This window comes from Melopsittacus undulatus, chromosome 3, assembly GCF_012275295.1.
Source record: "Melopsittacus undulatus isolate bMelUnd1 chromosome 3, bMelUnd1.mat.Z, whole genome shotgun sequence".
In the NCBI taxonomy this organism is placed as follows: Eukaryota; Metazoa; Chordata; class Aves; order Psittaciformes; family Psittaculidae; genus Melopsittacus; species Melopsittacus undulatus.
Window position 1 is genome coordinate 3,446,397 of NC_047529.1, and position 72,089 is coordinate 3,518,485.

Here is a 72,089-nt window from a genome sequence, read left to right on the forward strand (position 1 = left end):
AGCCTGTAAAAGCTGAGAACTTGGCAGCCCCATGGTCGGGTGCTTCATTACCCTTTTATAGACTGAAACGGATCCTGGGTACTTTCAGCTTTGCTTCCATGCTGCAGCTTTTGGCTGTCACATGGGGAAAGCTTTGAATTATGTGCTTGATCTGAGATCAGAAATCCACATCTTAATTGTTTTTCCATGCTTAAGCTGGCTCTGCTTGAACTGCTCCATAGCTGCACACACTCTCCTCCTCTGTGGTCTTTGAGGAGAAGGGTGACATGGGCACAGAGGAGTCAGTCTGAAAGCTTGGCCTCTGCTTCCTTTGGTTATGTCTTGGTTTAAAAGCTCTGTAGTACTTGGGTTTCCACAGAGTCTGAAATCTTAGTGTTCTTCAATTGCAGTTTGATTAGAGCATCACAAGGAAAACCTGTGTTAATTGTTACCAAACCCATTTCCAGACACACAGCCCCCAACATGAGGATCCTTTCCAACCCTAACTATTCTATGATCCTATAATTCTATGACTTCAACTTTTCACAGGTACTTTCAAACATCGTGAAGGTAGGTTATGTTAACAACAGATATGGAGAACGTGGCAGGAACACGCACCTTCCTCTGGTTCTTGCGCTGTTACTACTAAAGCTTCAATGTGAAAGTTCATCCTTTCATTTTTATAAAGTCTGAATTTCTTTCATAACTTTGGATCAAAAGTTTATTCTCCACGCCAGGAAGGTGTGTTTTTCTGTTACAAACTGCATTGTCTTATTTGGGGAATAGGTTCACAATTGAGAAAGAATTGCCTTTATTAACAAATCAAAAGCTTATGCTGTCAAAACTGAAATCGTTCCACCTTTTTATGTGCAAATTAAAGCTTCTGTCAAACCTTCAGCCATGCTGCATTTAATTTGTGGAAATATAAAAATATCTGGCTTAATATTAAAATATTCTGCATGAGGAAGGAGATATTTTAGGTGATGCATTCGAGAGTCCTGAAAAATCAGATTTGAAAGAAACAAAGCGGTGTTTTCACAGGGTTTATTTTTCCCTGCTTTCACCGAAGTTCTTGAAAGCGTGTTGAAGTTATACAGGTGTTTGAGTATCTCACTGGATCACGGCCTTTGGAAGGGCACCAAGCTAAATGTAAGTGTGTCCAGGGCATAGGAGCTACATCCGCTGTATTTTTCCTTATAAAAGGGTCACAAGATTTTACTCCTTTTAATTAATGGCAAAGGTACTGAGAAACTTTTGACTCTCGATTCAATACAGTTAGGGTGAGCTATAAAAAGCAGCTTTTGGTTTCATGGTGATAACTTGTGCTTTGCAAGGTCTTTGTAGCAAGGATAAGATCCTGATTATCTAAAGCTGGGCACCAGCTCTGTATTGAAGCTTCCAACATAAAGAGCCGTCTGTTGACCCAACAGTGCCCAGCATTCCGGGAAGCCTGGTTCCGTGGCCTTCATTCAGCACGTGCTTCATTTCAAGTACATGAATGAGGCCATTGTGGAACCCTGATGTTTTGAACTGCGTGTTTGGGGAGATGCTTAAATCTACATCAGTTCTATTTCAAACACCCTAAAGCCAAGTTTAGGGAGTATATGGAGAGAAACTGGACTGAACATGAGTATCCGTGTGGCTTGGAGTCAAGCTGCGATGCCAGTAGTCACAACTAGCACTAGCACAGCAAGTTAATGTACGCTAAAAGGTTGGGTTTGATCTTAAGACAGCTCACATTCACCCTAAGGATATGTCTGGTGGTTTCTTTCCTCTTTTTCATGGGAATAACGGCACATTGTCCTATTGTTCACCTGGTTTTGTTGGGAGAGCAAGGAAAACCCTGGTCTCTGACTATGGCATTGAAACCTGCCTTCAGAACCCTCTTTTTCAGTGCAGTGTCCTTAGCTGCATTTTGGTTGATTTGGTATTTTCTAGCATCCCTGCAGACCACTTCATGTTTCATTCCCAGCTCTCCTTTTGTGACCAGGGAGTTTTCACCACGGCTCTGTGAGAAGAGGGCACTTCTCAAGGTATGCTGTGTTTGCCCATCACCTTTTCCCATCAGATATTCTAATATCTGGTCCTGTCTTTGGAGAGGTTTTAATAGTTCTAAGTCCATTTTACCTCATTATTTCCAAGGCCTGAAGGAGGGACATTTCCCCTTCTGCAGTGCTGAGGACAGAGTGAGTGGCTGTATCTTGAGCAGGCTCATTCCCTGAAGTGGCCAATTCCCATCACTGTGTCTATGCTGGGATATGCCCACGGACTCACAGCACAGGGCAGGTGTTTCCAGCAATGCTCAAATGGAAGAGTCCTTCTGGCCATACTGGTACTGTCTCGACCACTCACTTCTGGGTGAAAATAATACTCTATTCTTTTAGCTGTTAGAAGTTCCTTTTGGGTGGTAAATTACAGTCTCCAGGGCTTCAGAGCACCCCCTTCTCTGCTGCTTTTGTGTTATTGCTGTTTGTTAGCAATGCCTAATCCTGGCATCCTGGTTTTTAGAGCATTTAGTTGGTCTGCGCCATCTCTGTAAAGGGAGTTTCTACAGGCTGAATGTGGAATGTATTAAGTTTGAAGGTGTTTATTACTGGTATTAGGCCATTAACCATAATTAATGGCAAGACAGCTTCTGAGTCTGTGGGTTGTCCCAGTTTTTGCCCACATTCTCTTTTCATATCCACTCCCCAGCATGAGTTATATGAGCTTCATATTCTGCCTCTCACCGTTAGAAACCAACAAAGTGCTTTCGGTTGGGATCTCTTATTTCAGGCCATAAACATACAATCCAGCCACCCCATAAAGTACATTCCTCCAGCCTACTGCTCTCCATGAATTCCCAAGGATACCTGTGGCAGCAGTGGGGAGAGCCTGGTCTGGTCCTTCCAGCTACTGAAAATCCTACCCACAAAGCCATAAAGCACAATGTGAGTTGCTTCACCCAAACCACTAAGTTGTGCCTCTGTGCTGCAGTCACAGCATCCTTGGTTCTGCCAGGAGCCTGTTTTCCATGCAGAGATTCAGGGAGAAGCTCGCCAGGCTCCATAGTTTGCTTGTGGTAGGAAAAGCCATGCAGGGGAGTGCAGAGGTGAGCTGAACACATCCCTGCTGCCTTAGGAGCACACTAGCCTTGTGCACTTGATACTTTAATAGGCCTGCTTGCAAGCTGGCCACCTCACTCTTTATTATTGTTATTATTATGCAATCAGACACTACTTACTTAAAGAATGTGCTGGGTATGCACTATTTATACAGAAACTACGTACACTGAAATCCATTTTCTCCGTGGTGATTGCTGATAATGTGGTAAGCTCCGCTTTGATTCATTAGGTTAGCAAAAGAGATATTCAGAATTATTTGGTATAATTCAGAGCACTTCAGAATGCAGATATTTTCATAATACTCTAAATCTAGCACTTGTGCTGGTGACTCAAGCATGCAATGACTGGTTTGCCATAGGGGCTGTCAGCTTCAAATTGTGGTAGCACCATTTCTTCACTCCAGGCTAACCTGGAAGCTGGATTAGCTGAGTGTCTGTATTTGAGTGAGCTCTGTGTAGTGACGTGGCTGTTGGCAAACTGCCTCTGAGCTCACTGTGAGTCTTCGGCATCTCTGGACCCCAGTCTCATGGCACAGCCCAATGCCATGGGTGCCTCAGTGGAACCCTCCGGAATGGAGGTTTGGTTTTCTCCATCCCCAAGCTGAGAATGTGTTTTCCAAAGTGACACTCAGGAAAAAAGACCTTTCAGTAATGTTGTTTCTTGGGTTGAAAAAGAAGAACCACAATGTTAATTTTAATTAGTTCATTTTATTTAGGAGAAGATTATTTTTAACATTTCTTTAGATAATGTTTTGTGTCACTCCTGCTCTGTCTTTTTCCTGGCAAGGTGAGTAAGCAAACTCTTTGGGTTAACAATAGATCACCAGTCACTCCCCTCCCATTGCATATTCATTCCTTTCTTGCCTTATCAGGACCATCCTTCTGGCTGCACTAACCTGGGCATGACTTCAGCTAACCCAGTGCTGGATGAGCCTCTAGAGACTTCCCACTTGCATCCACACAGCCAGCACCATCCTGTAAAAACACTGGTGTTAAACACTGCTTTAAAGATAGAGTCTCAGAAACTCTTTCTAGCCAATGGTTACCTTTGGCTACACAAATGCACATCATTTCAGAGTCTGGGTTCACATTTAAAACCAAGAAAAGCCAGACTGCACTTGCTGACAGCCATTCACCACTCTGTCACCCAACCATTGTGTGCATAGATCTCAGCATCACCACTCTCCCTACAGAGCTTGTCCAGGGCACCTTTGGAGATAGGATTTAAAAACATCACACATCAAGACCATCATGAGAGGGTCTTTCCTCTTCTTTATCATGTCCTGTGCTCTGAGCACTCTTCATTACTCTCTGCCTTTACTGGGCACTGCAGTATATTCACACACCTCTGGACATCATCTGCATAAAGTAAATGTGTAAGTTCAGCTGCTTGGTGACCAGGGGTTTTCTGGATTAAAACATTCAAATTGTCATGTGAAAATCTTTATCTGGCCCCACTGAGTCTCTTTGGCCTGTATGTGGCACATGGAAAAGTGATCAGCCTTTTCCCTCACTTTTCAGCAGCTTCAGCCTCTCAGCCTGAGGCTGGACATGTAACAAATTGGACCCAGTTCAGTTCCCTCTAATCAGTTCTGTATTTTTAAAGTAACTGTCTGAAAAACTCCACAGCAATTATCAGAGGGAATCACTTCACAAGGAGCAGCTGAGATTCCCCTATGTATATATTTGCCTCTCTGTCTAAACACCTGAAATGTGGGGGGAAAAGCTAAACACAGCCAACGGCTGCAGTTAATGCAGCAGATTCCACACTTCTGGGCCTGTATTTATAGCTCTGTCAGGCTCCTTCCTTGTACTGACCTGCAGAAGAGGATTTTTTTCCTCTTATCTGATGCAGAGGTTGTCTGTCTGTCATGGTGTGCTTATTGCAGCACAAAATATTGCCTAAAACTCGACCCTGAATGCATTTTGTACAAGGACAGTTTGCCCCAGCATTCCGAAGGGGATGAAACCCTCCTCATTCTAGCCAGAGCAGTGAGATTCTTTGGGTGTACAAAACTGGGGTGATGCAAAACATCCCTCATGGAGCCTCAGTTTTAAATGTGCTTGGCCTCTGATCTTGCCTGAACCCTTATTTCTCCTGCTGATGCTCCACTGACCTCAATCATATTAACATGGATTTGCACTGATGCACGATTCAGAAATTCATAAAATAGATGTATTTTATATTGTATATTATTTATTATTGTATATACATAACAGATGTATTATATATTGTGTGGCTTGAAAACAATTCGAAGTCCTTTTTGCCTTATCAGCTAATGCTGTTCTGAACCGCTGCCCATAACCTTGGCACTCAGAGAAAGGCCTTGCAGTGGTTTCATGTGGGCATTCTTACCCTGCAGAGGGTTTTCCACCTCTGTCCCATATGTGATGTGATTCTTTCTGTCCCACTTATGCAGCACCGACCCAACTCCATGCATTCAATAGTAATGCAGGAAGCTTGGAGAGAGGCTTCAGCAGTTTGAGAACTGCATGACAGAGCTTTTAAGTAATATTGGTTCTTTTATTGAGGAAGCCAATGAGTACAATAAGTAAGTAAATAAACTTTTACAGTGCTCTTTTCACCAGGGCTGAACAGATCCCAGCATGATCTGTCCCCCCTCTAGCTGTCTTTCCAATACTTTGACTGCCTTACTCTTTTCACCCTTAATGTAATGCTGTTTGTGCTCAGTCTCTGTTGCCAACTAAAAATGGGACTAATTTATAATGAATTAGCACGGTTACAAACTCCACATCCCTTTCCATTCAGTGTCCATGAACAGATGTGATTTTTTAAATGGTGGGGTTTTTTTTTCCATTAGATATAATTATTCCCAAATTCATTTATGAAGGCAGGATAACTTTTTCCTCCCCACATAGGTAGTTCAAAGGTAAACCATAGCATCTGTGCTGCAGACAGAAAGTGTGCTGCACAGATACACTGCTTCCCTGGCACTGTTTCTTTTCCCTGATTGAATGAACGTGACTTGCAACGTTTCTTCATTTAAGCAAAGTTACTTGCTGGTTATTAGGGTTAGTTGTTCAGATGTCTTCCTGCAAATATTTTAAGTGTTGTGGTTCATTTACCATATCAAGAACTGTACTTGTTATATCTCCACCTATTAAAACAGCTCTTAGAACAGTGGGAGAAAGTGAATGCGACCCCAGCCCCCTGACATACATGGGTAATATTTCATATGGAAGCTGTGTGATTTTATTCTTTTAAATACAGACTTCTCAATTAAAAGCTTAATTATAAGATATTTACTCACTCTGCTAAGTACTTAGTTGGCCAATGCTCTTAGGTCATTTAGAAGTACATGTTCACCCTTGTAAAGACGACTGTCCACCCTGGTACCTCCCCAACAGCTCTAATAAAAATGGAACCTAAATCAGTCCTGCCCAAACCCCTTTAGATTTGGGTCCATAAGGCAGCTGCACCCAACTGGCCTGAAGAGGTAACTGGCAAACCAGCCCCAGTGGTTTATTTTCCAGTGAGACACAAAGCCAGAAAGGGTCTATTTTCTCATGCCAATGAAGCCCATTGTAATAGAATTGGACAGGGCAGAACATCACACAGTTACAGGCTGGGATGTAGGAAGGCCAGAGGATTACACTTAAGCGTCACTGAATACATACCTATGGCCTAGCTTGATCCTAATATGCCATCTAAAACTACTCCAGAGCCAAATGCAGTAATGCAGCCACATAGCAGTGCATGGATTTTAGAGCATGTGTGCTGCACATCGTTAGTAGTCTTCAAACGTTATCAGTGGTGGAATACAGCACTTCAGGAAAAAGGGGGTGAAAAAAAACAGAGTAAATGATAACCAAAGGCTTTCATTGGCTCCCTTACTTACTTAGCATTGCATTAACTTGTCCACAACAGGATTTACATAAAATTTTTCATGCCAAGCACAAGTGTCCTCTGAATCCCGAAGCTATAATGTTAGTTGTATCAACAGAAAGAAGAGGTGCCATCAAATAAAGTCAAGGCTATATTCATACCAGGACTTCAAGAGGAAAAAGAAGTCAGTTTCAGTATTACCATGTCAGCAGAAAGTAACCATTTTACACACAGTCTTTTTAAAGCCCAGCTCTTGTGTTCTGACCTCAAATCCCTAAGGCGTAAACCCAGCTTCTTTCCCACATCCAAGTGTGTGTGGTTGCGCCAAATTGTGGTGTGGGGATGCTCTGACCACATAGTTCTTATGGCCCACCAGCCTCTTTTGGGCTGGCTTGGTCCCAGATAATGCCACCCTGCTGTACTGAGCATGGGAAGATGGGAACACAAAAGCCTCCTCCAGAGTAACACCAAGTAGCAAATACAAACCTCTGCCAGAGCAAGTGATTTACTCCTTTCAGCTGAAGAACCGCTGTTCTTTGCCACATCATTCCGAACAAGTATTCAGCTCTGCACTTCAACAGGAAACATTTGAAAATCAACCTTCAGGTGAGGAGAGGGAAAAGGTTGAAATTCCTTAAAGTCACTATGAAATCAAGACATAAACACTGGGTGTGGTATCCAGTTCCCTCCCTTTCATTCTTCCCTCCCCAGAAAGCAGTTTCCAGATGGATTTTCCCCAAGATGTTAATATTGTGCTGGGTTTAACGCTGATTGAAGCAAGGTAGCAAGTGGTTATTACAGGCCTGACATGCCTGTTCTGCCAAGAAACAGCATGAGCTTTCAGCTCAGAAAACAAGGTGAACTTTGTGTTTTAATCAATCTGCTTTTGCCTGCCTGGGCCAGGTATGCACATCCATGCTCACAACGGGGATGACTGTGAATTTATGGTCAGCTTATTTCTATTTTTCTTAGTCAAGGCCTAATAAGGCCTTGATAAGGGTGGAACTAACCTTAATAACCTTAATAAGGGTGGAACTAACCTTCAACCTAAAGACTTTATTTTTCCCTAGGAAAAGGTTGGCACTGTCCACACCAAGGCTTCTGTTTTTCCCCTGGAGTGCTGATGGAGATGGCCAAACACCTTGCATCCCAATAGGGTCACTGCCTCACTGAGCTGAAGCTCATTGCCTGTGGGTCCCTGCATGAGGATCTGTTGCAGAAACAGTGGAGGTTTGGGGTCATTTTGAGCAATTCTCAGCATGGTAAAGTTGATCAGTATGACTCTTTTCCCTGTGTCCTGGCTTAAACTCTGACTGAGAAGGGAACCATTCTTTCACCTAGTCTTCTCTGTGTCATTTGCCTTTGTTTTCCAGCATCATCAGTAGGTATGAAGTGGAAGGGCAGCTCAGGACTGTTTCCTTATACTGACCTGTAGCAATGTACTGTGCTTTACATTAATCTGTCCCTACAAGAGCAAAAAGAGTCAGAGTGATGGCTTACCCTTTAACAGATGGTTTGCTCTTTTGCGAGCCTCTCTTGGCTACACAGAGGAGGCAGTTTGTCTGTTCACAGAGCTGATGTTCCTGCTTGTGAAACAAGAAGCTGAAGCATCTTAGCCAGAGCCAGACAAAGGCAATCTTCCCATTTTCTGCTTCTTGGAGTGCATTTGCAAACGAGCAGCAGTTGTCAAATGCTCCTCTTCAGCGTGAATTCCTGCTCTGTCTTCTTCATTCCCTGATGGACTCAGACCTAGTCCAGATCAGAGGCAGAGTTACAGGTCTGTGTCAGTACAATGGGATGCAGAACCTGTGTGGAAAATGGGATTTAAATGGTGATAGTAGGTGTATGTAAATTCAGTTGGATTTTGCCTGAGAAATAATGTGTAAAGTAGAGCATTACTCAGGTGTACACAGTGCTTAAAATCAGAACTTTAATGCTTCCAGTCCAAACATTTCTGTGTTCTATTTCAGATGCTTAATTCACTCTCAGTTTTCTTTCTTTAAAACCAAGGCCCATTATGGGAAAACAATGCTGTTAGGATATGTGTGCTTGTATTTGTGTGTATGTATAGGCCCATGATCATTTCTACTGCCAAAACAGGCAATATAGCTTTTTGTTTCAAACCTGAGTTACTATTTTGGCAAAGCATTTGTATTCAGGGGTATGAAAACTGCTCAGAAGCCTTAAGGAAAGAATTTCCATAGGTTTTTGTTTCCATATTTTCCAGTTTTGCACTCCTGTTACAGGCTCGTGTTGAAAAACATCCTCCAGTGTCAGAACTTCTGAAGAGGAAACCCTAGAAATTGGTAGAAAGCTCTTTTCTCTCAGAACAGATGCTTAAGGCTATCTGCTAACAGGGGAATCAACAGAAATCACTCCCATTCACTAATACCAAAGTATACTCACACTTGTGAATCGCTTCCTGTTTTCAGATCCTTGCCACTTAAGCTGCACGGCAACATCAGCTCTCGTCATATACTAAAGCCTGAGAAAACAGTTCTGAAGGGCCAAAAGAAGCAAATAAAACATATTTGTTATTATGGCTGACCTTAGGCACAGAGTATGCGGCGCTGCGGGAACCAAACGCTGCGTCTCTGATGATAAGTATGGTGATAACTGGTAAGCCTGTGCTGAACTACTGTGAAACAATTCAGGTAGTCAGCAAACAGGGCTAATTGCTAGTTTGGGGGATATTATGGGTAATTTACTGCCCACTGAGGGCTTCTACCTAAAAATAAGCTTTTTATTTTTTTCCCTTTGGACAGGACTTGCATGTTAATGTAGAATTCCTGATGCAATTAGATGTGAAGAGGACATTCAGCTGCACTTCCATACATGCCCTTCCGCTTCTCAATTACCTTAACTGTCTTCACAGCTCCTTTGACACAAACCACATTCTTCATTTCTGCTTCAAACCTACCAAAGAGGCATTTCACTAGATCTGCTGATATCCAAAATGTCTTGATCAAAGCGCTGAGGGTAACACAATAAACACAAGTAAAGAAACTACTGGTGGTTTCCAATGCAAACTAACGGGGAAGTGTCAAGTGAGCAGCTACTGACAATTCAACCCTGAAACCCAAATGTTCATGTGCAAAACTCCACCTTTGAGAAGGAAGAATAAATATCCACAGAATGTTTTGGCTATAATTACTTCATTTAAAGGGGAAGAAAAAAAAAGACTATAATGTGCTGAATTCAGTTTGCTAAAGTCAAGACATTAATATTTTTGGCATATAAAGATGTAAACCAAATGTTGAACTGAAATGTCATCCCCCAGCTCGCGTTTGCCCATTGAACTCCAGCACAAACCCTCCACAGACCCTCATACAAGACACATTTTTCAGTTCATTGAAGAAGGCCCCTGCTGCTTCTCAAGGCAAACTAACTTGGAGAAGCAAAATAAATACTGGCGTGGCAGTGCAGCAGCAGAGCCTCCCGAGCCCAGATGTGCGGCATTGTCGGCTTTTCAATCAGATAAGGAGCGTTCAGACATAATCACTGCAGTGTCTGGGACAGGGTGCGTGCTACGGAGCTGCCCAAGTATGGCCCGACAGACACATGCAGCGTGTGTTCAGGCTAAATGGCAACAAGCTGACAGTATTTCATAACAGTCCTGTTATGTCTAGATAGGCAAATGTTTGTGTAATTTAGCTCGGCCTTTGAAACGGCTTCAGAAATGGGGACACAAATGGAGCTTTGTGATGAGTTGTTAGGGATGCTGTTACCTGCTGGATGGTGAGCTTGGCCAAAGGGATGTCATGACCAAAGGGGTATCCTTGAGGTGTTGTGACCATGATGGGCTGCAAGAGGCATCACCGCAGAGCTGCCCACCATCCCTTCATCTGCCCAGCCAACACACAGGGCTGCTCCTATATATATATAAGAACATGGTAGCAACTTCAGCTGTGGGCCCTGAGCCTTGTTGAAGTATTGTCATTGTGTGCTTTTAGATGAGACACTTTAAAACAGTGAAGGGCCTGCATTTAACCCTACAGAAATAGAACTCACCAGTTCTGTGGTAGGCCTGTTAAGCTACACAAAGTATCTCAGGAGGGGAAAATTTAACTTACATACAAGGCATGATTTTAAGTAAAGAAATATTGATGGGGCGGGGGGGAACAAGTATTTTTTTAGCTCTAATTTATGGCTGAGCAGCTTCATTTTAGTTACTTCATGGGAATATTTTAAACCAAGCCTGCATAATATTAAAATAAGTTAAAATGTATGTAAAATTTATGAGAGCATGTCAGGTGCAATGCTTGATAAAGTAAGTTTAATGCCTTGGAATCTTTTTTTCTTCAGGCACAGAAAGCTGAATCCTGCAATTCTAGGTTACAGTATAATTTTAGAAACTCTTTTCCATTAGACCATTCTTTTATTAATGAGAGCCAACCCAATTTAACGAAAAGAGGGAAATTCCTGCAGAGTTTGTGGAAAGTCCTTAGCAGGTTGGAAGCTGAGTGTGTGATATAAGAGGGTGTTTTCCTGCTGCTCATAGGGTTTAGCCAATTGGATAAACACACAGAGGAAACCAATTTACAACAAACTTTGTCTGCGTGGAGACCTCATAGCAGCCTTCCAGTATCTGAAGGAGGTCTATAAGGATGCTGGTGAGGGACTCTTCATCAGGGACTGTAGTGACAGGACAAGGGGTGATGGATTAAAACTTAAACAGGGGAAGTTTAGATTGGATATAAGGAAGAAATTCTTTACTGTTAGGGTGCTGAGGCACTGGAATGGGTTCCCAAAGGAAGCTGTGAATGCTCCATCCCTGGTGGTGTTCAAGGCCAGGTTGAATGAAGCCTTGGGTGACATGGTTTAGTGTGAGGTGTCCCTGCCCATGGCAGGGGGTTGGAACTGGATGATCTTGAGGTCCTTTCCAACCCTAACTGTTCTATGATTCTCTGAAACTTTATAAGTTTGCCTCTTCAGAGTGGTTTTTCTTCTGCCTCACTCTGTGACCAAACAAAAGCTTTGGCAGCTGACAGGGGCTGTACATCACTTGGAAAACTCTTCATTTACCGGGAGCATGTCGTGTTGTTTCATTGTGTGACACTCCCAATTATCGTGACAGAGCTAAATGGCAAAGTACTGTCATCCCCCCAACTCCTTGAAGATCCAGAGCAGCCCCTTTCCATTTCTCTGCCTGGTCATGGGAATGCTCCTGAACTGGTACAAAGGAGCAGCAAACAGGGGGGGTGCCTGCAGCCTGCTCCAGTGAGTTAAACACCCAGCTCCCCGGCAATATTATATCTGAATTTACTTCCATCAAACAGAAACTTTGCATATCTCATTGTTCTGTTATAAAATATTGACATCAGAAAGAGTGAATCCTGAAATGAAGATTAGAGATGAAAACTGTGTGCTTGGTAATTATCATTCTTTTTTTTCCTTTGTTATTATTCCTTTCCTCTGAGGATTGCACAGGCTGTTGCAAACAGTAATGAAGTTAGCATGCAATGCCAATGTAAAGTGTGCTGCAAAGTTATTCCTTCCCTCATTATAGATGAGGGAAGCAAGGCAGCGGGAGGAGGGTGATTTCCCCAGCCAAACTGGTACACAAGTGGGACAGCCTCTGTCTCACATCTTAATCATCCTCCCCAGTGGTGAGACCCTCAGTGCCATCTTGTTTCTGTTCCCTTTTGTTCTGCTATTTCCCTAGGGGGTTTGGGGGCTTTCCTGGGGCTCAGAGCTATTAATATCAATAACAATTTTTGTCACAAACCAAACAGCCAGTTCACAAATGTTTTCACTCCCAACAAATCCACTGCCCTGGCTTCTAAGGTTCTCAACTAACCACAGCACTGAAAAACATACAGGCATGAAAAAGCCTGACCATTCATTTCGATAGCTGTTCATTCCTCCAGCCCCTTTTTGAGGCTCATCAATAGGAAGAGCTCAGTGAGTTGGGCAACCTGCCCGAGAATAACCCTTGGGTTCCTGCACATAGCTTGGGCTGCTTCCCAACAGAAAAGCCATGTCATCCCACCCTGAAATCCAAACTCGGCCAATTCAGGTGTTTCTGGTTGATGTCTCTCTCTCAGGTAATCACAGAATCCCAAGGGTTGGAAGGGACCTCGAAAGATCATCCAGTCCAACCCCCCTGCAAGAGCAGAGTAACCTAGAGTACATCACACAGGAACTTGTCCAGGCGGGCCTTGAATATCTCCAATGTAGGAGACTTCATAACCCCCCTGGGCAACCTGTTCCAGTGCTCTGTCACTCTCACAGTAAAGAAGTTCTTCCTGATGTTAACGTGGAACCTCCTATGCTCCAGTTTACACCCATTGCCCCTTGTCCTATCACTGGATATCACTGAAAAAAGCCTAGCTCCATCATCCTGACACCCACCCTTTACATCTTTGTAAGCATCTCAGTGAGGTATCATGCAGCAGGATGGCTTCGTTTGCAAGTGCTGGCTCAACATTACCTGGGCATACTCTTGAACCCTGCCTCAATGCCTGCGGATGGTCTGGAGGAGTGTAATATATACAGTGTGTGACACCTGGTACTGTATCTGTCTCATATGCTTCTTGCAAAAATCAATCTAAATCAATAAATTGTCCACCCTCCTCATATGGTATTTGCAGAGGTTCAAAGACAAGACCAATTACTCTTAAGGTTGAATTGTCAGGTGTCAGATGAGAATATAGAAGTTGAAGCATTATATTTAGGAACAGATTTATTTAGAGGACTTGAAAAATTTGCTTTGCTATCAACAAGTCTACAAACAGAGCTTTTATAGTGTATTCTGGTAGAAACTGATACCCTGCAAAGTGATAGGGGTTGTGGATCCTTTTCCTTTTCTTTTTGCACAATTCAAATCAGACCTGCTTGGCAAAGTAGGAAACTAATAGCCAAGCTCACTGAAGTCATGGCTGCAAAGCTCCTGATGTTGAAGGGCTTTTGACCCTCACCCTTCTTGCCAAGCACACTGCCTTTTTGTTACCTATCTAGATATAGCTGTAAACTCCCCATGCTTCATTTATGTATAATATTTATGTATAATATGTATATATATATATGTCTTTATCATGCATTGAGTCTCTTAGGTTCAGTTCCAAAACTGGGAGCCAGGCCAGTCTCTCAGGTCTAAAGATTACGTGTGAGTAGTTTTGTCCCTGCCAGAACCACGGCACACAAATACCACAGCTTATTATAATCACACAAGATGTTCCCAAGTTTAACAGTTCTCATCCCAGAATACCAAACCCCTCTCTTAGCACTCCTGACAAATCAATATGCATTATTATTACGTGCTCAGATACTACCATGATAGATAACAGATTTCTGCTCATGCCAAAATCTCAGCTAGCTGTTCCCTCGAGTATTTATGCTTGTGTACTGTATTTAACAACAGCCCATTCAAAATGCTCACAGCTCCTAGGAATGAAATGCACATAATTTAGGAATAGCTGCTTGGCTATTCAGGCATCATGCTGTGTCAAGGGAAAATTAAATCTCTGACTCCCCCCCTCTCTTATAAAACAAACCTGTAGTTTGCATCATATTTGGGGGAGCTGCATGGAAGTTTCATAAAGAGCAAGGGAGCAAAGCTCTTTTTCCTGGTTAATGGCTGTGCCTCCCCATTAATGTTCCAAAATGATACAGTAGTTTAAAAAAAAAAAGGTCTCAGCATGCATGCATTGTATCACATTAAGAAATCAGGATTTTCTAGGCACTGCACAGCATTAATTACACTGAGCATGCTGCAAATTTAAATTAAATGATATGCCATGTTCTGTTGTAAATATCCAAATGGATTGCAAGATGCAGCCCCATATTTGCTTCTGATTGGCATTTGTGCACTGAACAGGATCAGAAAATCTCTATGATATTTGTCATTATATTTTGTTTAGGAGCACCTGATGCAAATGCGCTGTTTTGTTTCCAGCAGGACCTAACAGCACGGGTACAGGTCAGAACTCGTCTAGGCTAAAACAAAAACCCTCCCTCAAAAAGAATATAATGCTAATAATAAAAGAGCTAAATTATCCCTGTTTGTCTTCATTCCCCCTTCAATGGAACAGAACAAACCTGTGTTTCTCTATGTATTTACAATCTGGGGAATGGAGAAGCACCAAGAAGGAAAACGGGATGTGTGGACTGAAGCAGGTCAATATGAAGGAAACCTGAGTTTGTTATGTGAGTCAGGTACCTGGGATCCTGTGTAAGCAAACGCTGTGGGCTTCAAATTGTCTCAGCAGAGAAGGGGCTGCTGGAACAGCCAGAGCTCAGGGCAGGACAAGGGTGAGGATGAGCTGTTCTGGTGAGGGGAGCCTGCTTTGGTCATTCAATGAGAAGACAGCAATGGCTGAAAAGAATATAAGCAATAAACAGCAGGTGTGTTAGTATTTGCATTCCTTTTCTTGGCATAGGTATTTCCCTTGTGATTTTATTATATCAGATTGAGTTGTCAAGATCTCACCACCCTCTGCCCTTAAACAACTGGACAAGGTGTATTCGAGTCCATAGTGCTATGTGATTAAATACTAAGGAAATACTTTAAAACACTGGAGACAAGAGAAAGGATGGCATTTAGTTAATTGTATAGAGAAGGCATTTATAGAAGAGATCTTTATGAAATGATCAACACTGAGCTAAGGACAAGTAAGAGCAAGTCTGAAGGCATGAGGCATAAAGGAGGCACAGCACAGAAGTGTAGGTAGGGCCACGCAGAAACACCAACGTGTCTTCAAACCCAGGATCATCATGTTCTGTCAAAATTACCTTACTTGTTTTGTGTCTTTCGCTTTCAGGACCTGACTCCAGTTTTCCTGGCCAAGGAAACAAAACAGGAAGACAGCCTGATCTACCCTAGAACACTGAATGGCCATTGAAACCGAGCTCGGGACAGCTCAACCTTGTCAGACTTCTTTCTCAGGTCTGAAGAAGAAGAAATTCCTCTAGAGTGTTCCTCAGCCTCTCCACAATACGCTTCTCTGGGTCAGGTTGTGAACCGTGTTGTTACGAGCTTGTGTAGTAAAGCAGTCTGGCCAGCTGAGCCTGCTGGGGATCCCTTAAAATAACACTTGTCCTTTTCACAGGCTTTTGTTGGACCTATTCAGTGTCCCATTTAGGTGTGATGCTGTATGTTCAGTAAGTGGCTGACGACAGCAAAACCTGTTGTGTGATGGTAGGATGATTGTTCATTCCTACAGCTGACAGCAGCACCATGGTGGCATATTCAGCCTTCAAGGTGTGCTTTTCCCTGAGAGCTGCAAGGATGCACTGAAGGGTGTCTAACATTCTCTTGCATCTCGAATGAATTAGGTAATGGTGATCCAGGTGAGGTGGACACTATGAGACAACCCATTTCCATAAGTACCATGCACCCGACAGAAACAGGCAGGAGAGAGAACAGCCTTCAGCTCTCTCACCATCAGAAAAGGCAGAAAAAAGCAGGGCAAAGATAGTTTATGTGCAGCTGAGGCAGCTCTCAGAACTGAATGTGTCTGTGATTTAATAACACATCTACACAGAACAACACTCCTAATATTCACTGAGAGAAAGGCAGCAGAGCAGGATGGGGCCACAAGCAGTGCACAGTGCATTACTTCTGCAACCACAAACAGCTGAACTACCAGGTATTTATTTTTCTATATGTACAATTGTTGGAAGAGAATGAAAATTACTCTTTGACACTCTTGATGAAGATACAGAAAGGTCTGTGCTTCCCCAGCTCCCACGGTCCTGAGGAGGAGCAGCTCACAAATTCTACTAAATAGAAAATAGAAATAAATACTTTAACTGCATGGCATAGGGGTTTGAATGGCTTTCTGAATCGGGAAGTGCTGCTCGTACGTCTTCGTTACTTCTACACTCTGTAATGTTGGCTTTCCAAAAGGCAGAGACAAAGTGAGATAGATACCACAAGGATCGCAGACACTACACTGGGAAACCAAGTATCAGTGGTACATCCAGATTTATGGTAGGGGATGGCAGTAAAGTGAAAGCAAAACTGTTTGCACAGTCTGTGTTGTTGCCCATTACTGTGTATTTGGCCTTTTTTCTTGCTTAGCTACAGCTGAAGGAATGGAAAATTGTACCTTATATACAGTATTAGGAGCCACTTTTTGATCGTAAGGTCAATCAGACTAGTTTACCTGCTTGAGGTATTTATGGCACAATCACTCAGTGTCTTTAAGGAAAGGTTAGATACATTTATGGGAAAGGTCTTTTGCAGAAGCCTTCCTGTTTCACAGAGGTCTTGGACAAAATGACCCAGGAGGCCCCTTCCAAGTCTATCAAATGTGGTTCCTTGATTGATGCTGTTTCCTCCCCCCCCAAAGTCTTTTGAAAACACCAAGCACTGTTATAAAATTTAATATGATACACTATATAACTCTAACACAATGTCATTTCCTTATAGGAGATGGTTAGCTGCTAGCACAGGAGCCTTGTGCAGGAGGAAGGAAAGAAGAAAGACGAAATTGCAGTGCAGTTTCTCTGCCAAGGGATATCGACTATAACATTTACACTGTTCCTTAGTGTGGACCCTCATCTGTGCAGGGGAATATCATGTCATGGAGGCATATAAGTAACCCAGACTGTAGTATATATTTCTCCAGAAAAACCTAACAGGGCCTGAGGTGATTTTGTGTGCTGTGCAATAGGCATTCCCTTGGTGCTGGAAAGCAAATGGGCACCCAGCTCTCCTTATAAATAACTGCTTGGTGCTGTAATCAGCTGGGCATAATGTGGAGGCCAGAAACAGGAGTGTCCAACCCCTTGCTGTACCCACAGGGCCTGTCCTCCACCTGTGCTCTGCAACCCCTCTGTGGTTACAAATGGACAAAGTGAAAGCAACACAAAACATTTCCAGGTCCACCAAACCAGTTAGGAAATCTGTATCATATTTTTCACTATTATCCTTGTTATTTTTCCAGTTTGAGGAGAGATGCTTTAGCTTAATGTTCCTTAAATTGACCATCTCTTTTTTGCCCTTCAAACTTAACATATTTAAAAGTTTAAGTCAACTGAATTAGGGCTTACTATCAAAACCCTTTTACTTTTTACCTTTATATTTTCACTCCAGCTGTTTTACTTAAAGGCCAAACTCCTCTTCCAAAAACCAACCCCTGTCTTCTTGGGACAGCTCTGTCAGGAAATAACACCACCCATGCACACACACTAAAGCCTTTTGAAGTCTCACGTATGTGAGCTGTTCCATTTTGCAGGGCAGACCAGGATTAACTCTTTTATTAACCTTCTAACCTCATCCATGAGAAGGAAAAACAGCCGAACCTCATTTGGAAGCTTGCAGCCTTCTTTACCTAAACACTTGTGAGCTCAGACGCCCTACAGATGGGAGCAAAATGAGGACCATTAATGATGATTTCCCTAAGGAGCTCCCTGATTTTGGACCCTCCCATTATGTTACACTCAGTGTCAATGGCTATCCCTAAAAGCTTCTGTTTTCACTTGGAAGTGTTTTTTTCTGTTACCATGAGGCTTAGGTCTATTTGAATCATATTTATAGGGGCAAATACTGACCTTCTTGTCCTTCTCCACATGTTGCATTAATGTGTTTTCCCCGATTCCTATGTCAAAAAAGGGACTTTTAGCAAATGACAAATCTGACCTGGCTTGAATCCTGGCAGTGCTACAATTGCTCATCCTTAGCTCTCGCTTCATCCCGGCATCACAGCGCAGAGTAAGACACTCACGTCAGGATAGCTCTTCTCTCTGGAGTCACAATGGTAAAAATTAGCCTCAGTGAGTGACACGAGCAGAAATTTCAAAGGCAGGAATATTTATCTCCTGCTCTTTGTCTTACAGTGTGGTGCATGTGAGTAGTTGGAAGATTTAGCTTCCAAGCATCCCTATATATATAAATCCTAGTGGACAACCACTCTCCAGCTTCTCTTTTTGAGCTCAGCAGCTGGAATCTGCCAGGGAATGAGGGCTGAGATAAGGATGGAGGAAAACTTTCCTATGGCCTTCAGGTGTTGGTCAAGGGTCGAGATTAGGAAACAGCTAGAGCAAAACAAAACTCTCTCAGCTATGTGTCCTTACTGTGTTATAGAAGGTCATGGCTATTTGGCATAAGGACCGTGATTTTGGGCCAGCTCTGCCTCTCTGCTGTAGCTTAGACTATTAACTGCTTTGATGATACAGTCCCTCTTGACTTCTGAAAGATTTATTCTTGGTTTAACTCTAATACAGATGCTCCACTTTAGATTTTAGGAGGCCAAAACACAAGGAGGAAGGCAAAATACCTCTCAGGTTCCTGGTAAAGGCCTTCAAATACCACTTTGATGAGAACTTCCCAGCTGCTCTGCTGGGTAAACAGGCACAGAGTAAACAGCTCTAACGTGCAGGGATGGCCCTTACACCAATGGGCAGAGAAGAAAAGGCTATGGGAAGAGTAAAAGGCAGGAAATGATGGATCCAACTGAATTTCTGCCACTTTTGATCTTTGGAAATGGGAAAACCCATTCAGGGTCACAGATTTCCAGACCGGGCTATATGCATCATTACTTGTGCCACAAAGCAGAGATGCTTTGCCTGGCCCAAAAAAAAGCTGTTATTGTGAGTTCTTTGGGATGCAGGGACTTGATTTCCCAGTTTTCAGTTAATACGTCAATGATTATACATAAATAATAGTAATAATAATCATAACAATACCTTCCTTGCCATTATGTTGTACTCAGCCTTTGTGATGCCTCTCTCACGATAAAATCTGTCTATTAAACACTTTAATTGAAACTCTTAATAAAACAGAGCTATTTTAACTTGTGCAGTTACATTCACATCATGATCACAAAGCACTTTACAGAATCAAATAGAAGTAGCCAGCCTGGTTCTTGTACAGAAGCAAACACCATCATTGTGCATCTCAGTAGTATGTAACAAAGCTGTCACATAGACAATGAATTGTCCAACATACCGTATTTGGGGGTTTATGCTGCATCCAGAAAGGTTGGGTTTTGTCCTTAGGCTTGTTCTAAAAACCTCTAATGCCATCCCAAGTGACACAGCAAGAGGGGACCGGATGGTTTCACCTCTTAGACAAGGAGAGCAGGCTGCAGCCAGGAGGGGTAGGGAACAGTCATGCCTCATTATGAGGAGCCCTGGTTCAGAAGGAAAGAAGAAAAAAGGTTATAGTTTTCCTGGTTTAGGGAAAAAAAAGCCATGGAATTCTTGATGTGCCGTGGTGCTGAGTACTGAGCAGCCGCCATGGGGTCACCGAGAGAGGACAAGGCAAAGCCTGGTAATGCAGGCGCTCACGTTAAATGATGCCTCCCGAGGTCTGGAAGGGGTCTCAAGCTTTGGGCCTTGTAATAGGTAGTTCTGGAGCTCAGAGTGCTTTGTTCCCTCTTGTATAATTGATAAATTACCATTGTTAGTACTAAACAATACTACCGAGCACAGAATGGAAACACGCTAATGCTTTATCCATCTTAAGCAATTCTGCTCATGTGCTCATACTGTTCTTAAATGTGCTAGATATTTGTTTGATGAAACAATAAGTTTTAGAAAAGGGAAAAATAAGAACTTTAAAGATAATCAAAACCTTGACTCCATACTTTACCACAGGCAGCTGTGAATAAGCTTCAGTACTCTTTATTTTTAACATTCCAGATATGTAATTTAATGCAGGTCTAATGACAGTCTCGAACGTACTGCTTTAATCGAAATTGTTCAAGCTCTGTTCTGCGACAAGGGCTCACAAGCTACCAGCAGGGTTGTCCATTTTCCCCGCTTCTGTAAGGAAAAGAAAAGGGAGGGGAGGGGGACACTCTTGAACTTATGTTGCTATTGATGTGTAATATACAATAAAAAAACAGTTAAATTTCAATTACCCACAGGTAATTATAATTTTATTGTTTGACTGTGCCATGGGGATTTTTGTAATTCCCCAGCCTAATAATTTTCTATAATTTTACAGGTTGTCAAATAAACTATTAAAGATTATCTTTGAAAAGGATTCTGCGATTGTAAGGACATATCATACTGTTCCTGTACATTATTAGTAATTAGAGATCCCTGGATAGTGAAATATCTGCACTATATGCTAGCTGCTGGAGACCATATTTTCTCACAGCCTCCTGTAATCTTGAACCAAAGCTTTCAAACTTCTCATCCATTGTAGCCTGAGTCACGTCCAAACTTTTATTAATATTCACTGAGCACTCATTAAGCAATTCTGGTGCGTTCAATACGTTAAATCTCTGCTTCCTGATGGGGAAAAGCAAAGGCTCACAGGTCCATCCCGGTGTAGTGGAAACAAACACAAAAGGACTAATTCTGAGCTCTGTCCCCTGATGGGGATATGGAGAAGCAGCAACGTTTATACCTGCACAAAAGACCCGAATCTGTCCTGAATGCCTTTTGATAGTCTTGCACAACAAGATAGGATCATGCTGCCTGGTTTTAGCCTAAAAATATGCGTAGATGCAAATGTGCTGGGGAGCAGCAAGGAGGGGGAATGGAATGGGCAGAGCATCCAGCCCACAAGAAGCAGAAATCTGGGGGTATTACCCAATCCTCATGAGGGAGTATCCCCCAGATTCACTGGCATGGGGATGAGGAAGTCCCCAGGACATGTTCCCCCAGTACCCATGTAGCTGGGGCGAGCAGACAGCAACTTGTCCCAGTTTAGCTGGCAAAGACAAAAGGCAAATGAACCAGCATGTACTGGGTGACAGCTCCCTTCATCCTGTGCAGTGTTGGGTGGGATTGTCAGTGTTATAGGAATGTGATCCTAAGGAGGACCAAAGGAGGGATGAGCTGAGAAGACAAGCAGATGCTGAAACATCACATACAGCACCTGGGCACTGACTGGGAGGGCAGCGAATATAAAGACATACAAGGAGATCAGCAGCTGGATTGGTGGTGTCTGCCTGTAGAGCCATCGAAGGCATAGTTCTTAGCTGGTGGCATTCCTTCTTACTGCCCCAGGACATAGGCATTATTTGTTTTATTGGCCTCTTGGATTGTTATGTGGTGAAGGCTCTGCAGAGGGAAACTTCAACACATTAAGGCTTCTTTATAGGCTGAAATCTCCCTGAGGAAAGTGGTTTCAGGACATGAAGATTTTCATGCAGAAAACTTTATGGATATGTTTTTTTCCCCAGTGAATGCTCCCATCCCTATGGATGGGTTTTGCACACCCCCAGCCTATTGGGGCACCAAGCAAGAGCATCATCTCCCGGCTCTTCCCTGAGCTGGACACATCTACAGGGAGGGTTTCATCTCCTTCCTGGTTCTAAGAAGTCTCTGTGGCAGCTGTGATGCTCAGTGAGGGATCTGGTGAGGGATTCCCCTCACACCAGGGCGTGCTAGGGTGGATTAGGTTGGGTTTATGACAGCGTTGAGCTGGTGGAGCAGTATAAAGATATGGGAGCACAGGGAAGGATTAAGGCCAATGGACTGCAGCTCTCTGCCTTCCTCTAGAGACAGCTTCGATCCAACCAGATGTATTAAACAAATCTGAGTAGTCTGTATAAATATACACACTGAGCTCTCTTTTCCAAGGTCTGCTTGGCTTGCTGTCCTCTGCTCATCCTGCACCCATGGCAAGGTGTGGGAAGAGGGACATTGATAACATGGAGAGCTCCTCAGTAAGTGGCATTCTCTGCTCCTGACTGCCTCTGCCTACTAACCCATCTCAGCTGAGACTGAACCCATTACTCATATGATTGGCAGTTATAATAAATAGGAGAAAATGCAAAGCCCACAGCCAAGCCTAAATGTGTGCCTGGATAACAGACGATGCCATCTACAAACACACATCTCCCCTTCCCCTTAACTTCCCGTTTCCTGCTTGACACATTCTTGCTGCAAGTGGAACGCGTTCTGACAATTGAATGGTGAAAGCAATTAGAAAGAGAATTAATTGATAAAATTAAAGCCCTGCTTCCCTCGTGTTTGTCATATGACTACAAATATTGTCACTGCCATTAATATTAATTAATATAATTATCAATGTTTCTAATCCCTACACATTTGGTTGGAAAGTTACTCTTAGCTCAAGAATATAATTGTTAAGTCATGGAAATGTTAAGTAGCAGCTAAGCAAGTCCAAAGAATTAATAGCAAACCGTAGTTTATCCAAGGATTAGACTTTTAGCAATACATAATCACCTCTTCATGTGTTCATCCACATAAAATGCCTTCCATCCCTCACTACACTTCCGCCTACTTGTCCTTGCAGAGCACAGAAAAAGGGAAGATGGTAAGTAAATATTCCTTGCAGTTGCACGCTTTCCTTCAAGATAAGTCACTGCGATAAGAGTTACGTGCCCTCAGCTGAAAGCAATGTCAAGGTCAATTATCTCACGCTGAAAGCCCTAATGCAAGAGACTTTTGTGATCAGAATAATATATGTAACATTGCCAAGCCTTTGTTTTGGCGGTGAGGAAAGCAAATCCCCTCTCTCCAGACTTCCCAATGCCTTGTCTTGCAGTTGCAAATGCCACGGATGATTCCAATAGTATCAACCACTGGCTGGCCGTGCTGTTGCCATTGGAGCAGGTTCTCCAGGCATGGTGGGCTGATGGATGCTGAGCAGAGCCTTCCCTGCCACCTGCCCTATTCCTCGATGGACAGTAGCAATTCCTGCCTGGCGATAGCGCGTGTGCATCACGGGAGTAGCACTAGGCAGAGCATTAATCAGCTATTTTGGGAAACAGCCAAAGTGCTTTAAAGGCCTTTGTTGGAAGGTGGAGGGGGTTCTGCTACAAGAGAATAATGTAATCATTTCACTATTAATTTTTAATTGTATGTTGCTATGCATTATTACCAACCTATACTGATTATCCGAAGAGAAATGGTGATGCTGTGCAAGCAGTATCTGGTAGGAGGACTAGTGGGCCGTGCTGTAAAAGAAGTGACAGGAAAAGGCTGTCCTTTAGGTTATTGCAGGCATCTCCTGCTGTCTATTCCTACAAGGTATCCTATTAAATACTTATAAAAAGTATGGGCCAAAGAAGATTCATGGAGAATCAGTTTTCCCTGTTTCCAGGTGTTTTTTTCTTGATTTTGCTGGGTTTTGTTTCTTCTGTTTTCTTTAATGGCCACCCTTTGTAATGAAAAGTTACTTCAGAGAAACCTTTTGCAAGAGAACTAAACTCTGAAACAGATGAAATCAGCAGCAAGGCACTCACTGCTGGGACAATGCACATGATCCCCTGCAGGTCTGGGGGTTGAGGTCTAAAGGGTCAGGGTACCATGATGCCACACCAGCACAAGTTGAAATCTCTGCATGATGATCAGGTTCACCAGTCAAGTGCATCATCTGGGCAAAGCACAGTTTGTCTTTTTCTTTAGCAATCTCTTTGTTTCCCATTCATTTGCATCCAAGGCAAGTTTTGTGCTCTGAGATTAAAACTTCGGGTGCACCCCCTTTCAGAGAGCATCCTGCCTCAAAAATACTAGTGTACCCCTCAGAAAACATGCATAGGTGAATTACTCTGACAACTGACCCAGCAGAGTTGGACCATAATCCACAGTACATTGCTAAGGAAACAGCATGCATGCACCAGAGGAAGAAATACGTGTATGTGAATTCTTCTCACAAGGAAATCATTATCAAAAGATGCTCAGATTCAGACCTCCGATACTGTCAGCTTACTGGTAGAGAACTGATTGTATCAACTGCTTGTGCCCGCTTGCAGAGTCTTCATTTCATCTCAGAGAAAGCTAACCATGAGGGGACAGGAAATCTTTAATCTACTTTTTTCCATTCCTTGAAATATCTGTTTCTTATCAACTTGCATTGAACACGAACAACGCAAACCCTTAGTGACGTATCCCCTGCTTAATAAACTAAATGGAACCACAGCTCTCCAGTGTGAGATGGGTTAATCACAACAACATCTTGCATAGGAGCAACCCCCCAGAGCAGTTCTAAACAGGCAGCAAGGCTGTTAATGCAGGAAGAAGAAATCGAGTAGCCAAAAAAGCAGGTAAAGTCTAATGTTTAGTAACAGAGAAGTAATTCCTGAGCAGCACTTTCCCACTGACTGAAGTGGCAGGAGGAGGCATTAGGAGGGGCCTTTGTTCACCCCAACATTCGAATATTGTCCATTACAAAGGAACAAAACTTTTTTTTTCTCCTGAATCCCTAATTTAATCCTATGTATAATTAATTATGTATTTCTATAGAACAATATAGCAGTTATATAATAATATTAGAGCATCATCCTATGAGAAATAATTTATACAACTGATTATATTTTTATCCTTCATTATATAAATCATGTGAAAAAGATGTATAAGTATATATTATGTATTTTTAATATGCCATATAATTATATGTTATATAGTTACATATAATATATTCTATATTGATATATATCATATTTATATTAGAAATTTATAATATGCTTTTTAAATAAGTATCTAGTAATATTTATGTAAAATAACTATCTTTTTTGGACACATACTTGAGATTGCAATAATGTTTCAGACAGGTGAGAAAATCTGGTGGTAATGGAAAAGTTTGCACCAAAGTCGCATGATTTTCAGTTGAATTAATTTAAAAATAAATGCTTTCCATGAAGAAGAACGAGACACAATTTTCAGTTAAAAAAGAAAAGAAAAGGACAAAAAAGTTCTACCTGGGCACTTCCCAATTGCAGTTTGAGCCCTGGCATCAGCCCATGATCATCAGTGAGAGATGTGCCTTTGCCATCCACAGCCTCAGTGCTGTAGTATTGCCAGAACCAGTTCAGGAAAGCACTGAAACATTCACATTAAGTCCAATAAGCACTTTTCCAAACAGTGATTCTTTCCTGAACTGGGGCCAGCACAGGTCAAGTAAAGGGAAAACCACAAATGCAGACAATGAAGCAACTTGCCATAATTCCGCAGCAAATCCAAGGCTCACCTCCTGTCCAACAGCCTATTCCTAATTCTCAGTTAATTGTTTGGAGCCTTGTCCTATTTTAGCTCAGAGACAGAGAAAGATACCCTCTCCCTACCCTCTTTGAGGGCTTCCCAGCCCAAGAAGGAACAGTAGTTTGCATAATGAAAAGTCACTTTGCTGCTTTGGTGGAAACATGAATGTGGTGTCTGACCAAGATAAAGAAAGATGGCAGTGGATTAACTCAAACACAGCCCCAGCAGCTATTACACACCGCTCAGCAGCATTTTTCCTAACTAGACCTTCTGTAGCCTTTGCTGCTCTATGAATTACAGTCAAATGCCAACCAGTAATCTAACAGGAATCGCAACTTTTCCCGAGCAAATGCACTCTGTCGGCCACGACAGGGAAAATGTGAGTTTCCAGCCGCAGCAGCTTCGCTTTGCTTTCATCAAAGCAAACGGCCCCATTCCTTTTTTATACCACCACCTAATTGAGCCTGCCAAGCTTCACTGAGCCAGTGTAGGTTCAGCAAATGCCAGCCTGTCTATACCTGCCACTGACATCAATATAGTTATCTGTACGGCCTGCAAAAGGGGAAAGAAGTGAAATGAAATTGGTGGGGATTTGCCCCTTTATTCAGACTGGATGCTGAGGATGCTGTGAGCCTCTGCAGAAAGAATCAGTGGTCACTGCTGCAGCCATACACCATGTCCCTTGCCTGTACCTCTTCTACTGTGCAGGGTGCAACTGAAGCAAGGTGGAATTGTGCTCCCTGGTGTTAGCAAGTGCATGGAAGGTAACAAAATGAACCATGTTTTTGTCACTTCTTGATGGCCAAGAAGTTCTTTTTGAGCATGTTTAACAACATCTGAAAAGGCAAATCCACCTCTCCTGACATTGTGAGTACAGGTACAGAGCAGTCTTTATCCTTTGCTGGTTGAGCCTGTATTTATCATTCCAGGAATTAGTTTAATCAAAATAGAGTTTTGTGTAACAAACAGTATGTAATTAATTTGGATTATCCCATTGCTTCACAGCTTTGAATAGAACAGAAAGAAAAAGCTATTGAATTTGCAGTCACCTTTGGTGGGGAGGTTCTGTCCCTCTGCTTACTTGAGATATTTCTTTCCATCTCTTTCACCATCATGTTTCAGTTCCTGAGAGCTGCAGATATTTATTCAGTGCTCTTCTATCTTGGCCATCGTAAATAGCTCTCTGATAACAAATCGCACTCCCTGAACATCATTTGCTACCCAAAGGATGTTCAAGAAGCACATGCGCTGTGATACAGGATAGCCCCTGCTTTGTTGTGAACGCAATAAAGAGTTTTACAAAATCAGCTTCCTTCCATTTAGAGGATAAGGATGTATCATTTGAGTAGTTTTACCACTTCTTATTGCCTGTCTGTTTATGCTTCATACTTAGAGAGTCACTGCTCCCATGCTCTTCAAATGAATATTGCTACTTAAACATAGAGAACGATATGTGCTTATTGAAAGATTCAAGGATTTCATCTGTCAATAGAGGCTTAATTATCCACGGGTGGATGCTCAGATACTATAACGACGGCTATTGTAGAAAGCCAGTATAGAAAAGACCACTCACAGCTCATCATATGCCCCGATCCAACCATTTAGGGAAAGGAATAAATATGTAATGCATAATATTAACTTGCATCTTACTTCCCTGTGTCATAACCCATCATGTAACGTTCTGTTATTTCATGTCATGTCATGCAGAACATGATGCAATGCAGTGTCACACTTCAGAACACATTACTAAGCAAGAAGTGATTCTTGTTACCAGGATGGAACAGGAGTCTCTGAGCCAAACGTATTGCGGCTTTGGCTGATGGGAAGGGATCAAACAGAGCCACATCAGGGAAATGCTTTCCTTCTCTGGCTTGGCCAGCAGATGTCCATTTGTCACTTGCAGGTTCAGTTGGAATTTCTTTGTCACAATCGCTTTCTCTTATGAAATAGCAATTTTATGGCAAGCCAAATACTGGAGGGGGAAGGAAAAAAATAAAGCCCTTAGAAATACATAATAAATGTATATTAGTGAGACAGAAAATTGGAAAATGGCCACCTGCCAGCAGCCACATCCATTCTGGAGGCAATGCATGGCTCTGCCATTATGCATTATCACAGGAATTGCAAATATTTATTAAAAGTATTAAAATGGGGAGAATGTTAAATGTTTCCTTCAGCGGGGGAAATGCGCATTGCCACCCAGAAGATAGGGTATTCTGATACAGTGTTTATTCAAATGACTTCATTTTATTAGGCTGTCATACACAATAAATGTGCAGGTACGCTTAACAAAAGATCTATTGTGGATACGGGAGATTTGTGAGTAACACTTCAAAACCATCAGCTCTTCTGAACTCTATTCATATAAAAAGCACACCACCAACTTTCATTAACTTCCTTAGAACCAATTATTTGCTGAGCTTATTTTCTTTTGCTGCCATCCCCCTCTATTTTGTTAGTCAATTTGTTTACTTACGTTTTAATGCTTAATGGGATTAAATGCAGTTTATCTTTAATTTATATACTAGAAAGCTGGGTGTATATGTGGAGCAGGCAGCAAAATATTACGATTCTTTTTGGGTTCATTTACAGGTCTAAACACGAATGACTATAGTATATTGGGGCCCCAGTATCTTTTCATGCATGAATAAAACATTCTTCAAAGATTGGTGGGAGCTCCATAGTATTGATTGAGGAGAAAATCACGTTCCTGTTTTGCCCATGTTTTCTGCTAGGATTAATCACACTGATTTTGTTCATAAGGTTCTTGTTACTATACGATACACAGTGAACACCACTGATATCCCAAAGCTTCATGGGACTGGTTGGCTTTGCTGTGCATAGAGCCCCTTCCAGGAGGGTCTGAGCACTGAGGGGGAGAATTCTATGGGGAAACACAAACCCCTATGCGAATGGGTGATACAACAAGTGAAGGGTTTAGATCTGTGTAGAGCAGGTGAATAATCATCTCTCAGCACAGACTTAGAAAGCAGCTGGTTTAGAAGGGGATATCTTGAGATAAACAAGATGATCTTAGATGATCACCAGGCTGGCGATGCAATTGTTGTTGCTGGGTTGGAAACAACACTACTGTGCTCAGTGGTTTCCTGAATCAGCAGTGAAAGGAAGGAGGGTAACCATTGCCTGCACAACTGAGAGGGTCACCTAAGTGGCTTCTAAAGGTCTTTTTGCCCTAAGAAATGAGCAGGGAAATAAGAAACCAGCGCTGGTTTTTCCCTTACACGAGGATTCTTCAATTCCTCATAGCCCATTAAGAAGCGCAGTCAGAGTATGTGTTGTAGACAGAGGGTGAATAGATAGATCAAAGTTACAAGACCCCCAGATTTATGGCGAGCCTTATGCAAGAAAAAGCCTGACTCTGGAAGATAAAGTTTCAGAAATGAAGGATTTTCTCTCTGCTCTTCCATGGTGCAGGTTTATTCCTCCCTGACAAACATGGAGCAGCGCAGTGAGGGAAGGGGGAGCTTTCAGGAGAAACAACACTTTGTCTTGATCCAGACACCTTGTATGAATTTGTGAAACATCAAAAGTGCTGCATGGGATTTATCACAGAGTGTTGGAGAGACCTTGGCCACCTCATAGGCAGAACATCTGTTGCCTTTGGTGAGGGCACATGTAACACCCTCTCATTGCTGCTCGAGCACAAGTCAGATACCAGAGCTGAGGTTTGCTTTGCCCACAGCACTGCTGTAATTCAGTCAGTGCAGAAGATGTAGTCAGCATTTCAAGCGATGCAAACCCATTTTCTTGGCCAACCTTATTTAATATGAAGCATGTTTTATCTTGATTTAGGTTGTTGTTGTTCTTTAATTAAAGAAATTATGGGAGGTCATTCTCATTAGTTTAGAAGAGTCCTCACAGAAGGGGTTTGCACTGATTTAACCTCAGGGGTAAGCTGGCACAACTTCTGCATGTAAATAGGGTTTAACACTGGACACTTTGTGAATAATCCAGCTCTTCACTTCTGATATTCAAGGAATACTGACAGGAATAAAAAGATAATGGTGATAAGCTGGGGTCATACTGTTAAATTCATCCAGTGATCTGCAGTTGCAGCCCGGAGCCACTGCGCCAATGGGGAAGGTACACCACAGGGCTTTCCACTAGGGGCAATCCAGGCCAGACTCCCCATCCCTGCATGATGACATGAAGAGGTATTGTGCTCAGATCCCATTGCTCACGTCTGGCCAGATGGAGAGCCAGATAAAGGGTGCGGAAATTGGGCAGGAAGGGCTGGAAGCAAGGTGTTCCCCTGCTACCCAAGGAAGTCATGCCTTGGGGTTGGAGCATGGCACAGGTACATGGAGGTGTATGCATCACTGCCATGGAAAAGATTTGCCATGAAGAGAAATAAAGAACAGGAAACAAAAAAGAGCAGCGGTATGAGAAGTGCCAATGCTGACTGACGCTGTCTTTAATTGGTACCACCAAGGGCTTTGTGCGGTCAGCACGCTTTTCATGTTAATAATAGAATCCCCAAATTCAACTGATCTGAAGGGCATCTGACTGTTTTACATTAATCACAAGCTATACAGCAGAGGCTGAGAGCAAGTGGGCAGATACCCTGGTGTAGTAGCACTAAGGAGCTCTCATTATAATCATCCTGCCAAATCAAAAGAAAAACCCTAAGGCTCCTAATAAAGGAGACCACTGGACTAAACAAATTGAACAAGTAGTGAGACATGCATGAGCTTAAAACTACTGCTGTCAATCAGAGTTTTCTGAGCCACTTATTCTGCTCCCTACTCCAAAACACACGCAGACAAAACGCAGGCACGGGCTCCATGTACAAGCACCTACCCCAGTGAGATGCATGCTGACATGCAAGTGCTGGTATATACACGTGCTGCTGGGGAAACAGGTACAGATGTTGGGTTGTAAAGGCACCTTCCTTTATCATTATATTATAATGTCATTATTATACTGCTATCAAAACTGATGCAGCAATAAGAGAAACAGGCAGTGTGCATGGGGATGGCAGCACATCCAGGTAGGAGGCTATCTGAGCAGGCTTTTCAATCTTGGGTTAAAACTTAAACAGGGGAGGTTTAGATTGGATATAAGAAAGAAATTCTTTCCTGTTAGGGTGGTGAGGCACTGGAATGGGTTGCCCAGGGAGGTTGTGAATGCTCCAACCATGGCAGTGTTCAAAGCCAGGTTCGATGAAGCCTTGCATGGCATGCTTTAGTGTGAGATGTTCCTGCCCATGGCAGGGGAGTTGGAACTGGATGATCTTAAGGTCCTTTCCAACCCTAACTATTCTGTGATTCTATGATTCTATAATCTCCATAGGGTGGGATGTCTACTTCCTTTAGCTCCAGTTCAGAAGATATGAAAGAAAGACTTTGGACCTCATAAATTTGAGGGTTTCTAGGTCAGGAAAAAGTTCAGTACCCCAAAAGCCCTACACACTTCTCACACGCTGATGGATATTATTGTATTAGTTACATTCCCTACTGGAAGGAAAACATTTAGTAAAAAGGTGGATTGTTGCTCCCTGAAAAATACACTTGGCACTAATGAAAGATCTCCAGAAATGGGATGGAGGGAAAAGTTCAATTTTTGAAGCAGTACATTACATGTTGGTGTTTTGAGGACAAATAATAGCTTGACTCCATTAACTACCACCCCTTCTCAAAGCCATCAGGCAGAAACCCACAATTTTGAGGTACTCCCTCAAAACTCAAACAGAATCTGTGCATAGGAGTAAGTACCCAGGCAAGATAAAGCAACAAAGATTGTTAGGGTCAGTACATAGAGCTGGAATCAGGGGAACAGGCCAAAAAGGAAGGTTTCTGTAGGGAACAGATGAACAAGGAGTGATGCCTCTGAGGTGTTAGGTGAAGGCATTGAAGGAGAGGTTTTATGGAAAGAAAACCCACTTTCAGCCATTAGTGCATTTATTAGCATAGGAACTGGTGGCTAAAACACTGTCAGCTTTGTAACTAGTGGAAAATTTACCTTCCATTGTCATTGTGGATGCCGGTTGCTGTCCCCCTGTCTCTGAGTGGCTGCACCTCTGTACGGGCACTGCAGTGGCCATGGAGGAGGCAGAACTGGGGCTCCCCTTACTGGTGTCCTGATGCCTTTTGAAACTGGAAGGTAATGATTTGAGAGATTATTATTAGTTTAAAATGCAATTCTTACTTTATTTAGTTCGTTCCTCTTTTTCCTTCTTTTTTCCTATTGCTTCTCTCTGTTGATTTTTTTTTACTCCACACTGTAATAAATCAACATACAAATGCACTGGATTATTTCCACCTGGAATGCTGGAAGACGAATAGTACAAAAGATCAGTTTGGTCATTTACCATATTGGTTTAGCATGGTAATACTGTTGGGGTTTTTTCAGTCCTCATTTCCAAACTGTAAACAAATGGTGCAAGAACAGCTCAAACACTCCCTGCCGAAGACAGTGCCTTGTGCACTGAAAAGATCAGATTTGGTTTTTTGAAGACCAAAATGCCCCTTTTTCACCGAGAAAAAGCAGGATTTTGAATTAGCCCAAAATTGGAAGCTACATGTTTTGCCAGGCAGCAGAACCAGATGCACCCACAGCCACGTTAAATCACAAACACACACACACAGAGGGGAGGAAAATGCACATTAAATATGAAAAAGTATTCCTTTCAGGCAGAAGATAAACAGCCCTACTACAAATTAGCTCTCGGCCCCGTCAGGTGTGAATCTCTCTTGTCAATACGCACCAAATTCCCTGAGATAGAACCACATGGTCATGAATTTTATTTCTCTCCTGCTTAATTCCTAGTACCACTCTCCCTGGTGGATTTACTCAGGGATGATTTACAGTGGGAAAGGTGACATTAAACACGTCATTGAGCATGCAAAGATGCTGCACTCAAAGCAGCATATGCTTGACTTTGTTAAAAGATGAATGCTGTCAACTCCGCAGTGCCCACCAAGATCTGGCCTCCTTTTTCTTCCCAACAAACTTTGAGGAAGAGGCAGACACGAGTCTTGACACTGAGAGAAAGAAAAGTTAATGTATTCACGACATGATTTCACTTGCAGCCTGATTTAGCAACGTCTTGTCTAGTTTGGATCTGCTGTTGCTTTTCCTAATTTACTCATTGCACAAAGAAAATAAATAAATAAGTGTACTATAGTCTTATTTATCCTTCTTTGGACATTTCTTTACCAGGCAGATGGTCAATTAAGAGCACTAAACAATGACACTGTTTTCTCTGTAAACATTTTTTCTCCTAATAGCCTAACAAATGAGAATCTGTGCTGCCATACTGCTGAATACCATCTTGACTTTCTAATTACAAAGAACTGGGTCTTGATAGTAACAATTACAGCTGTAACAATGATGCTGGTGCTTGAACAATATCGTTGGAGGCAAAGTGCTTATCGGAATATTCACAAATAAAGGCTTACATTTATGCCAGAGCTGGAGATGGGAGGTTAAACAGTTGGGGGTGGGGAGGTGGAGGAGAAAGGTTGAAAACATTGGTTTAGTAGCTACAGATGTGAATTTGAATCCAATTACATGAAAGGCAGTGGGGGGGGAGGGGAGGAGCATGGAAAGATGCTGTTTCCTTCTGTTTGGCTAATCAATAGGTTAAAGGGTTAGTAAAATTAACATGTTAATAACATTCATGTTGCTAGTTATGCACTGGTCATAGTATTTTCAGAGAATTATGTCTTGTAATACACACACTGTTCTGCTTGCTTTTCAGTTTTCCCTTTTTTGTCTGAAATAGTGAAACGGTCAGTATATTTTTTCTCCAGTGTGATGGAAACTGGCTTCTCAAGTGCCTCATTTACCCTACCTTTCTTAGTTAATTTCTTCAATCTGACCCTAGATTTGGGTTGGTCTTTTTCGTTCTTTGTTTAAATGTTCCCTCTACCCCAAATAAAAAGGGCAACGTAGTCCCTGAGCTCACCATTCATCCCCAAGCCCGATGGCAAACTGCTGTATAGTGGGTACCACATCACTGCCTCCTCCTGGAGGAGGCTCAGTTCCTTCCTCCCGTCCCCTCATTGATTGTCCTTTGTCCCTCCAATGCCACAGACCCCCCACCCCTTGGCACTGCCCTGTGCCCACAGGCAGGATGGATTCCACCTCCTCCACTCCTTCCCTCGCTCCCATTCCCACAGCTCTCCACCCGCTCTTGGAGCTGTAATTTAGCCCAGGCTTATTAATCAGTGCACATAATTTGTCTCTAATGCTGTCAATTTCTGATGGCAACCTGACTTTTTTTGGAGGGGGCAGGGTCAACAATGTAATGAATCTCGTCTGCATGTTAATTCAGACCTAATAATGTGCCTCTGGCAGTTGTCTTGGAAAAGTGCAACGTTTTCCAGGGTTTTCTCTCATCAAACCCAGCACAATGGGATGTTTACCTTCCTGCCTTGGATAGGTTCAGCACAGGGTAAAGTCGCAGACAGACCTACCCTTAATCGAACAGGGACGTGGACTAAATCCACTGATTTAGCCTTTGAAGAGTTTTGCTGGGGATGTGAACAGCACAAGGAAAGAGAAACATGGGGCTGTGCAGTCCGTTTCCTGCACAGATTAGGGCACAGTTGTAGGCAGAAAACTACAGACTTTAGTTACTCACTTTCTTTACTAATGGTCAGAGCATCCAAGGCACAGGTCTGAAAGTCCTTATTTACTCCTATGTTTTCCTTTTTGTCAATTTTACTGTAAAGGGGGAAAAAAGGTGATGGAAAAGGAAAGAGAGGAGCAGAAAATCCAGTCCTACTGATGCCACAGCGCGGATGAGTTTGTCTAATGGCCATGGCAGGAGGCTGGAGCCTCATCGAGCAGCTCAATGGACTTCCCTGGGTCACAATAAGCACAACTCCCCAAACAAGAGCCTCTCGATCACAGTGTCAGACGTAACCAGAATAGACTCTGTTATTAGGAGCGATGTGACTTTGCCTGGGCGGGCACTGCGCTGACAGTAGCTCCTTTCTGGATTTCACTCAGCCGCTGTCACTTGCCTTGACAACATGGGAAGTTAATGTATTCACGGCGTTACTGCACACACATCTGCAATCCCCAGCATATTGTATTGTTTGCCCCTGCTCCTTCGTAGTAGTGCGTGTAGTGATTTGCCTTCTAGCAGCAGAAAATTCCTCAACTTCCAATTTTGCCCTCATTTTGTTCACCCTTAATAGAAGAAGAACCCCCCTTTCCACAGCCCTGCCACCAGCACAGCTACCACACTGCAGCACCCCAAACAGGAAAATGTCATATTCCACATTTCCATCAGAAGTGTCCTCTATGTATTTTTATGCATATCCTTCATCTTTCTCTGCCTTTTTTCCCCTTTAACAGCTGCTTAGCATATTTTATGCCTTCTGGACAGTTTCTAAGCAGTACTGGAAGGGCACTGCTGCAATGTAACTGAGCACCGACAGTAACAACAGAGGGGTTTTATGTCCTAAATTGTCTTCTCGTGCTGGTACTCCTGTCTGCCAGCACCACAGGGTGCTTCTGGGGCGTCCACTCTTCCACATCCACTCTTCCAACCCAATGGCTCTGAGGTTTTCATGTGCAGGTGAATTATCTGTCACTTAAACTGCTTTATCACTCATATTCATTACTGTTGCCTATCGGAAAACACTGCTAGATTCAGGTGTCTGTCCTTCCCACAAGGCAGCCCCATCTCCATGCCATTAATACCACTGAACTTACACCATTTCCAAACCTAAGCTCCAGGTCTGGTAATGAAATGAGACAGAAGCCCAGACTTCTGTATCCCGAGGTACTCCAGTACAGTAAAGGATATTGTTTCCTGATAGATATATATGTTTCTTCAGAAACTTAAAAAAATATTTTTCTATATATAAAAAAATATATATTATAATATTATTATTTTGTATTATTAGATATTATATTATTATGTATTGCATATAATAACTTATAATAATGTTATAATGATCTAATAATCTCTAAGAATATGTAATAGTATTGATAATATATATTATTCCATATTATAGTATTATTATATTTTTAATATATGTATATATATGTAAAATATTGCTCTTAGTCCAGGCATCTCTCAAACACAGGGGTAAAGTCATTAGAAAGATGCAATGGGAAATACAGTGACATTCTTTCATTTATGTTGCAGCTCTGCATTCAGTAGGTTAGTATTAATGCCCTTTGCTTGAGCTGGGGTAGTATCAGAGCGATAGAATCCAAGCAGAGTCACTTGAAGTGGGCCCTTGTTTTAAGAATTAAAAAAGAGTACTTTTGTTTCAACTCTTTTGGCAATTTTAATGCTAAACCACAAAGTACATTGAAAATGCGATGGTTCAGCTGTTGCCCCTTGCAGAGTCCATGTGTGTACGTCTCAGCACAAACTATTTCTATTCCCATTACATATCTTTCTGAATGAGTTTATCAATCCAGAGCAAGTGTTGCTAACCTTCCCTTTGGGAACCCTGGCACAGCTTCCATTGTGTTGGCTTCCAGCTTTCTTCCATGCACAGTTCCTCAAAATCAGAGTCCAGGCTGGTTAAAGCAACATGTTACTCCAACAGCCAAAGCTCCATCTGAAGCTCCATGTCACGGGCTTCATCCCACTTGGCTTGAGCCATGTAAAAGAGAAGCATCCAGTCTAAGCTCACCATTAATACAGTGGGTTGAGCAAATCCAGGAGGAGCTTCATCCTGTCCAAAAATGGCTAAGATAAGTGAGATGGATAGATTTCACCTTTGGTGGTCTCTCTTTGGCAGCAGCTTAGCTTTTAGATGGCTGAAGTTGCATGGGTTGAGCCTCATTTTTAGGCTGATATTGATGATCAGGTTGTTTGTTATCAGCACAGCCCCTAATGAATACCAGAGCTTGACAAGACCATTACATGCCCCTTAGCTTAAATTTCTTTGGCCACAAAAGTCCTGTTCAAGCTAAAAGCTTGAAAGTGAGACAAAAGTGCTCAGGTAGCATTGTGGAGAAGGGAGATTCAACTCAGAGGCCTTTCCAGATGCAACAGACAATAACTCCTTATTGAAAAGAGATTCCCTCCCTTCTTGTTTTTTTTCTTTCCTTTAAAGCAAGAGGAAAATAATGCTGGGAATTTAGAAACATGAATTTTTAAAACCCAATAAGCTACACTAACAATCTGCACAATTCCCTTCCCTTAAAATATTCATTTGGAAATACAAGATTTGTGATGAGGGCAGGCTGGGTAAACAGGTCTGAACACTGTTCATGCAGGGGTCTCAGCAGTACCCCCCAAGGCCAGTGCTGTCCTCAGCCAGCCTTAGCTTAACCCTATCACACTTCTCCACCTTACGTCTCTCCATGGTGGAAAACAACAGGCAATGAACTGCATTTATGAGCATAGAAACTACTGTTTTATATCTGTGGGGACTGTTGGGCAGAGAGAGAAGGAGCTGTGCAAGCAGTCTGGAGGACTGGAATGACCTGGAAATGGGAAGTCCGAAGCCTAAAGCCCTTTTCATGGCCCTGGCAAACCCTCAAGTGCTTCTCTAAAAGCATTCATTGGAAGAATGCATTTCCCTGAAATTAGCTTGTATCTGACAGAACATCCACATGTTGATAAAGAGGCATATTCCTTGGATTTGTTTTTCTAGGCACCTACAGCCACACCTTCTGCAACGCTCACTGTAGGACCATGATGTCTGCTTTACTGCTAGTACAAAGAGACACTGGGAAACTCTTGGGAAAAAAGGGCATTCACACGTTTTAATGAAACCTCTAAGAAATGGGAAGAAAAGCAACTCTTCAGTAGCTAGATAAATAGTTTTAGGCTCAATTTCCTTTCTTTCCTCATCTCCCTCTTGCCCTGGTACCAAATATATGCAAACTGAACAAACACTTTTCTGCAGCCTGCTTTATGCTTCATGCTTTTGTCTTGTCTTTTTTCTTTATTACCTTTTTTTAGCTGTCTTTTAGACCCAGCCCAGTTTTCTTCTCCCTCTGCCTCGCTTCCCTTATATTTTGGTTCTGTGTGACTAGACTCCAGACTTCTTCCTCTCGCTGTCACACACAATGCTATTAAAATTAAATCCTTTTGTATAACTCTCTATTTCATTATAGGTCTTCAAGCCACTCCTGACATCCCAAGCCAGCCTTTGTGAAGTTTTAGTTCACCTGAAGGCAAACTTCAGCACATGGTTTGCTTTAGATAAGATTCCTTCTTACCCTACCAGGACATAGTTCAGCTCAAGATTGCCACGTGAAGCCATAGACTACCCACAAAATGACCATACAAAAGAAAGGTGCATATTCCTTTCTTGTAACACAAACTGCACAATATATACATTAGTATGAGAAATTTAACTAACATATAGTCAATGACATGAGGAGCTTGTGGTAAATGTGCCTCTGAGAAATGTTTTAACAGGGGAGGCCATTCCATGGAAGCACAGATAGAATCTGGAGAGGCAGGAGTCAACAGACCAGCATGGAGACAAGAAAGTGATAAAAACACAGGTCTCATGGAAAAAAACACCTAATTCTCTTGTCCCCATTGCTACCAGTGTATTTTTTTGCCATCCTGAAGATGTCAAATGCTTCCATGGACCTAAAAAGGACCTGTGTGATTGAGGAGAATGAGGCCTGAAGGAACCTGGCAAAGAAATCAGTGATAAACCACTTCCCTGCACCAGAAATCCTGCTTTACATTTATCAAGGGTGAAAAATGCTCAGACCTTGCTGAAAACATCATTGGCTCCCAAGTACCAACTAAATGATGCTTTCTGCTTTTGAAGGAGAGGGAGCTGGCAGTTTAACAACCAGGTAATCTACCATGTACTCTTCATACCTGGGCAAAGTTGTCATAACTCACTTCATGCAGTAGAGAGGATGAAGCTTAGCTTGTATTGAATAGACCTAACTAGTTAGCAGGAGTAAAGCCAAGCATTTCTCACTAGTCTTCCAAACCATCTGTAAGGCCCATTTATTTTCAGCACCAAGTCAATGCTGTGATCTTTAAGTCCTCAGCAGGCTGGAAAGTGGTGACAGAAGTCACAGCTGATATATTCATGACTAACAGATTCAAGGATGCTCCTTTGGGACAGCAAAGATAGGGGCCCAGGGCAAAACTGTCAAGAGGGAAGGTTTGAATGAGCTGCAAGGAAAAAACTATACTGAACTCACCAGACACCAAGTATTCATAGAGTACTGTGCAAAAAAAACCCTTTTCTTGGAACAACTGGAGGTAATGTCATCACCATTGCTGTTACCACTATTAATAACAAGCACTGGTAAACATATAAAATGAGAGGAAGTTGTCAGGAGAGAGGACAAAATGAGGCCATTGGCTCATATACTAAAAGTGGAGTAAACATGAAAAGTAGACAAGAACCATGGCATTTGGACGCTGCCCACCTTCCTATTTACAGTGGCCAAGTATGAGATGAGGAAAGTATGAGGAGTAAAATATGTACCAAAGATTATAACAGCTGTGGTTAGAAACAGGGTATGGGACTTCTCAGTATGTTGAATAATCGGATGCCAACAAAACCCAGCAGTACATAGGAGTGGAGCAAATGTCCAGGTGAAACACAAGGAAGGAAAACCCAACAGAGAGCAAGCAGTTGAGAAGGAGGTATATCAGAAAAAGGGTGGGAAAACACGTAGCCCAGCACTGGGTGTGAAAGGCAAGTTCTGATACAAGCTCTGTTTGATGAAATGGGAGTGGGGAGGATTTCAGACATGTTTTACAACAAAAGGTCATGGCTACTGCCCTGAAAATATCAGTTTTGAGGTGTGGGCTAAGTCCCACTCCATACTAGAAGAAAGAGGAGATCACAGAATCATAGAATAGTTAGGGTTGGAAAGGACCCTTAAGATCATCCAGTTCCAACCCCCTGCCATGGGCAGGGACACCTCACACTAAACCATGTCACCCAAGATGTCTTTCCTATACTGTGAATGTGTCAGGGATGCCTTGAATTCCTTCACCTCATGCACTGTGCTGCAGTGAAAGCTGGGTACTTTGCAAGATGAAAATGTTGCAGAAGCTCTAGGTGCAAATGCAGCTTGTGCAAAAGCCCTTTTATTCAAAGTGTGCTACTTAACAAAGTGGCTTGTGAAACCATTTTCGAGCCTTCAGCAATTTTCCCTGCTTGAAGAGAACATTTTAGCATCTTCTTCATGGGTTGTTCAGAGACTTCAAGCCTCAAAGTTCACCCCACAGTGTCACCTGAAAGGGCACTAGAGGCTGTGGATCACACATCCAGCAGAAGCAAAGAGTTCATTTCACATATTGTTTGAGCCCCAGTACCTAGTTCAGGAAGGAGGTGATTTTGCATCTGAATGAGACATGCTAGGTACAAACCACAGATTACTTTTCAGAGGAGTTAATCTTCCTATCCATTATCTAGAGTAATTCAAAAAGCACCAAAAAATGGAATTGTTCTTGAAGAAAGAATTCATGTTTAGGTAATTACAAATAACAGACACATCTGGTTATCTTGATTGTTTGGGAATGTCTCAATTATCTAAGAATGTTTTCATAAGGACTCCGAGACAGTAAAACTTTCTCACGGCAGATTGCATTCACTGATGAAGAGGAAATTCAGTCGATCTAACACACTGAAGTGTGCTTAGACCCAGAGAGCACTTCCAGTCCCATTGCCAATGGGCTTTATTTGCCTTTAAAGAACAACAGACTATGAAGTGAGAAATGGCAAAGCCCCACACAGGCAGCAGCATCCCCTTTCCTTCCCTGCTAGCTGCTGTTCTTCCAGCACTGTGAAAATGGAGCTGTTCTGTGTACTGATGGTTCACCCATCAATGACAGCAGAGATGTTTTCTATAGACATCTGCCCCAAAGAGAGGTGAGTCAAGCAAAGGCCCTTGTCCTGCCTGAGGGCAGCGCAGGTGTTCAGCGCCTGGTGAGTGGCACCCCTTCCCTTGCAGACAGCTCAAGTGTCTCTTGCCTGAGGCAGGTTCACTGCAGAGCAGCTCAGAAGTTCCTGCAAAGCTGAATTCACCTGCACAGGGCATCAGCTGCTCATTGGGGACCCCAAGCCAAACCCGACAGCCAAACCCCAGCAAGGGGAGCCTTCCAAGCACCTAGGGCAGACCCTGTCCCATCAGTGCATGTAGTGTCCTTATGTAGACCCCAAAACCCGGCAATTAGCCATCTGTTAGTTACCTCCCCCAGCTCCTGAACCTCCATACTACATGTGTGCCAGGGTGCCTGCTTCCCCTACATAGAGGTTTTCTTACACATCTGCCCCATAATTCATCCAGCTCTTCCACCATGGCCACAGGTATCTGGCTCTGATCTTTTCTGATAAGGGCTGAAGAACCTCTCAGCTCACTTCTGCTTGTAGCCTAACTAGCACCTTTGTGTGGAAGACATGACTGGGGTGAAATCCTGTAACTGCAGTGAATGTACCCCTGTGGCTAATCAAAGCAGCAAGGAGGGGTGGTGCTGGGACTCCACACAAATCCCAATCAATATTATTTATCTGGCTGAACGTGCAAGCTGGTGGCGTCCCTTCCACCTAATGCCCACTCCCATCCCCTCCACCCTGTGGGTATCAGCAGGAGGGAACCTGATGCATGCTGGTAATTATCTGCTGCTGAAAAGAAGTGCTATTTCTCTTATTTTTGTAATGCAGATCAATGCACATGTCACCACTGAAAAGCTATGTCATTTAGGATGGAGCATTAACTGCTAGGAATGGATTTTGAAGCTCCCCACTTGTGGGTGGAATATTTTCTGGAGGAGTTGAGCCTTTCGAATGCTGAATTTCATTTATCCCACTGCCTCTTTAAGAGTAGTCAGTGGAGGAGAGGGTGTTTGAGAAAGTGACAGTTTGTCATCTCCTTCCCCAGCGAGCTGGAGCTGGGGACAAAGTGGCAGCAGGGAAAGAAGGAAACTGGCACGGGCAGGTTAGTGGGGGACACAGCAGGCTCTGCTGGGGGAAAGCAACAGCTCTGCAGCAGGCTGCGAGAAAGCAAACTGCAGAAGATGGGGCAATGCATGGGGGAGAGAAGGAAGGTTGTGTCTGTGAGTGGGATCATGGCAAGGCACCAAGGGAAAGAAGAGGAGGAAGGCTTGAAAAAGGGCAAAATGGGATGGTTCACTAAGCAGGTGTAAATCTGGGAATCAACATGCACGCAAGCACACAGGCACACACACCCTTACTGCATCCCCACGCCCCTGCTGTCAAAATTGCCTCCTAGGAGCTGTGCTAGCATGGATTGTCCAGAAAGGAGCTGTTTGATTTGCAGTGAGAATGAAGAATTTTCCAAGCTTCTATTTCATATAGGAATGAAACAGAAACTTCTCTAGATACTGGCTGAGAAAGAAGGAGCAAACTCTCCTAGTGGCCATCAAGCCCAGGTAAAGAGGAAAACATGATCACAACTGGGGTTCACTATGTGTACCAGTAAGAACCCCAGAATCTGTCAAAAGGATAACTAAAGTCATGTAAATACGAACTCCACTCTTCCAAACCGACACTGTCTAGGATTCTGTGATTCTTCCAACTGGGGATTTTTATTAGCTCTCCCTTACACCTCCAAGATAATCTGGTCACCATCAAACTAGAAAGCCACACAGTCACCCTAAAATAAAGCTTGTGGCAAAGCAATAACGCAACTGCTGCTACAATACTGCTGTTCTGCACCCAAAACAACTAGTTGTTGCTTTGATGAATGTGCATCTCCCCACAAAGACTTCACACTTCCCTCCGACATGCAGATGCACACAGCCCACATTTAGGATGTTGACAAAAGTGGCTAAACCTGAGACACGCTAAGCGTTAATAAAATGTGACCCATACCTTTACGTACTTGCTATTTGCCATTGTTAAAACAGGCATTTGCCTTACTTTACAGCTATGATTTTTAGAGCATATGTTCACTATGTACAGCTCCTCTTTGAAAGTTCTGTTACTCTTTGGAATTGCTCAAAAATGTCAATATTCTTTTGAGTACTTGATATTTACAGTTTGATATTTAAAGTGTGCAATTTGTTATCTAAATTGCATAGCACACATTCAGCTTCCCGGCTGAATGACCTAACTTCTACGAACCTTTCCAGCTTCCCCAGGAAAAGGTTTTGTTTAGACACGAAACACCTTTCCATGATTAGACAAATATCAGCTACCTCCAAAAACCACTGTGTGCAGGGTTATGAGCAAAGAGAAATAGAAATTATATATAGAACCCCACAGACATGCAAATAGTTATTCCTTCGCTCACCTACACCCCATACGTGGTGCCCAGATTGGTTTTCTTTTATACTGATGTTGGGCTTTTTTCATACTTAGTCAGAAGAGAAGCCACATGGCTAGTTTGAAAGCGGATCAGATCCCTCGTTCATTTGAAAAGCTTATTTCTAAATAGTACTTGCAAATATGTGATGAGCATAAATTTGGAAACTGCTGAAAAACGAGTTCTATGTGTCATAACACAGGGTGTTGGGTTTTTGAAGCATGACAAGAAGGCAAAGTCCTACCAAAAATCCACTTAGTGATGACCGACCAAAGGACTGGAGAAGTGACATTATTTCTGGCCACATTCCATGTCCCTTTTCGCTCAAGTAGATGAGCACATATGACCTCTTTGCAATGATTCAGGGTTTCAAAGCTGTCTCCTTAAGCCTCTTGATCACCACTTGTCCCTCCCCATTGACAAGCTGAGCACTTACAAGTTTTGAAGCCTCCTTGGCTTACTTTTAAATTTCCTTTTCCACATCTTATGCCAGCAGTTACCCAGAGGGAGAGAAAAAACCTCACCATATCCATCCTTCAAAAACTCTAACTTTCACTCTGCTAGTTCTAATCCATTATCTAGGCCCACTAATGTGTACTACATCATCAGAGGAGCAATGCTCTGATGATGTAGTACAGCCCATGTACATGTACATCATCAGAGTTATATCCTTCTGATCTGCCTGTGGGTTTAATAAGCATTCCAGATGGCTTGCTATGCCTGAAGCAAGAATGGATAATCACACTGCTCTACCCTCAAAACAATAATAAAATAAGGACACAGTAGCATAGGGGCTCATGCCTGCCAAAAACATTCAATAGACTGTATAATACAATAGTCCAATGTGATTGGTGAGGCACATTTATACCCTAGCTATTTACAGGTGAAAGAGACCTGGTTTTAAATAAAACAGAGGTTACAGATATGTGGTGTTATTGTTGTTATATACTGCGGTGAGGCTGCCGTGCCTGAGCCAGGCCCAGGGCTGTACCCTCACATGTCCCCTATGCAAAGACACAGCCTCTGATCGGAAGGAGGAGGACAGCCTGATCTGAATGATGGCACGGCGGTGTTCCTCCAGAGCCGTACAGTACCTGCATATCTAAGCTGTTATCTATTGGACTTGCAGGGTATCCATCAGCCCAGCCACCAGCCATCAAGTACAGTAGCAATAAGTGTCACAAAGCCTTTCTTACCCAAGTAAAACTACTCCTTGGTGGTGTTGCTTACAGCAGTGTGTGCCTGGCTGCTGATGTGCCTGGCGCTGCCATCCCAGTACTGGCTGTTGCAGAGTTGCTCCAAAAATGGCATTTGCCAATCAAAGATTATTACCCTTTTCCTTCCACATTACTGTGCCACCATCAGGCAAGGCATGGGGTGCTATCCATTAGGTCCCAGTGATGTGCAGAATGAGTATCTTTGTGCTATTTAAATACCTGTGAATTGAAGGTGTGTGTGAGGGGATGGTGTTTGTGAGAGAAGGAAAAGAAGTTTTCATGGAGAAAACAAGAAAGAAGAGATGGAGGCTCTGTTCTCTTAATCCTTTGAATGAGTGAGAAGTGGAAGGAGAAGAAGAAGCAAAGAAGCCCTTTTGTTCAGTCTCCAAGAGTACCTTCTCTAGTAATTGGGTACATGGGACAAGGTACAGGCACAGTGGCTTGTACCCCCTCACCAAGAGGGGAGTGAACCCTCATGGCTGCTGGAAGATGAGTACAGGGGCACTTTGAAATCATAGAATCATAGGATGGTTTGGGTTGGAAGGGACCTTAAAGCACATCCAGTTCCAACCACTGCCATGGGCAGGAACACCTTCCACTCAAGAGGAATTTTGATGTGAACTCTAGCAGAGATAGGATTTCCAACCAGGATTGCAGAGAAAGACCAGATACCCAGGTAAGTACATCTTGTCTCCATAGGAGGAAAAGGTAAACCATCCCAACTCTCAGCAGCTTTAACTCAGAGAAGAGTAGCCCGTCAACCATTTAGAAGACATCAACCATTTAGTGTGCCAATGGGTATTTTTTCCCTGGCCAAACAAGTGGGGTTGAGTTTCATTTTAACATTAAACGCTATTAAATGAAATGAATACAGCATGTTTCCATCGTACGCGTTGCTGAAGCTGCTGTGACAGCTAAGAAGCTGCTAGGCATGATGTGTCAAGAAAATGTACCAGAAGAAAAGTACATGGAGCTACTGTCAAAAAATACAAGCAGGATTGCAAACAGCATACGGCTTCATATGCTGTTGGAATTACTTTTTAATTGCATCTGTATACCCAGGCAGATCTTTAAGGGTTAACTGCACACAATGTAATGAATTCAATAATGATGAGTTAAAAAAGGTCTAATTAGCAAGTAACCACTTTATTATGAAAGGAAATGGTAATGAATTTAATAGCTCAAAATCATTAACAATATTTAGTTTGCTGGTACTTGTTCTCTATTATCCTCATTAATATGAACATTTAATATGTTTTAAAATGGATTTGTAATACTTTCTGTACCATGAGGTTACACTGACAAAAAGAGTGTAATTAATCTGTTAATTGTAATCTCTGTCTGTTTGTGCCCCAAATAGTAGCATATTTAGGTGTTAATATAAAAAAAAGAAAAAGTAATTAAAAGAAGGAAGTTTTTAAATGTAATTAAACAAAACCTCTTAAATTATAGGCTGAACCACTGTGAGGAAAAAGTTTTGGAAGGAAGATGTCTGAAAAACAAGTTTCTCTTACTCAGATCTCTTCTTTCCTCATTAAAAGAAAAGCAGGGGGAAGAGAGAGAAGAAAGGAAAAGGAAATAGAAGCATTACTGTTCTTTATGGACAAGAATATTGAAGCCTTAATTTCCTGAGCTGGAAACAAGGCTCGGGATTGTATCTTCTGGGACATCTGCTTATGAGTGGACTGTCTGGCAAGTGAAGGTGCCTCTCTGACACTGCTCCACAAGTCACAATCCATGTGTGAGACCTTACAGCAGCCCAATGAAGTGGTTGCCCATAAGACACCCAAGAAACACCATTTCTTCTCACAGAATATCACAGCAATCCCCACTGATCATCTAACCTTCTCCACATCTCCTGTACCTCCTCTTCACATTGTAAACATCTTCCTCCATTTCCCCAAACCTGCTCTTGCTGCTGGTGATACCTCCAGTGTCATGGAGACACCAAATCTGCTGCTGGCTCCAGTCCCCTTTCCCTCCAAGATCCTTCCCAACAAAGAGGAAAATGAAAAGCCAGACCCCAGCCTGCTCAGTTATATCTTCCTTATGCCTATCACATCTACAGGGGCCACAGTGCTGTGGAGCATTGTAGTCCCAGAGGCACAGACCAACACAAGGTGCTCCTTCTACAGCACATACTCCCTGGGTTCATAGAATCATAGACTGGTTTGGGTTGGAAAGGACCATAAGATCATCCAGTTCCAACCCCTGCTATGGGCAGGGTCCAGAGCTGGCTCAGCTGGTGCTGGGCCCAGGTACAAATCAAAAGGTTTACAAAGCAACAGGAGTGAGTGGGGAGGGCAGGAAAGAGCAACCAGGCATTGATAGCTCCAAGGACATACCTTACAGTATGAGGGGTCCCTGTGTTGAATTTCCTTCTCCCTCTGGTACACACTGCCAGACAGGGTGACACAAGAAGCTATGGCACAGCAGGGCACAGTATGGCATGGAAAGACAAGACAAGGGGGCATCTGCCTTGCATGGTGCAGCCCTTTCACTCAGCTATAAAGAAGAAATTCCTGTGCCTGTTTTCATTCGCTAGGCCTGTCTCTAGTGAGCTGTATTCCTGTTTATAAAGCCAGCTTTAGCCAAAGCAAATCCTGACAAATTTTCTTTTGTGCTATATTGCATGTCAGTTTCTCCTTAATCCACGTGGAATTACTGCTCTGCCATTACCGTTTTCTTTATCCACCCTTTCCCTACTGCATCAGGTTTTAATGGCTGATTATTACCAATTAGGACCCTCTTCAAAATCCTTCCCATAAAAATGAAATCAATGCTTAACTTTCCTTAATACCAGAAACTTCCAGAGCTGTTTGCTCAGTCTGCAGCACTATCTCATTGAAAACAGCCATTCCCATTACTTATCCATACACTGGTGGGCAGAGCACCAGGAAGGGCAGCATCCTGGCATCAGTGCCCCATAGGTGGATGATCCACACAGTTTGGCACAGCACTAGCATCTTCCTATCTCTGACAATTGACTTAATAGACTGACTTAAGGTGCTTAGGATAATGCTGGCAGTCACAGGGAGATTTCAGCATTCCTCTTAAATACTCCAGATCATTCAACCTCTTTGCTTCATTTTGGACAGTGATGCTTGTGGTGCTTGGTGGAGGTGGGAGCAAAGTGCACACACAGACACATGGTTACCCGTGCTCATGGTGGATCAACCAACTACAGAAACATATAGTTGTGCATTTTCCCGTGTCACTGTTCATACTCCAGAACATGTGTCCTGATCAAGAACCCATATCCATTCCACATGGGCAGGCAGCCTGCAACAGGCCATTCTGTGTTTAATGGTTCTTCTAGGAAAAGGATCTAAAATAAACGGTTGAAATTTAAGTGAAATATCTCATTTGCCTACAAATGACATATTTCAACTTTCCATTTTATGGGGAAAAAAAAGTTGTGAAAGATTCTTTTTTTTTAAAAAAAAACTTATTACAATTTCCAATATTTTTTTGAATTGCCAGTGAAGAGAAAAATATGTGATTTGCAGAGCTCTAAAAATAACGAGTTAAAATAGTTTCTGCCTCTCAAAGGAGGCCTCTTAGTCCTATAATTTCTGCAGATTTTGCCTTGCAGGATGGGTATTTTAAAGAATGATATAATGTCATTTCTATAAGTATCGTCTCATAATCTGCTGCCACTGTTGGAAATACAAGTTTGGAGACAGCTTGAGCAGAAGAAATACCAGCTCACCCAGCTCCATTAAAAAATAACGTGAAACACTTGAAGAGGAGGAACGGGATGTCTATTCTAAAGGTGAGCAAACAGTGCCAAACATTTTGAGACTATTTCTTTTGATATCTGTCTTTGGCTGCATTTGCAACTCTTATGTGTTTGTCTGCTGCAAACGGCTCAGCAATGCCTGTTATAGGGTTGTTTATTCCTAGAAAGATGTTAGAAAGAACACTCACATTTGGGCTGAAAGAATGCATAAAGTGTTTCAGTCCAGAAATAAACAATACTGAGTGTCCAGCTGTAATAAAGCAGTGTTGCTTAAATTGGGGGTGTTTCAAGGCCAGGTTGGGTGATATGGTTTAGTGTGAGGTGTCCCTTCCCATGGCAGGGGGTTGGAACTGGATGATCTTAAGGTCCTTTCCAACCCTAATTATTCTATGATTCTATGATTTACCTTCAGCTAATAGAAAAGCAAAAGAAAACCAACAAAGCTATTAAAAATTCAAGTTATTCAAGCAAAACATAAGAATAATCTATCTCCTGTCTAGCCCATCCCATCCCTCACATCTTTCACTTTTAACTTAATCTAATCATCTTTGCTCAGAGGGGACCTCTCTGGCCCCATTGCCCAGGACTCACCCTGGGTGCAGGGATGAAGCAGGAAGGGTCTAAGGGGAAGATGGGGCCTTGCTGCAGGAGGAGACCTCACCACAGTGCTCAGGAGGGAAACCACTTCCTGCTGCATGGCCAAGAGAGCAGACCTGCCCCTTCAAGATTAGCCACTTATCAAACAGCATTGGAGGCCCAAGAGAGTGGCTGAGAGAGCAGCAAACATTTGTGGGTTGCAAGAAAAGAGGAAGAAGGCAAATACCAGATGGAGGGGAAAAAGAGACTAAGAAAACACTGTCATGGTGGGAAATGGAGGAAACCAGACAGGAAGAAAAATGGGGTGAAAAAGCACCTTATGTTTCAGGTACCATCTGTAATGTTTCAGACGGACTTGCTGGTTGTTCATTCCCATGGCCCGAGGCTATGCAAGAGAGCAGTGGTCCTCAAGCTACTACCAGGCTTACTCTTAATAGAAGATCTTTCAGGCTTCCGCATGTAACAGACCAGTCATCCAGAACCATTTGAGAGCACAAACACATTGCACACTGACCACACCACCCCTGTTTTCATAACTCAACCTTGTAATAAATATAAAGCTTGGCCTAAATTTGTTGTAATTTCAGAAAAGAGCCTAAAGATTTTACACTGGACAGCTGAGCTGCCCTTCCTGGCTCCCTTCTCATGCTCATCACAAGAATTGCCGATCATGTGAGAAGGATTCGGGATTTATAGAAGGAAACTGAGCTTGGACCTTAAGTTCACTTGGAAAATGGAAGGTTTGTTCTTGGTAATAGTGAAAACAGATGCAACTACAGCCAGAATGTCTCCCCCTTTCCACAGAGGAAAAATGACAGGGAAAGCCAAAGGGAAAAAACCATTTCTCTTGGTGCCAACAAACCTCTGTTCTCTTCTGCAAAACAAACAGGAAAGGACGTCATATTTCTGCCTGTGTTCAGGTTTTATTAACTAAGATACAGGTATATATTATGCTCAACCTTTGCCTTGCAAGAGCACACTGAAATGTGTGGTTTGTATGATGAGAACAGTTTCTCCCTGACAGGCAGTGCTGGTTTCCAGAGATGGCTGATAGCCAGTTTCCTTCATAAGAACTGTTGCTCTTTAATCCTTGCAGTTGTTTTCCTTATCCTACCTAAAAGAAGGATCATGCAGAGAGATGAGTCTTTCCCTGTGGAGACACAAGACTATCTCCTCAGGAAATCATACGATGACTCTTATTGCAGAATGGGTGACTCTAACAAAATCTATCTGCTTTGGGAACAACAGTGAAGAATTCATCATTTACAGTCATTTTCCTAATGGAAATAGGTCTATTCCTTAGACAAGAGCTAATTGAAAACAAACATTTCCTCCCCAGCTTAGGATGCCTCTCAGGAATGAGATCCCAACAGTTTTACAGAAGAAGGGCCTCAAATGGCTCCTTTTCAGAGACACCTTTCCATCTTTTGAAGGACTCATACAATATGCAGCCCTGACCATCCCGACATTCAGATGACAGGTTGTTCAAGTACAGCAGAGTTTCTCTATATGTATTTCCAAGCAGACAGTTACTGTTGTAGATACAGTAGATCTATTGTTCATCTCCACATTATCACACTTATCTTCAGAACCTATATAAGATATTATACTCATTCTGTGGCTCACAAACTTAGGTTAGTCATTGATCTCTGGCTATGCAGCTGTAGCTCCTACTCTATCCCTCACTAAAGCAGATTTCCCACTCTAAATTTGAGTGATCAATCATTGGAATTCTTACATAAGCCCCTTTACTTCCTTCTTTTCCTTTAAGTCATAACTACCTAAGCTAGAAGAAAATGACAAATATTGGTAGTTTCTGAAAGAACACTAAAAGAGTCCCCTCCCCAGCAATAAGTTAACTTAAACAGAAACCATTCCATCTAGACTTGCTTAAGACTCAGAGGTACATTTAACATACAACAGCATGAAGCGAAGGAGCAATACAACTGTGCATTTGGCAGAGCACAAGTGTCATAATTCCCAGGGTAAATGGACTGGCAATTTTAACCACATGGATAATATCAAGGCCAAGATGGCTAAATTCAGCCTGGCCTGCATCTGACTGAAGAAATCTGTCATATGCCAATAGACACAAAGATGCATGTTATTCCTGACTCCACCTATGACATATGCTAGCCTACATCCTTTGGGTTATCAAGGCTAATTGTGAGCCACCAGAACCACTGCAATGTTGCAGGGTATTTATTTGCACAGTGTTATTTTATGAACTGTGATTTCTTTTACTAAGATACAAGTACCAAAAAGCATCAGGAAGGAAAACAAAGTCATAAAGTTGTATAAAGCAATTGAATCAATTCCACTACTCATGTCCAATCTGTCCTTGCATGCTGATCATTACTAACTTTGTCCCTTTCTGGGCACCCAACAGGGACTTTTCAACCTTGTTGTCTTCTTATGTGTAAGCCAGGAGAAGGTGGGAACACCCAAAGAACAATATCCCTTGCAAAGCCTATAACATCAATGTAATTGCTCTGCTCATGGCAAGGCAGATTTTACTCTCCGGATGCATCCTTGGGTGACTGCACTACCAAAGGAGCATTTCATATCTCAGCTTTTGTGTCGGGCTGATACAAGAACTGTTGCCTCAAGCAGTTTGGTCCTTGCACATGAGTTAATGTGAGCAAGGACTGTGCCTTCCTGAGATAACGCAGGGATGATGGGTCCCCAGACTCACCAGTGATGAGGTTTGTCTCATGTACTAAAAACACCTTTTAAAACCTCCTTTTTACAAGAGAATACCATTAAAACACTGATGCATATCAAGAGGAGTGCTAGTCCAGAGGGAAATTCAGTGCTTCCAGGCTCTCTGGGAGAAGGCAACTGCCTTCACATCCTTCTTGCTGCATGTAGAACGTACCCCAGAGGAAGTACAATGTGCATGCCCTTCTGCTGCTAGCTAGTGAAAATGCATGGAAATGCCATGGGCCCACCCCTCACCACCAAAGCATGTCCTATAGGATTTAATAGGCCATTACCATCTTCCTACTGGCTCCTTTGGTTCCCAGGGAAACCTGCCACTGACTCACAGGGCATTTCCAGAAAGTCTATGGAAAGTCTCTCTCACTGTCTTTGTAATTCTAGAGGCTTTTAAGGCAGTCTCTCTAATACATTCCTTTACCATCCACTGCTTTGATCATGGGCACATTGTGTAGGGCTTCTCCACAAAGCCTAGCAGGCAGGAGTTGTGCTTCTGACACCTTCACCAGCAGTAGTGGCTTCATCCTCAATCAGAGGATGTAGGTACTCATAATTTACAGGGTCTGATATGTGAATGGAACTTGCTGGTGGCAATGACTAGTATTTTTCTTTGGCAAGGTCCATATCAACAGATCAAAATACTGCATTTTAATATCTTAAAATATGTAATTTTATAGCAAATATGGGGCCCTGGTCCAAGACTTCCATAGGCAGTGAAATGAGGTACTTCTAAAAGATGCATTTGGTGCCATGACCTCGAATTGCTCTCTATACACAGAGGAAAGATTGGGAATCTGTCACAGAATGTCTCATATTAGTTTTGTATGGTTTTGCCATATACATCTATATGAAAGTAATTCAATACTTTCTCTATATATACACACAGAGAGAATCCACAAAGGCATCCCAAGCACTCTTGAGTCATTTCCAGATTCCTATGTGAGGAGCAGGAATTTCAGTGCTCTCTTGGTGCAATCACCAACAGCCTATACCATAATCCATGGTCGGGGGGAGGTTGCTGGTAGTCTTCTAAAATCTCAATCTCCATTTATAAAACCAAGCAACTACAGACTGTCTCTTATGCCATGCAGCAGAAGGAACAGCTAGACTGGTCACAAGCAGTACTTTACATAGCATTTGGGTGGTCTCAGGCCAAGGGTATGTAGAAAAGGCTACATTAAACACTCTTTAATCACACAAGCAGTGTTTTTCTTCAATCACAGGTAAGAAACAGTGGAAAATTTGTCTCTGATTACCAGCAATCCAGGCTGAGCACACACCCCAAAAGGACTGCAGAAAGTATCTTGGTGGGGAGACTGCTACACCAGGAGAGACATTTACCCATGTATAATTTATACTCTTTAGGACGCTCCTGTCAAAGCTTGGCTGTTTGCTTTTCCATTAGGGAGCATGGGAAAGTGGAGACCTCACGTGATTGGAACACCTCCTGTGTTTCAGTTTTCTCCTTTCTCTCTACTCTGTTCTCCACATTTCTTGGGATTCTGATCCACAGAAGTCTTTGGAAAGGTTTATTTTATCTACCCACAGAAGCTTTACCCATTGATGAAGACTCATCTAGTGAGTTGACATCATCATGTTTTCATAACCTACTATTCCCTGAATCATCCTGGTCCTCAGCAGGGATTTTCATGGCTTGATAAAGCTAGTACTTATATGAATATGCTACCTGTGATAATAAATTAGTTCCTATTTAAGGTTTCTGATTAAACTTTGAATAAGGGTCAGAACAGGTTTTATAACTGTTACTTTCAAATGCAGAACAAGAGTAACATTCAAAGAGGTGGAAGCATAAAGGCACTATTGTGTTCTTTATCTATACTATACATCTACACCACCCTGCAAGGGGCGATGCCTACAGACACCTCTACCTGGATGGCTGGGAACAGTCTCTGCTAAGGTGTATTTTGAATATCTTCCAAGGCAATATCTGTTCTAATGAAAATTAGCAAGACTCCTTTCTTCTTTCCTCCTAAGGTGAGCTGTTTGTACAGTTCCAGTGTATCAGGTCCTCTCTGGGCACTCCTGGCCAAGAAACACTCTGTTTCCCAGAAATGGAGGTTTACAGCTAGCATCAAATAACCACACAGAAACAACCAACTGTGCAAAAACACAACTCCTAAGTGCTCCCTACTTTCAACCATGAAAAAAACCCTGTTAAAAAGCACAGGGATAGTGCAAACAGATGTATCTTAATTCTCTCCTTCACCTCTCTGTTTAAACCCAGACAGAATTAGCACACTGCCTGTATCCAAAGGTGCAGACCTTGTTGTTCTAAACCTCCTAAAGTTGTATTGCTCTGGGAAAGGACAGGAACCATAAAAAGCCTTAGCTGGGAGGCAGCTTTTATACTCATGTTCAGGCCTCTAGTAAGTTGTCCCACGAAATGTAATGAGACCTCCTGCTTAGCCAGGGCTCTTATTTCCATAGCCTGTGCCTGCAGTGCTCTTATGTTTTATAAGCCATATTAACTCACCTCTTGCACTGGGAGGCTGGGGCAGTGGCATGCTGTCTAATAATGGAACATATTTGTTAATACTAATAGACATTTGTAAAACTACCACATGCCTTTTAGCCTTCAAGTCAAAGCACAGGATGCTTGCGAGGGTTGTGAAATGTATGATGTAAAACTGGGGATGTTTTGGTTACAACATATCTCATTTATTTTGACTGTCATCACCCTCCCTGGTATATAATACCTGCTGCATGCAGAGTGAAATATTGCAGATGTTTTCAAAATAATTCTGGGCTGGTGGAGAAACCAAAAGGTCTCTTGTGCTTAAGGTCTGGTTATTTTCAATTCAAAACAACTAGGCAACACACTTTCTGTGTGCTGGTATTTTAAAAGGCCTGGATTCCTCTGCGCTGACTCATACTTGCACTGCCCACCCAAAAACTTACCTCTGAGAACTTGTGGAGAGAGACTCCAGCCATTTCAATACCCTCAGGAGTGAAGAATGAAGAGTAAAAAGATAAAACTAGTTTTAACTATTCATTAGTTTTTGGTACTTCAGATAATTTGTGCAATGGCTTCAGGGGTTTAATTGAATCACTTTTCCCACCTTGTCTTAATTTTAATTATACAGCAATCATTTTTACCAACCTGTGCAAAGGAGCCATATGAAAATGTGACATGTGACAATATACATTTACCTAAGCTCTAGGACTACTCTGACCTACAGGCAATTAGCTACTGCCTCCAGCACTCAAACGACCAATTAAAGAGTTAACAAAATGCCCTCCAAATCACCTACATGTTCAGGTTTTTGGACTGCCATGAACATTATACTTCAACTGATGTAATTTTTGACTGACTGATTTACTAAGTCTGCATTGACTCAAATTCTAGAGCCATGACTGGGAAACCAAAGAATCAGATTTGATGAGGTGCTTTCATCATCATTAAAGGTGATCCCACCTTAGCCCTTTCCCTAACAAGACAATCTTGCAGTAGTCATTACAAGATGTGATCCCAGCTTGTCGTCAGGGGAAAAAATGGCTTGCTAGGTCAATGAGGACTGCACTAAGTTCATCTCAAGGATGTAAGACATCCCTCTGAATGGCTAACAGCCAAGAACAAAAACTTAAAGAGTCACAAAGGATTAGTTTTTTTCAACACAGGTCTCCCAATTTTTTGCAGGTAGCTGATTTCAGGAATCCAGAGGGACTGAATCAGTAGTCACAAATGGACACCTTTACATCTGTTCGTGATTTACAGTGGATTAGTGAGCATTTCACTGCAGATAACATATCATTAACAGCCAGAAGTGAGCAACAGAAGTGACCCCAAAACAGACAATTTCAAAGAAAATATATTATTGCACTGGAATAAGAGAGATCCAGGACATTGCCAGTTATACCAACTGAGGGAGAAGTGAAGGTTGGCAATCTGTCCAGGAAATCCCAAATTCCAGTCCTGCCTCCAATAATAACGCAAGCTGTGGTTTTGTAATCTCCTTTCCTCAGCTGGCAAAGGGGGATAACAACATCTCTTGATACATATTATACATGGTGCCACGAGGATTGACATTACTAAAGCGCTTTGAAAATGAATGAATGGTCTGGGTGACCCATTAGGGTCTTGCATATTGGCTATTCTAACTTTATTTAGAAGAGTTCTGCCTTCTGTGAGCATTGTGGTTTCATGATGGTAGAGCTTGATTTGCAAAGCCACCATAGCTCCTATGCAAGAAAAGCATGACTCAACAATGGAAAGTGTTGATATATGAGGTTGGTACAGACCTGAGACTTGTATAGATATTCTCAGCTACGCTGATCCTGTTTCTCTGAAGCTGATTGACATCATCTATCCCATGATCTTAATGCTCTGAAGAAACTTTTCCTGGGTTTGAACAGAAAAAGTATTACTGATTTGCCTTCTCTGGCCACAGAGACCCAAATTCTGCCTAGGTTTACACCAGTGAAGCTCTGCTGGCTTTGCAAGGCCCAACAGATGCTGCCTTTCTGAATCTGAAAGCACACCAAAAAGGCATCCCAACATTTTGGGTGCCATCAAAACCTGAAGATAGAGCTAACCAATCCAGAATGGATTTCCTTTTCCACCTCTACACTTTCACTGCTCAGACAAGGCCGGCAGGGCATGTTGGCCAAACAGCTTCACTACACAAACATGTGCTAAGGTGAAGAGAATGACATTACAGAGATAAATGAGTCAGACCAGTGACTTAAGGCTACTCATCTTCTTGCCTAGTATGTGGGGTAACCAATGCCTGGCAGTAGCAACCTTAGCTCTTCTGTTTTCCAAGCCAAGGAGCATCAAGGAGGTGATACACTTGACCTTCAAGGGTTCGGGGAAATCAATATGGGCAACATGAAGGACACTTAATGACAGAGTCAAAAAAACTGCTGTTTTATCAGTGGAGGAGACAGTGGGAAAACAGGTAGTTATAAATGGCCAGGTAAGAAGAAGAAGAAAAGCAGAACAAAAACCAACCTACAACACCCTGAGTGCTTTATTTTGTTGGCTGTATTTGCTCTACAGTCCAGTGAAAGTAAGAAACATCAACTGCTTGACACCAGGGGCTCCTCTGCTTTGAAAAATAAGTAGACAAATTCAACAGTGAAGAGTCGGGATTCCATAGGGTTGTTTATGTATGGCATACATGCAAATGCATAGGATTATGTAGAAGTGTGTCTGTGTGTAACGTAGCATTAACACCAATTCTTACAGCCTTATGAAATGGTATATTAGAAAGAAAGAGAGAAAGAAAGGAAAAGCAAGCTAGGTTTCTTTTTCCTCTTTTACAAATATGATGCAGTTTACAGAAGCATGGTCCTTTTTTAGGAGGAATTCTAAATGCATCATTCAAATATTGTTTGAGCTGAATACATGATATACATATCATGAATACATATAATCACAGCACAGTCTTTTGTGGAAGTTCTGAAAATAGCTTTGGAAAAAGCTGACCATGAGTTTCCATCTAAGGATTTGCATTTGGTTAACATGTGTGAACTGACTCCATTCATTTCATCCTCAATGGGAACTATCCTGCTGAAAAGTTTGGCCTGAATGACAGGAATCATTTATGTGAACCTGATGTCAAGGACAGCATCTACAGCCACTAGATGAAATTGTGAGAATGAACTGGGAAACCCCAATGATCTAAAAATACCTGTACCTGTAATAACTACTGTACTGCAAACTGCAGTCAAAAAGATGAGGATCCTCATGGCAAGTGAAGTTTCAAGTAATCTGCTGGTTTTCCTATCATTTTTCCACCATTTCCCCTTCAACAGGGAATGTTCAGATTGCTGGGAAGGCTCAAACTTCCTTCTCTCCAGCATCAGTCTTGAAAGGTATAGCCTAGCTTCTCTACTGCTCCCATTGCAGACTGCTGGAGAAAGAAAGAAAGGCAGGGAAATGGATAAATCACAGTAAAAAGGGCAATGAGATGGGTGAATCAGAACCTCCACAACCACTCAGCCCTCAGCTGGGTGCATGGGGCTGCTGGGAAGCATCACACTGCAGCAGGAGGTCCACACTGAAGGTATCTGGGGGTCAGAGGAGACATCCCTGCCCTCTGCATATGCTATGGGAATGGGTGAAACTGGAGGATGCAGGAAGGGTGGCAGGGAGGGCTGAGTGCTCTAAGTACCATGTTTCCTAGGAAACATGCTTCAACAGCAAATATCACATTAGTCCTGCCTTGTGGCCCAGCTCATGTGATGTCAAGAACAATTTCTCACAACTCAGCTCAGGAGGTTAGCAAGACTTGGTGAAATGTTCAGTGATTCTGGCCTGACTTCTCCAGCTGGGAATGAAACAAGAAACTGAGGGTGTTTGCATCGTTTTGGAGGTGTGTGACAAATTCCTAAGCAAACCTTTGACTTATTTATTTATTTGAAAGGCTATGGTGGATTTCCCTCATAGCCTCACAGGTTTCCAGAGACTGCAATCACTATGTTTACTCTTAAGGAACTCCATCTAACAAAAGAGATATTCCAGAACTGGAAATATAGGGGGGAAAATGGAAAGCCAAGCAATCTCATGGAAAGTCTCGGAACAGTTGGATCACTGTTTAGTTTGTGAACTGATTTAAACAGCTCCCTCGTAGACTTAAGACACTACAAAACTTCATTTATAACTACCCTTTATAATTTCTGTCAGCTGTAGCCTGGGAATATCCATAGCCTGGCAGGTTTAACTAAGGCAGGCATAAGCCCTGGCAGAACAACTCACACTTCAAGCCTCCAAGAGGTCTCCCACCATCTCCTTAGGCTGGGGTTCAAATACCTTGGGCTGGCTCTGAGTGCAGGGATGCATCTCAAGACTGCACCACATTCTAAGGTTGACTATTCTGGGGGCTATGTGGTACCACAGACCACAACAGACCTGTTGTACACAGCTTCCATTCTTCTTCCCTGAATCATTGCAAATGGGCCCTACTGGAAGGTAACCACACCGTGTTGCAGACAAGTCCCACTCTGCTGCCATTTGTGCTAACTTCACATCTGTGACTTCAGTGGAGTTTCTCTGACTTCTGTTTAAGAGAATAGAGACTAAAACTGAAAAACCTTCCTCTGGTGACACACTTCATCTCATACTTAGTGAAATATAAAGACCTCTTTAATAGAAAGTAATATATTTAAACAAATTAAAAATAGCCCCACTAATTTCTTTTTAATCATAAGCTAACTTAGGTGTGTGACCTCTTTATTTCCTTTTGCTGTTTCTCATCTGCAGTGATTTGAGCCCTCACATCCAGGAGGTTTCTTTTCCCTCCTTCCCAGGGAAATGAGAGATGAATAGAAAAAGAACAAGACTGTTGAGGTACCTGAGAAACACCAGCATAGAAATAGGTCCATCTCTTCCTTTCATCCCATTTTAGATACAGGAGGCCTGATGGATCAGCTTTTCCTTCAGGAAAGCCAGGATTAAAGAGGTCAGGTCAGCAGTGTGAGAATGCCTTTAAGAACAGTGTGGGAACACAAGACTTCCTTATTAGCACATTAATGTACTGAACCTGAAGCTCATTTAAACAAGATGGAGCAGCTGACTTCTTCCCCCCTCAGCCTAAGTCTGCTGTGTCCTTAGAGCTGTTAGATGGGACAAGTGACAAACCTCCACAGCCGAGTGTTAGTGGAAATCTCATAAAACAGAACAAGCACAACATTGGGATTTACTGACCACTGTAAAGATTTCTCTTAAGATTCAAAAGCAGAGGTTTTACAGGTGGGGAGCATGACAGCAGCGGCTCCAGCTGAGATTACACAAGGTGAAGATATACCAGACTGTTTAGCAGAAATGTGAGTCCCCTTGACCCGCAAGCAGCTTTGCAGGCAAACAGCCATTCCTCATGGACACTGTGCTCAGCCCACACCATCATCCCCTCTGCTTGTTGCTCCCGCAGCCCACAGCACATCCCAGGCTCCATCCCCAGCTTGCCTTCACTTTCAGCCCCATGCTTGTCCCTAATGGTAACACCATCTCCTCAAAGGAAGGTGGCTTTGTGGAGAGCTGGAGGCTGTGAGGAGATGGGAGCTGACCCTCACCAGGCATGGATGATTCCAGATGGGTCCTCACCTCAAGGCAGCACACTGCCCCTCTGGGGAGATGGAGTGAGGAATAGACCTGGACTGAATACTGTAACAACAGTAAAATAGAAATTTAATAACAATAATAATAATAATAATAATAATAATAATAATAATAATGCTGTTTCTAATCATGTGAAACACATTTCTCTAGATGTAAAATAAGACAAGAGGAAATAGCTTTAAGATGAAAGAGGGGAGACTGAGATAAGATAACAAGAAGCTGTTCCCTGTGAGGGTGCTGAGGCGCTGGCACAGGGTGCCCAGAGAAGCTGTGGTTGCCTCATCCCTGGCAGTGTTCAAGGCCAGGTTGGACACAGGGGTTTGGAGCAGCTGCTCCAGTGGAAGTTGTACCTGCCCATAGCAGGGGTTAGATCTGGATGGGCTTTAAGGTCCCTTCCAACCCAAACCAGTCTGGGATTCTATGAAAATCAAGTACTTTAATCTTTCCTGTCTGACAAAGCCATGCTGCTGTATCCTGCATACTCTTTTCAAGCCTGGGCTACCCACCCTCACACGCATGTACCGTACACATGTCATATCTCTGAGACATGTAAATGTTATCTAGCCCTGCCTGCGGGGATGAAAGGGGTGAGCACACCCACCTGATGAGACAGCATCTCCGGTGCAGTCAAAGGGAGAAGGCTCTTCTTACATCAAAGTTGTCAGACAGGGTTGTTTTCTTCGTACAGACATCAGCTTTTCCTTTCTTTCTTTTCATTTTCTTTAAAGTTAATTATATCCCAGAGCAGTAAACAGATCTTGTAACACTTACAGCAACTGCTCCTCATACATTAAGGGCCTGAGCAAATGAAGATTTAAACTCTGGTAATGCATAAATAGACATGTCATGGTTACCTGAGATACCTGGATAAACATGCCCCTTTTCTTCCAACTGCCTACAATAAAAACTAATACCTCTTCCACAGGATGAAATGCATCCACGTGCACATGAAACCTTTAGGGTCCCTACCAGCATGTTTTCACCTGTTGAAGGACTGGCATGGAGATGCAAAGAGCTAGATTAATACTAATGCAGACCTAAACAACATCTCAGTATCTTATAGATAAATGATTTTGGAAAGAATTATCTGTTCTTATCGTGAGGAAAGATCTATAACTCATTCTTAGCCTTTCATCACTAGGAGGAAATATACTGAGACTTCATTATCTGTTCTTATTTTTCTCTGCATGTGTATTTATCTCTCTGGCTCACTTTATCAATCCAGCCACCCGCGATCACACAAGTGCAAAGTTCATGTGGGGCCCAAGCCAGCCCACCCATTTGCTCATCTCTGACCTCTAATAAGCAGCATACAGCTTGTTTTCATACTCTACACTACATTTTTCCCTGGCTGCAGCTGAAATCCCATCCTCACACGGTGTCTTTTTGTCCTGATGGGACACTGTGTGGTTAAAATCCACACTGAATCAATCTCAGCACTGTATATCTCAACAGGAGGGGCTGGAGCTGAGCCTTACACCAAGCCAGTACATGTCCCAGCCTGGGGCTTTAGGTCGGGCATATTTTGAATTCCAGCTTGTTGAAGTTACCGGCTCCTGCACCCGTCTCCCCTCCAGCTCCCAGAGAGGGTCTAGGGCTTCTTCCAGCCTTTACCTCAGTGTTTTCCAATCTAATAGCTAAGATGTGCAGGTACATTTCTGGCTTCCCATCCCACGAGGGCAGTAACCCTATCCCTACACCTTCTTTCCCTAGTGCACTGCACTGCTTATCCAGAAGCGCCAAGATCCCTCTTGTGTTCACACATGCCCCTTGTGGAACCCAAATCGCTGGGATTTTGCAATGAGATCAAATTTCAGCCCTGATAGTCATTCATTCACTCATTCATTCATGGAAAAGGATACATGGACTTCATCCTGCCCAACTATGAAAGCTATGTTTTTCCAGGGTGTATTGCATGCTGCAGCCAGCAGCTGGCTGCCCCGTTTGGGACATGCGTCCTTTGTAGAAGATTCCCCTATTACATCAACTCAGACATCAGCTTGGGAGAAAAATTCCAAGTGGGAAAGCATATGATTTTCAGTTTGGCACTGTGATACTACTGCTAATACAAAGAATAAGCATTTTCTGCTATAGCCTGGAAGGAGTTTGCCAAAAGTCAGGTTTTTGTATAAAAATAGCTGCATGTCCACATCACTTAGTTTCTCTCAGAGATATACAAAAACTACAAGCATTTTTTGATAGCTTTACCCTGCACTGCCCAGCCACATTAAGACACAGTAAACTACATTCTTATGGTTGTCATAACATTTTGCTCTGTGTTGCTTGTGACGCGGATAATCTATTAAGATATATAAGGTGCAGAATGGTGCCTTTATGTCTCCAAGTTCCTGCAATCTGCTGCAGGAACCCAACACAATTACTGCTGGAGTGGTGCAGGAGCGACTCCTCTTCACTGCTGCAGCCCACCAGAGGGTCTGGGGCAGTGACTCCAGGCAGGCTTGGCCAGAGCCATAGGGGCTGTGGGGACCAGCCTTCCTCCCATTGCACTCCCCCTCCTCCTCGCCTACCCCAGCCTGTCATCAATCTTACTAAAATGACAGCAGACAAATGTTAGCCTTTGCAAAGATCAAATGAAATCTATGGCTTTAGGGCTGTTCACCAAGGAGCACAGTAGTCTACACCAGACACGGGCACCAGCAGTCACCTCCTCTGCATCAACCCGCCTTGAATCAGTTTGGCAGCCATCACAGTCATCTCTCCACAGGCAGCCCGAGTCCTGAAATAGATTGTGACAAACTTTAATGTTTTAGCCTCTCCATAGAGTTGTTGGGTGATTTTATAGCGAGATTGCTCATTCGAAACTTTTTGGGTGAGAGTTTTGAGTGTGTTTGGGGTGATGCTGCGAGGGGGCTTGCGTTTGCAGTCACATTGACAAGCAGCTCGGGAACGCACAGGAGTGGGGGCTCATTCCGGTTTAGTTCCCTTGGACCTTACATGTTCAGTAACCTGAATTCTGCAGGCAAAGAGGAGGGGAGGGGAAAAAGGAAAAGGAAAGAAAAAAAGAGATTACTCCATGGCATAAATATGCTGTATGTGCCCTTGTCTCATGCAATTTCTTTACATCGATGTGCAGGAATATTTATCCCCAGTAGAAATGTTTAACTAATCTGGTAAATGTCAAGCCATATGGTGTACATTGTAAGGATTTCATCAGGCCTTTTTAACTCTTTGTGAAAGTCTCTCCCTCTCTTTCCCTAGGCTTCCCCCTTTCCTCTTTATTTTTCCCCCTTTGTTGCTGCCCCCCAGAGCCCATGAGGAAGTAGACAGTGCGTGAAGTGTTATTAAGATTAGTTAGATCGGGGGGGTGATGTTTATGCTTTATAATATCAAGCAGTATTAATCAGAAGTGCAACTCATGGGGCATATTTTTGCTGGGCAAAGAGACCCACTGAATGTTTAATCAGCAGTGATCTGCAGAAGAACATCACTCATACTTATTTTGTTAAACAAACTACCCATCCCAACAACACACAAAATTCAGAGGAGCTACCTCATCTCTTATAGATTCTTTTGAATAATCAACTCTTTACAACAAATAAACTGCTCTTTCAAATAAAGGAAATGTGTCTGTACAGTTACTATCTGGTGTATCTCCCAAAAGAGTGCGATTTACAATAAGCAATATCAAAAAGGAATAAACTGTTCTATTGGTGCCAATCCTTGTTCATGGTTTTATAACAAGACATATCTGTTTTCTTCCTATAAATCCTGACTCTATTTTTAGTTTGCAAATAATGATTCCAGTCTTTGGCTGCCTGCCACTTCTGTGGAGAACGAGAATAGCCACAGTGCAAGGCTATAATATTTAAGGAATAAAGGAAATTAAAGAAGAGAATGATCTTGTTGAACTCTGTGTAGTCCATACCAGGACAGACCTGTTCAAGATAGTGATAAGTGATGCACACAAGCAGAATGCATCAGGGAAAGCAGGAGCAGGCTGGAAATTTGGCCCAACTTCCACATGTATTTGAGAATCCTTTTATCCAAAACAAATTGCAATGGCTTGTACCTATATGGGCTTTTTGCTGCATCACCAGTGTGTGCTCGCACCCAGCAAGCCCCTTCTGGACACCACTGCTGCCTTTTCATCTCAGGGGCCACTGAATCTACTTTTAACATCTGTGTGTGGAGACAGAATCTGCAGGCAAAGGATTACAGAGCATTTCTTGCTATGGAACAGCCCAGGAATAAAAGAAACAACAGGAGAAACTATCACCTTCAGCCGTGGCCTCTGGACATGTTAGAGCTGTGGAAGGCTAGGGAGGGGGAGCTGCAGGTCAAGGAAAGGATAAGATCTGGGTGTCTGGGAATGGGGAGGGAGAAAGAGGAATGTGGTGAAGGAGGTAGAGAAGGAAAAGCAGGGAAATGACAGCATTCAGATAAATTTAGCTCAGAATCCAAACTTCAGGGGGAGGGGAGGCGTTTCCTGCCCCAAACCTCTGAACTTTCTGAGACTCTCCCATATCGCGAGTGATTTACCTGTAAAGAGAACTGAAAAGGGGGGGAAGAGAAAAAGAGGGAGAAAATAGAAATAAACAGTTCTCTGGTGTTTAAACAATCTTTCCATCCTACTCCCCCAGGGTCAAATGTTCAAGCACAAGGACACAAACAAAAAAAAGAAGAAGGAAAGAAAGGAAAATCACTTTAAAAAGAGGATTTTTACACAGATGCATTATCCCCAGTATATCAACTGTAAACACAAAGTGCCTTCCCCACATACCTGCTAGTTCCCTAACTCCAAAGTATTTATTGGTACATCATACTTAACCTCGCATCAGTTTTAAGGGCATTGGTGAGTAATAGTGTGACAGCTTTGTAGTTATCTGAGCTTTGTTATGTGCAAGCATCTTGGAAAACACACAACAAATGCAAGGCTGAGCTGTAAACACACCAAGAAAACAGAACAAGAAAACCAATATCGCTAAGGAATCAGAAGCACTAGTCCAAGACTTTTACTGTGGAAGCTATAAGATGAATGTATCTATTAGCCATACATATATATATATATATACATATACATATACATATACAAAATTTCTCACACTAATGTGTTTCTAATAGCAATGTTATCTGGCTGTATAGGCAGACTGTATAGCAGCCTCTCAGTATTCAGGAAGTTGTTGACAAAGACTTCTGCAACAGCCTGTGTGATTTTGTGTTATTTCCTTTAATTGAACCAATAAGAACTGCACTCCTGCACTCCCGACCTTTGCTCAGAAGGCTAATTTCAGATTAGGGTAGTCTCAGATTAAGAAACAGGCAGTGCATGTCTAAAGCACAGAAACATTTCTATAGTAATAGAAGATTAAGGTCAGTTCGGTACCAGGATCCTTTCAGCCCCAAACTGCTTTGCTCTTAAAGGGTTCTTTGGAAGGACTTTGGTTAGACAATGTGGTATCTTAATACCCGAAAAGTTAAATTCACTCAGCTTTGTCTTTGTGCTGAGTGTTTTAGGGCTTGTAATAAAGATGCTACCCATGACTTTGAGTCCTTGGTGTCTTTACAGTCACCCAGTAGGACATTCAGAAGTCCCTTAGGAAAACTTACACAAGAGCATAAAATATGTCATGCCAGATAAATGACTCTTTGTGGCTCTTATATTATTCTGGTCTAGGACTGAATGCTGCAATACTTAAACCATGTGTAGTAGCCAGGGAATGAATGAGACAGGCTCCTCAGTGGGAGAAGGAGACCCCAAGTGATTTGGGAGAAGATAGGAGGAAAAATGTTTTGATTACAGCTGTGAACATTATGCCAATATACTAGACAGAGCCTGCTGCATGACTCTGTGCCAAAATACAGAGCAATGACTAAGGCTCAGATAAAAAAGGGACCGAACAGCGGGGGGAGTGTGTGTGGTTTTAATATGTGTGGATTTACTCCATGTGTTCTCAGGCACAGTGATAAACAAATAGAGAAGCTGTATGAGGGGCTGACAGCGACCCAGGCTCCAGCGTCTGCTCTTGCCTCTATAGGTTTGTGGCTGCCTGGGTGTGCTGTGCCTTCAGCCTCACCACAATACACGTGAGCCATGATTTAAAAGAAAACCTAGTAAAGATGATAAGGAGTTTTCTTCTCAGGCTTCCCTTTCCCCATGCGCTCCATCAGCTTATATTTTCTCATGCAGGGGCTGAAGAGAGGGCAGAGCTGTGCTTTTCACTGGGAACAAGAGGCAGAGATGAGCTGTTGTGCTGAAACTGTTCCCTTTGCCATGTAAAGAAGGGACAGAATGAAAAGAAAGAGCTGGAGACCAGTTAACTGCACTGCCTTTCTGCAGTGCTGTATACAGAATACTCATATTCAGAGCTGGAATAATACATTCCCCTCTGCTGTAATGTTCGAATAGGGCTGATCGTGCTGTCCTATACAAGGGCATTCATGAAGTCAGGAGGAATACTTCAAGCAGTGTGGCTGCAGGTAAAAGACCAAACAGTCACTGCTGCAACGTGGATTTAAGGTCTGTTCCCTCTATTTACACATGTAGATATTGTAATGCTGCTATGCAAACAGTCCTCTGTGGACTTTTGCTTGTGGATCTTATTATAACACGTTCCTGCCTATGAATGGCACCTTTCCTCCGCAATATCTGCTGTTGTGCCCTTTGTGCTTTACCTCCTGACTCTCTTCTGGTTTTGTTACTTTTTGTGCTGGCAAAAGTAGGAAATGAACTTTTCCTTCTCTTCTCTAAGTGATGCTCACGGTGTGAGCTGCAGTTGCATTGTATTCCCTGAACTTTGCAGCCACTGGAAACACGAACAGTATGTCAACTTGTTCCTGTCTTTGCAAGAGAATTCAAGGTCAAGCTGACCAGTGAACTCTCGTATTTAAACAGGGTAAGTCAATGCTCATCTACAGCACAGAAACTGCCTCTAGGAAAGATGTTAACCCTGTGATGGGCCTCCAGACAGCGCAGGCCGTGTCATGGCTTTTAAAGCAGTTTGCTGCTGCTGTCAATAAGAGCTGGACATACTGCATATGTCTACCGGGTCTGAACAAGTGTCCCTTCTTTGGATGTGCGCCGTGCACTGGAGGCCCTCAAGGGGTTAATACATGCCATTCCCGAGTTCAGTGAAGGGACAGGGAGAGCCGAACAGCGGGAATTTCAGGATGTTAATAGCCTCTTCTCTTCCGATTGGCCCAGAACGAATGCAGGGTACAGTAAATTGTCCTTGTCAGCTTAGCTCACATGATGATATGCTTTATTTCTTGACATGCCTTGAATCTGTCCCTTGAATTTATGTTCAGAAAATAAACACTTCCAGACGGCAATAAAGCATTCGGTTGTAGCTGGCTGTTGCACAGGCTCAAGCCAACCGAAGCCATTTGCTTTAGTTTCTAGAGCTTGCAAAGCTTCAGCTCTGTGCTTGTGCTTCCCTCAGTTCCTGCTCGTGTTTGAAAGTGTCCCCCCTTCCTCCTCGGACCAGAGGGGACGTCCCAGCTTACTCAGGAATGCTCCAGAGAGTTTCACTTGTTTTCCATGCATCCTGAAAGATGACATCAGGCACGCAGACTGACCCTCTCACGTCTCATAGAAGGCAACACTGAGAGAAAAGAAGTAATTTAATGGCAGCAAATTGCACAATAAAGATATCAATGATTCAGAATATTAATCCCTTACCATTAAAACCCCCATAAATAAATACCTTTTTTGTCTGATGTGGCTGAGAAAACAGTTGGTGGCTGGCTGATGCTTAGGAATCTTGTATGCAATAATCCCCAGGTGTTGCTGACAAACGCCCAAATAGAGCTGCAGTCTTAGTTTGCAACCAGCGATTTTATGGCTATCCTTTCTCTCCTCAGTCCCCCCCAGTAACAACAGTTTATAACTGCATAGTTACAGTATAGGGGAGTTTGGCAAAAATCAATGGTAAATGCGCATAGGAGACAACAAAAGAGCAATACAAATAGAAAGAGCCTCGTTACAGCTTTAGTTTATTAGAGGTGTGTGGATATTAAAATGTTTTATTCAACCCAAAGGCACTAGGAGAAGAAATACTGAGTTATATCCACCACATTTAGGGTCGGACAGCCAGCACCCAAATGCTATACCTGGAACACACCTGAAGAGTCCCATTCATGGGTGGTTTGCATTCTTCTTCCGTTTGTCATCACAATTTCTGTTCAAGCCCATTCCTCCTCAGAAAAGCACCCCCACAGGAGCCCACATGGGGCCAAAAGTGGCTTGTGTGTCACCTGAATGTGTCTGATAGTGCAATTATCTGACAAGGAGTCTGGAGAACAGCAGGGCTACTGTTCTGTTCTAGATTATAAACTCATTAGGAGATAAGGATGCAAAAATAGGAATACTCCAGGTGGAGCAGGAATAAATTCCCATGGATCACTTGTTGGTGGGAACAGCTGCTACAGAGCTAAACAGGCCAAAGAAAGGGGGTGACCACAGAGGTGGTGGATTTCCCATCCCACAGGTAGGGAACTGGATGGAGAGAGATTGCCAAAGGACCTAACATGGGGGACCAGCACAGAAGCTAGTAGGGGGGGACATTCACTGGGGCAGTTTCCAGGCAAGACACACTCTAGAAAGCATCCAAACAGAGGAGGTAAATTCCTCCTGAACCATTTCTTACCTTTTTCCCCCCAAAAGCACCAGACCAGAAGCCTCCCATGCATCGGGGATGTGGAGAATGTTCTTGTGGCTGGTTCAACAAGGATGTTCAAGAGCTTTTATAATTTCACATGAAGCCATAGGGCAATTATGCTTAACCCCCACCACCCTTCCCTTTTCTCTGGCTATCTTGCTTGCTTCTCTTTCTCATTCCCATCCTTTCCTCTTCCCTTGATCCCATTCAGGGACTAATTCAGCACAGCACTGGCAGAGATAAGTTAAAACAATGAGCAGATTTGCAATTACAGAGTGTTTTAAGGATTGGGAATTGTGTGTGTTTTACAGTCATCTCTTGCCTGTGATGGGGACTTTTAACTTTGGTAGATACAGCTCCTTCTTTAGCTGCCACAGCCTCACCCTCATGCATCAAGTGAAATTCCACATTCACACTAAAGTGCTGCTGTATTTCAAACACATCCCATTGAAGAAGAACCCGTATCAGGTTTTAAATGTTCGCTGTACTTTGGCCAGGGCTGATTATCAATGGTGTACATGCCTTCAAAATCCTTTGTTAACGACATATCCCTATTACCATAATCAAACATGCTTAGAAACTTGTCACAGATAAGCAAAATTCTTTACATTCTTTGCCCTGCACTTTCTCTCAGCATCTCTTCCCCATCCCCCTCGGTGACTGCTTAGCTTCTGAAGGTTAAGGACTGGCAGTGCTGGATACTGAAGTCCTCTGTTTACCCACACAAGTGAAGAAGAAGCAGTCAAAGCTTCCTTACCCTGCTGCAGAACTGACCTGAACAGTGACCTGAAGAGACCACCCTCCTGAGAGAGGAGAGGTCACCCTGCCTCCTCACAGGCTCTGCTCACAGCATCCTCTGCAGAGAGAGCGAGGGAAGAGACTGCAAATCACCCAAACTGTGCCAAATTATGTGTGAAGGTTTTGTAATGCAGACTACCGTCCACCAGGGATTAAATTAAGAACATCAAAACCAACACACAGAGAATTTCATTTTATACTTAAATTCAACTCGCAGTGTCTTATTGAATGCATTTTATCAACCCCTGTGTCCCAAAGCGTCTCGCCACCCAAATAAATTGGGCAATTTGTGCAGAGGGCCATACAAATTTAGCATGAAAGACTCTGGGTTTTAATTTGTTCAGACAGAACATGGGCTCAGGCAGCCACTCAGGCAGCGTTCCTGTTCATTCCAGAAACCGCCTCTTCTCCCTGTGTTTAAAGAGTACCTGTCTAAATAGCACAAAAACTTGATTTAAATATGAGTGCTCTGACATGAATCAAGCGATTGATAATTAGAGCAAAGTTAGAGATATACTCAGACAGGGAGTTTGCACATCACTACATGTCAGCATCCAATGCTTCTTATCCCAACGCTGGACCATTTCATCTGAGATTACAAGCCACAGCAGCATTTCTCATAAATCTGACCTCTTACATAAATATACATCTTATTGCTTGGGGGGTGTTAGCCTATGAAAAAGGTTCTGCTTTACTGTAGCCTTTAAAATACAGATGTTCTTAATTGTAGATTAGAGAATGTTCCTGTGAAATTACTTTTCAAAAGAGACAACCTGCAAAGGTAGTAAAAAAATAGACTAAAATCTCCCATGGATGGGCATGAGAACTGCATGGTTTTAAGTACATGCTGTTTGCCTGGTTCTCTCTGATGGCTACATCAGGGCTATAATAATATATCAAGCACATTCTTAGGGCTCAGTTAACCATTATGCAACTGGAAGGATACTTAGCTGCACCATAGGAAGCATACTTAGTCAGGAACAGTATTTATTGCCTTTTTTAAAGTGTGGCAATGGAGGCCAAGGTTGTAGGACCTTGTCCTCAAGTTGTCTGCTTGGCTTTCAAACCTGAAGCTCCCTAAATCCTTTTCCTTTAGTGATGTTACCAAGAGCTTTCCAAACAGCTATTTGAGCTGGTGTGGAAGGAAAAGGAGAGTTTCTTCCCCTGGGCAGCAGGCACCACAATTAGGCCTATGAGAGATGTGTGGATTCCCAACAGGCCACTTACAATTACAGCTTTCTCTAAAACCACCCTTTCCCAGTCTGACAACAGCAGGTTAATACTGAATATATCTTCATGTTACTCACAATAGTAATGTATTACCACTAGCTGGGAAACTGAGGCATAAGGATTAGCCTATGGTATTAGCTTATGGTAACAATAAGAACCTGAAATAAGTCATAAGTCCTGAGGACTACTCCAGCTCCTTTACTGCATAATCAAGCTGACTTTTCTGCAGGTCTTTCCTCTGAGTTAACCAAACAATAGCCCCAAAACTCCCAAGAATAAAACGAAATCTTGGGCTGGTAGATAGGAAGACAGCACATAGCAAAAACCAGAGAAAAAGTCACTCTCCTGAGTATATGAATATTTGATTACTAAACTTACCAGAATGCTTGCAGTGGGAGGCTAAATGTGTGAACAGAATATATTAGGAGAATAGAATACTGCCCAGGTATATGTAAATATATACACTTTATATTAAACAATCACATTCCTGTTTCCAGCTAGTAGGAATCAGTTAAACCTATTCACCAAATATGGGTACTCATTAGCACTCACACTTTGGTAGCTGAGCATTAACAAACGTGTGAAGAACAGCCATTGACAATATATATGTTACTTTAGAAAGTCAAACAACAACTTCTACAACACAGTATTATGTCATTAAAACTCTTGATACTCATCTCATCCTCTGTATTGATCCATTATGACTGCTCATGACCTTGTAAGGCAGTCAAAACCTATCATTTTAGATAGCAGGGGACCCACTCTTGTTCTGGATCTCTGATCCAAAGTTTGGTTTGAGACAGGCTTTTGCCTCAGTAGCTAAAACACTCATGAAAGGCTATATGGATTGGGCCTTATAATCTGACAATGGACTTGGCTACAATACTGCATTTGTCAGGAGTTACCACACGCTTATAGGGATGACTGTAGTATCTCCAAAATTATAGGGATGACTGTACTATCTCTGACAAGACTGTGTGGGAACTGCAGGTTAATGGTATCTCTTAATGGTGATGGCTGTAATGTAGGTTAATGGGATCATCTTTTCTTTTCCCTGGGAGAATTTGTGAATTCTTCCATTCACTGACATTATTTTTAGCAGCAAATGAAGGACTGGATTCAGACCTGGAGATGTTTTTACCAGGAGGGGGGTTTATTTTGAGTGAAGATCCCATTCTAAATGAAACTAAACCCAGTCCTATTTCTCCAAGGGGTGGTGAGGAAGGCTTATTGTACAAACTGATACTGGTTTGTCCCAACATGTTCAGTGCTGCCTACATTTTGGAAGGTCTATCCCTTATGAGATGCCACAGCAACCCCTGATGACATTCCTGGTGGCAAACACACTGATCTGAGCCAAAACCCTTTATGCATTGAAATCTATCGTGTGGGACACCAGAGGTTTGTAAAGTACTTTTTAGCTTACAGTTGAAGCCCATCATTGATCTGAAGGCAGCTATTCCCAGCCATGTCACTGTCCCTGCTTATTGCTGTGCTGCCCGCTCTGTCCTGCCCTTCAAGCCTTGCTGGCGAAGATGCTGGAGGGCACGGGCTGTTTGTCCATATGAAACCCAGACTTTGCTGAGTTATCAGAACAAGGCACGCCTGGCTGTCAGCTTATCAGCCAGAGGAGAGGGGGAAAAAAAGACAGACAAAAAGAGAGTGGAAGAGCACAGGGCTCTCCTTTCATTTCTAATGCACACCACCAAGGCCCTGGGGATGGGGCTGATGGCTCTGCATTGGTGAAACCCACATCCTGGCAGCTCCAGAACCAAGGACTGTGGCTGGTGGTCTAAACACCCCCCCCCCCAGTGAGGCTTTGGCTGTGTGTTAATTGCCCGTATTCCAGCCCCATCTCCCGTTTACTGATCTCCAACGTGACCCACGTGAGCGAGCGAGCGCGCCGGGTCAGGGCTCGCGGGGGCCAAGTTCAAGGGCACAGGCTGGTACAGACATATAAACAAGGGAATGGTATGTAAGCAATAAAGACATAAAGGTTAGGAGCAGGGCTAGCAGTACAATAAACAGCTGTGATAACCCGGTTTGTTTATAGATAAAGAATTTACTGTAAAACCCACAATGTGCAGGATACATTTGTTAACA